The 72,089-nt window shown below is 34.7% G+C and overlaps 1 protein-coding gene and 1 long non-coding RNA gene across 19 annotated transcripts; one reads left to right on the top strand and one right to left on the bottom strand.

Moving 5' to 3' along the window:
• Positions 1-10,130: 10,130 nt before the first annotated feature.
• On the top strand, positions 10,131-12,239 carry LOC148239795 (uncharacterized). Its single transcript, XR_015816335.1, has 4 exons — positions 10,131-10,403; positions 10,532-10,765; positions 10,941-11,095; positions 11,205-12,239. It is a non-coding gene; the product is annotated as an uncharacterized LOC148239795 (long non-coding RNA).
• Positions 12,240-18,386: 6,147 nt separating this feature from the next.
• On the bottom strand, positions 18,387-53,469 carry MAB1 (Transketolase family protein). 18 transcript variants are annotated; one of them, XM_088211408.1, is made up of 16 exons: positions 53,134-53,469; positions 52,916-53,010; positions 52,680-52,742; positions 46,822-46,902; positions 46,714-46,740; positions 46,548-46,610; positions 46,306-46,392; positions 35,453-35,586; positions 35,273-35,345; positions 35,141-35,206; positions 20,719-20,757; positions 20,491-20,615; positions 20,245-20,359; positions 19,407-19,479; positions 18,792-19,286; positions 18,387-18,683 (listed from the first exon to the last, which is right to left on the bottom strand). In XM_088211408.1, the coding sequence occupies exons 2-14, from the start codon at positions 52,964-52,966 to the stop codon at positions 19,429-19,431; spliced, it is 975 nt and encodes a 324-aa protein (XP_088067534.1). In that variant the 5' UTR covers positions 52,967-53,010; positions 53,134-53,469; the 3' UTR covers positions 18,387-18,683; positions 18,792-19,286; positions 19,407-19,428. The 18 variants fall into 18 exon arrangements, with proteins under 18 accessions (XP_088067534.1, XP_088067536.1, XP_088067533.1 ...); XM_088211410.1 differs by having other exon boundaries at positions 52,680-52,733; XM_088211407.1 differs by having other exon boundaries at positions 52,916-52,976; positions 53,134-53,468.
• Between the last annotated feature and the right edge of the window lie 18,620 nt (positions 53,470-72,089).

The following is a 72,089-nucleotide window of genomic DNA, read 5'->3' as shown; positions in this document are numbered from 1 at the left end:
CCATCGTGCTCTGGCGCTGACTCCGCCACCCATGGTGGTGTTTCGCCTTAGCCTGGCCGGTTTTGGCCTTTTTTGGCGGGTTTTAGCCGTATCCCTATAGAAAAACACGTTAAGGGTCTCCATTGGCCAAAAAATCACAAAATAACTAAATATAGCGGCGGGGTGACCTCCAGGTGCAGCGGCTCCACTAGTCCTTCTTCGCGGCTATCTTTGGCTGCCCTGTACAAAAAAGGACGGTGAAAATAATGATCGAAAAATAATGTAAAATAGGAATCAGGAAGGGGCTCATCGAAGAAATTTTGGAGTTTTAGTCTCAACAGCTCTACCAGAATTTGCCCGCAGTTTTCGGCTCACCTGCCTCCCTCTTGCTCCGATTTGGCTATAAGGGTACTTGAAATTAAATTCCGAGCGGGTATGGAGAATTTTTACCATTTTTGGCAGTCAGTAGTGGCTCCGGTGCGGTGGTGGTTGGCGGTTGGCCTCCTTCTCTGACTTCTGGTCCTTCTTCTCCAGTGGGGGACTGGCGGCTAAGGTTTAAGTTCCCGTATGATGCTAAGTATTTATAACTATCCTGCGTTGATCTGGACCGTCCATCGTGATCGATCTTATTCGTCCGATCGCACCTAAGGAGGAAATAAATCTGGACCGTTCATCGCGATTAATCTTGACCGTCCAATCGCGCCTAAATGTGAAACGGATCCGGGCCGTCCATGCGCGCGGGATCAATCCTGGGTTATCCTATCACAGGGCATGCGGATCGCCAACGTGGCCTCCCGTGTGGCATTGATGTCACAACGCCTTGCCACGCGGCGCACTCTGGTTCATTGAGGCTGCTGACTTGGCAGTCCTACGTGGCCAAACTTTCTCTATTTGTACTTTGACCCCCTATTTCTAAATTTTCTTTCAAAAATATCCCTAAAACCTAAATTTTCACCCATTTTTTCCAAAATTATTTTCAATCTCATCTCTAATTCATTTTTTCTCAAATAAAAATAAAAAAATTAATCAATTATTTTAAATTAATAGTTAAAGAATAAAAAATTTATCTCGGGTCATTTTTCACGCCCGGATATTACAACTCTCCCCCCTTAAGAAAATTTAATCCCTCAAATTGGTCACTCTCTCACTCAGTCGAATAACGGGGGGTACTTGGCCCATTCCAATTCCCAAGTGGCCTCTTCCTGAGTATGGTTCTGCCATAAGACCTTAATGAATGAAATTTTTCAGTTACAGAGAACTCTACTCTTCCAATCTATAATGCTTACCAGTGTCTCTTCATAAGATAGATCCTCCTGAAGTAAAAGGGGCTCGTGGGACAGGATGTGTGACGGGTTTAGGTTGTACTTTCATAGCATAGATACGTGGAACACATTATGAATACTGAATAGCTCTTGAGGTAGTACTAGTCTGTAGGTAGTCATACCAATCCAGTTTAAGATCTCAAATGATCCAATGAACTAGAAATTTAACTTTTCTCTCTTGCTAAACCTACTGATCCTTTTAAAAAGAGTGACCTTAAAAAACACTCGGTCACTTTTCTCAAATTCCAAATCCCTCATCCGAAAATTCGCATAACTTTTCTGCCTACTTTGAGCTGTCTGTATGTTCTTTTTGATCTTAACTACCTTGGCTGTAGTCTCCTCTATAAGATCTGGGCCGAATAATTTTCTATCACCCACCTCTTCCCAACAGATCAGCGATCTGTATGGGCAGCCATACAATGCCTCATACGGAGCCATGCCAATACTTACTTGGTAGCTGTTATTATAGGCGAACTCTATTAGAGGTAGGTAATCATCCCAATGACCCCTGAAGTCTAGAACACAAACTCAAAGCATATTCTCTAGTATACGAATCGTCCTCTCTTATTGTCTATTGGTTTGATGGTGGAATGCGGTGTTAAGGGACAAATTTATTCCCATGGCTTGCTGAAAACTAGACCAAAATCGAGATGTAAACTTGGGGTCTCTGTCAGATACCACTGACACTGGAACTTCATGTAACCTGACTATCTCTCAGATATACATTCTTGTTAGTTTGTCCAAAGAGTCGGTCATCTTGATAGCCAAGAAGTGAGAAGACTTTGTGAGCCGGTCGATAATTACCCAAATGACATCATGTCTTGAGCATGCCTTAGGCAACCTTGTTATCAAATCTATTGTAATATGTTTCTACTTTCACTCTGGGATCAATAATTGCTAAAGTAACCTACCTGGGTGTTGATGCTCTGCCTTAACCTGTTGGCATACTAGACACTTGAAAATAAAGTCGGCTACCTCTCTTTTCAACCCACTCCACCAAAATTGGGATTGTATACTTTGATACATTTTAGTACTTGCAGGATGTATGGCGAACTTGGAGCTGTGAGCCTCTGTCATAATGTCCTTTTTTAGTTCACTATCATCTGGAACATACACCCTGTCTTGAAACCTGAGTAATCCATCAACAGAGACTCAAAATTCTGGATGTACTCCTTGTTCTACATCTTTATTGAGGGCGGCTATGGTGGAATCGAGTCATTAGGCTTCTCTTATTCTCTAGATCAATTCAGGTTGGACAGCCAGGTGAGCCAAGCATGCAACTCTCTTTAAGTCCTAAAGTCATAGCTGTTGTGTAGTCCCTATTACCCTACATTCAGAAACCATTATGTGAGCTAAGATACCTGTACTTTTTTTGCTGAGCACATTACCTATTACATTGTCCTTACCCGGATGATACAAGATATTATAATCATAATCCTTGAGGAGCTCTATCCAACACCTCTTACGCATGTTCAGATCATTTTGAGTGAATATGTGCTTCAAGCTCTTATTGTCAGTAACAATCTCAAAAGTCTCCCCATACAAGTAGTGGCGCTAGGTTTTTAAGGCATGGATAATGGCAGCAAGTTCCAAGTCGTGGGTGGGATAATTTTTTCATGACTCTTCAACTGTCTAGACCCATAGGTTATGACCTTGTCATGCTTCATCAGAATACAACCCAACTCCAGATAGAAGGCATCATTGTACACTATATATCAACCTGTCCCACTCGGTAAGGCCAACACAGATGCAGTAGTCAACCGATTCTTGATTCTGTAAAGCTCCTTTCACAATCTACATTCCATTCAAACTTAACATTCTTCTTTGTGAGTCGGGTCAAAGGAGCGGCTAGATTGAAAAATCTTTCTACAAACCTGCGGTAATAACCTGTCATTCCCAGAAAGTTATGAATCTCCTTATCCAAGGTCAATTTCTCCCATCCAAGCACCGCCTCAACTTTTTTAAGGTTCACTAATACTCCATTCCTTGATATGATGTGTCTTAGAAAGGTAGTCTGCTCGAGGCAGAACTCACACTTGCTCAATTTTGCATATAGTTTCTTCTCCCTGAGAACTTGAAAAACTTGAATCAGGTGGTAAATGTGTTTCTCTCTGTTATTTGAATCGACTACGATATCATCAATAAACACAATGACGAACTAATTCAAGAATTGTTTGAAAATCGTGTTCATCAAGGCCATAAAAATGGCTGGTGCTTTGGTTAGTCTAAAAGGCACGACTAAGAACTCATAATATCTGTACCTGGTTCTAAAAGCTGTCTTGGGAATGTTCTCTGCCCTAATCTTTACATGATAGTAACCCGAATGCAAATCTATTTTAGAAAAGACCTGAGCACCCTGCAATTGGTAAAAAATGTCATTAATTCTAGGGAGGGGGTACTTGTTCTTGATCGTAACTTAGTTCAATCCCCTGTAGTCAATACACTATAGTAACGTTCCATCGCCTTTCCTTACAAATGTGACTCCAACACCCCAAAGAGATACGCTATGTCGGATGACCCACTGTTTTGCAACCCATCTCAACACACTTATGTGGTAAGGGGCAACAGAGATAGGTTGGGTGCCAAACTGAAGATCTATGGTGAACTCAACTTCTCTGTCTACTGGCAGTCCAGGTAGTTCATCAGAAAATACATCTAAAAAGTCTCATACTATCGGGATCTCTTAAATGTAAACTTTTTTCTTAGGTTTACCTAATATAGAGAAGACAACAGAGTTAAAACACTAGATAATGAGGAAATTATCATGAGGAAATAACATTTAAAATTTTCATTAACTTATAAATGGCTTTTCATTAGGAGAGTTAAATACAAGTTTCTTGTGAAAATAATCTATGGTGGCGTGGTATGCCGTTAACCAGTTCATTCCCAAGATTACATCAAAGTCCCCGTGTCAATCTCTATCAGGTCCACACTCAATTTTCTACCTGCTATGTTTATGATATAAGCTTTATATATAACTTTCCCTAGTAGTGTCCTACTTCTAGAAGTAGATACAAACAACATAAAATCAAGTTTTTTCGGTGATACATTTAAGTTTTGTGTAAAAGTGTGTATGACAAACGAATGTGAAGCACCAGTATCAATCAAAACATGTTCAAGGTGATTACAGATAGTGTACGTATCCTGTATCACACCCGAGTTAGCTTCAGCATCTTGTTAGTTAGGTTGTAAGTTCTGCCCTAGATAGGAGGTCTAGCCTAGTCCTAATTTCGCGGGCACTCTCTCGCTTAATATTGGGTACTCCCACATATGCGATAAGTATTATTGAGACGATAGTAAGGTAAATCCCCATGATCCTTGCCATAGTGCTGGCAAGTTCTACCGCGTTCTGTTATTGGAGCTTGAGGAGGAGCCTGAATCACTGGTCTAGGCCTCTTGTTCTGCTGAATCAGTGCAATAGATACTGGTCTGCTATGTGAAACTAAAGTTCTGGGATTCCCTGCTGCTAGAGGAAAGATGCGAAGGTCCTCTCCACTAGTTGTGGCTTGGCTAGAATAGCTGAGTAGGTACTAAGCTCAAATATGTACAACGTCTGTCTGATCTCAAGGCAGAGGCCCCACTCAAACTTCTTTGACTTCCTGTTTTCATCCATCATACTCTCAGGGGAATATCAGCCCAACTCTAGGAACCTTTGAGCATACTTTAGCACAGTCATCTCACCCTAAATTAGGTGTGCAAACTCCAGCTCCTTCAAATATTGGAGGTGCTTTAGGAGATACTCTACATTGAAGACCATCAATAAATGCTCCCAAGTGATTGGACTAGGAAATGTTGCTTGCTTAAGCTGCCACCAGTAGCCTACCTCTTCCACAAGTATATAGGTGGCAAGTACAACCTTCTGTTTGGGAACCACCCCAAGAGTCGCGTAAGCCTTCTCTGTCTCATTTAACTAATATTCAGCTTCTTCAAAAGAAGATGCACCTGCAAAGGTAGATGAGTTTAGTTTTTTATACCTTTTAATGTAGTTTGGGTCCATCATGGGTGGAACTGAGTCCCTTGGAAGAGAAATTGGGTTATGCTAGAGAGGGATCGAGTGGCCCTATGGTGGTGCCAGATAATACAGTGAAGGCATCGAATTGTATTGTGGTGGTACTAGATGATGCGGTGGAGGCACCGCATTGTATTATAGTGGTGTCAGATGGTACGGTGGAGGAGAAAGGTTATACCAGGGTGGCTCTGAATCTTCTCGCTGCAAGGGTGGCTCAAATTGTGGCAGCGGGGGAAGGTCAGGCAGCTCCCTCCTTTCCTCTCGGGCCTGCTGGGCATAGATGAGTCTCTCCAGCATTTTAAAGAGTCGGTCAACATTTTCTCGAAGTGAGCCATCCTGGGTTCCTCGATTCAGTGAGGGTATTCCTCTCTTCATTTTCTTGTACCTATATTTTACGAGAAAATATTGAGTGATAGTTTGTATTTGGTGTTTTTAAGTCTTTGTTCAAGGAATGATTCCGAGGAATGTGCCTCTGATACCAACTGTAGAGATCCGAAACTTAAAAGAGAATAAATTCATAAATTTAATGTGGAAGCGATAAATAGAGTTAAAAATTATATTCCTTACATAATAATTTTGAATGCCCAATAGGCTACGAGAATATTCCTTCTAAAAAACAAACAGAAATTAAAGAAATAAAACAAAAAGTGAATAATTAAACATACTAGGACAACCTTCACTAGCACTTGAAGGGAGTCCGGATAGTGAACTACTCACAACCTTTTTACTGATCGGGATCTGGATCTTGGTTCTCTTTATCTGAAATAGTTAATGAAAGGGTGAGCTACACTAGAATAGTAAGAATATCACACTAATCACAGATAAAGAAAACTAAAGATTGGTAAAAAAAATTAGAAAAACAACTAATGGAGCCTTACTTTATTTAAATACATTTGAAACTTGAAAATATTTCTTTAATACTTACCATAACGAGTTTTTCATAGACAACCTATGAAGACCCATATTTATATCACTTTTCACTTTCACGCATAAGAGAATGAGAAACAATAACTTTCTTTTCTTACCTGCTTACTGGTACCCCTGGGGATCCATAGGGGGTTCTCCCCTGCTCGTGAACCTAATATCCAATTTTATAATTGACCGGCTGTTCCCATTCCCCGTCCGGTAATGGGCATTAAACATTTCATCGCTTCGATACCCTGTCTGGTATGAGAGTGAAGCATATCTCATAAACCTTTCCGGTAAGGGACTTCTTATTCTCGTCCGACTGAGATAACATTCACGGTAGGGTTCCCTATGTACCGGGCCCGTTTGCCCTTTTCCTGGATAACCAGTAAGTCTTTCACATACAGATTTTTATCAACAAATAAGCAACAAACTCATACCAATATTTCATATCACATTCACAAATTAATTAAACTATATTTATACTGACGGTATATAACCAAAATAACTAGATAAGTTAATAAGACTACTGAACTATAAATTAAAAACATGTACCATACGAAAATCAAGTAAGGAGAACAGTACAGGAAAATAAATAGGAAATCAAGACAATTGTGAACTAACTGGTTCCGGCTCCACTAGTAACCTGTAATTATTTTTAGAATTTTTTAATTTTTTACAAAAACATAAAATTATATATCATTAAGCCTCAATTAATCGTAACAAAGAATATGGTGAGGGATCCTTACTCGAATCGGTGTTTCGAGATGTCAACCTATTTACTACGCCTCTAATGGGTACTAGGTTCTTTGAATTTTTCTTGTAAAATTTAAAACACTCGTCACATACCTAAAAATATCCCAAAAATCTAAAATCGGTGTCCAAAATCCATTATCGCCAATTTTGCAGCTCTGGCACGGCGCCGCCGCCATGCTCCAACGCTGGCTCGAGCGCCCACGTCGGCGGTTTGCCTCGACCTGACCAATTTTGGTTGTATCCCTGTAAAAAAATACATTATGGGCCTTCATTGGCTGAGAAATCACAAAAAGATCGAACCTATCAACGGGAGGGATCTCCGGGTATGGTAGCTCTACCGGTCCTTCTTCGCGGTTAAGGTTCTTTTTTCGGCTACCTTCCACAAAAAAGGACGATAAATAAAATGATAAAAAATTATGTGAAACGAGAATCAGAAAGGGGTTCATCGAAGGAATTTTGGAGTTTTAGCCACGGCGACTCTGTTGGGCCTTACTCGCGATTTTTGGCTCACCTGCTGTTCCTCTTACTCCGATTTGGGCACAAGATACTTAGAATCAAATTCTGAGCATGTAGGGAGACTTTTTACCTTTCTTGGTGGTCAGCGGTGGCTCTAGTGTTTATAACCATCCACGCAGTTTGTGGTTGGCCTCTTTTTCCGGCAGGGGCTGGCGACTAGAGTTTAGATTCCTGTGTGATGCGAAATATTTATAACCATCCCGTATTTTTTTGGATCGTCCATCGCGATCGATCTTGTTTATCCAATTGTGCCTAAGGAGGAAACGAATCTAAACCGTTTATCGCAATTAATTTCGACTGTCCGATCGCACTTAAGAGGAAATGGATCCGGGTCGTCCATGCGCGGGGGATCGATCTTGGACCATCCGATCGTGGGACTCACGGATCGTCAGCGTGGCCTCCCGCATGACACCGACGTCAGCGTGCGTTGCCACGCGGTGCACTCTGGTTCATCGAGCCTGCTGACTGGGCAGTCCTACGTGGTCAAACTTTCTCTATTTGCACTTTGAGCCTTTATTTCTATTTTTTCTTTCAAAAATACACTTAAAATCTAAATTTTCACTAATTTTTTTCAAAACTATTTTCAATTTCGTCCCTAATTCATTTTTTTCTCAAAATTTCACTTAAATAAAAATTAAAAAAATAATTAATTTTTTTAAATTAATAATTAAAAATAAAAAGTTTATTTCGGGTCATTTTTCAAGTCCGAGTATTACTATAATCATATTATCTTATCAATTAAAAAAAAAAAACTGTTATTATCATATATTAATATATAATTTTTTCAAACATAATATAATTTTGACATTATCACTCTATATTTATCATACAATACCATACATTAATAAATTATTATGAAAGTTATCCAAACATAGGTAACAATGGTATTACTTATCCTTCTATGTCATTTGTTAATGTCGTTGCTTGGTATCTCAATACCAAAATATTTCTTTGTGTTGTTCTTAATCTCTCCACCTAGAGTATTAATTATGAGGAAAAAGGCATACCAACTTAATGTTGACAACAAGTAATATTTGTATACTCACTACGTATAAATGTTGACTCCTTCATTTATATGATTTTTTACATGTCTCTACTTTAACTAAAACTTCTTCTCATAGTCCACGCTTTATGGCTTATTATCTTTGATTTTGAAAATCTTATCTTCATTTCTTTTTGTTGTAAGATTTAGAGTGCCGAGACTATTCTTCTCCCAAGACCAACTGGAGTTTAGCCATACTAGTCGATGCTAAAGAAACAAACACAAACCTACTTGATCAAGAAAACCTTTGAGAATTGGCATGCTTGTTAAAGACATCCTAGCTTCAATATAATACACCAACTAGGAACTACTTATCTCTTTTCATATTTACCCTTGAATAAGAAGTTAATATCCTCCTCTATTTAGCATGCCATAAGGACAAAGCTCACTTGGTCCACTCTTTCTTCTACTGACCATGTATTAATAAAGCTATAGAGCTCTGAATGATGAGATGCGAACATTGCTCACAAACAACGCTTACTCTCTTGTTCCAACTGCATTATTGTTGGGAAAAAGGTGGGTATTTCACATTAGGTGCAAACATGAATATGAATTTTAGAATATTTTAATTAGAATAAGAATAATATATTAAATCAAAAAATGGAATCACATATCACAAAAAAAAAAGTTGATAATTAAAAAGCAAATTAGGTAAAAATATAGCAATCCACTTTATGGAAAGAATCCAGGTCAGGAAGCACTTTGGATAAAGCATGCCAAGCAAATATGGATGTGATGAAGAAGGTAGAATCCTCTCTCCCTTTTCATGTATTTTTTGCATCAATTTTCTTTTTTTTTCCATTTTTTTAATATCCTAATAAGGTTAAGACATGAATTTAGATTGTTTAAATTTATAATAAAAAGTTAATATTTTTTTATCTACGTGTCCGTGATAATTTTATAGAGTATTTTTTTTAATTAATTAACGAAGCAAATAAAAACAATCTCACACCAAATATATTCAAATGTTAGTTAGGAATATTCATGTTTAACGTTTATACTTCCAAGGGAAAAAGTGTTAATATTGGATATATACTTATAATTCTGCATGTGAGGAATGCTAGTACTGAAATTTGGGTCTTTCATTTTCTTTTCTTGTTTGTTCTGAGAATAAGGAGAGCAAAGTAGTGTTTAATTTGTATGTAAATTTAGAAACTCAGCATCGGCTGAGGGCATATTATAATCGTTAGTTCGTAGGTAGGAGTGGAGCATATCCAAGATTAATTTGTACAAGCAGATGATAAAAATATTTTTACAAAGAAAATGAATCATGATAGAGGAGATGAGGATAGAATTGGGATATTCAATATAAAGAAAGAAACAATAGTAGAAGAGTTGCAGCCTTATATGCTGTGCATATTGTCTAATATACTGTTTGCAGGAGGCATCATTGTTTCCAAGATGTGTCTAGACCTAGGCACGAGTCGCTATGTGCTTTCAGTGTATGCCCATGCTTTTGGAACTCTGGTTACTGCTCTTCTAGCTCTTCTGCTGGAAAGGTGTATATATATTTCCTAGTATTATTTCGATATATGCATGCATGACACGTGAACATCTGATGATTAATCATGCTACTACTCGCAGCAAAGTGGCAACCAAAATCAGCTTACAAGTACTACGGAACACTTTCTTCAATGGCCTTGTTGGGTACTGATCATTAGCAACATCTTTTCCTGACTATATACCAATTAGATGTTTCTTTTTCCAATAATTGATTCCTTCTAATAATATATAGTTTAATTTGCTGAATAAATTTAGAGGGGTGTTAGCGAGGACACTACTTTGCAGGACTTGAATACACATCGGCAACAGTTGGATCTGCCATGAGCAACTTAATCCCAACACTCACCTTTGCTTTAGCAGTTTTATGCAGGTAACTATACTGAGTACATATGTGTGTGTGTGTGTGTGTGTGAACATCATATAAATTAGAATATCATATGATATGATAAGCATAAACATGATGAGAATTGTGTTGATGATATCTATATAATATATTAGGATGGAGAAAATAGAGATAGGGATCGCACTAGCACAAGCCTATGGGCACGCATATCATTCGGTGGTGCAACCCTAATAACCCTTTACAAAGGTGCAGTTTTGTTTGCACCACTTTCTAAACACTCCCATCACATCCACGCTGCTTCGAAACATCTAACACATATCGACTGGATAAAAGGCTCCATCATGCTTTTTGTTTCAAGCCTCTCAACTGCATTTTTCTACGTCTTTCAGGTTTCATTTCGTTTCCTAATTAACTTTCTATTAGCCCATCTTTATATATTACCCACATATAATGAATGTTATATATATTTCCTCAAAAAAATTGTCATATATATCATACATACTCTTATGTGCATATATATGACTGAATTTCATTAATTGGAAAATATTTATGGTAATCCTGTAGGCTGTTACAGTGAAGTATCCGGCTCCATTAATGTTGACGTCATTAACGTGCCTATTTGCAACTTTACTGGGAGCCATCTTTACATTAATTATTGATGGTGAAGCCTCATCTTGGAGATTGTCTTGGAATATTACCCTTCTTGCCCTCTCCATTGTGTGAGTACCTTCGTATATAACAAGAGATTACCTTTTCTTTTTGAAAAATTTAAAAGAAAAGCTTAAAATTAGAGGAGAGTAGTTTAAATATTCAATCATGGAATTGCAGGGAATTCTTGTGTATGGGGTAACAATTTACCTTCAAACTTTGTCAGTACGAATGAAAGGACCAGTTTTTATTACAGCCTTCGGACCTTTATCTACATTAATAGTAGCCATAGTTCGACTCTTCATCTTAGGAGAAGCTTTGCACCTTGGATAGCAGGTTCATTAGTCTTTTCTTAATTTGTAACATAATTTCGTTAATCAAAAAAGAAAGTGTAAGATAATTATACATAAATATACATAAGAGATATTGAATATTAATAGTGGTGGAAAATTTGCAGTGTTATCGGAGCTGTACTCATAATTGGGTATGCAGTTCTGTGGGGGAAGGAAAAAGAGAAACAGAAAAAGCTTCTCCTTGACCTCCCAACGACGTCTTAGCAACTCTCTGACTCTAAATGAGAATCATAATAAAGCTGAGCGGTAATTTTAACTATCGTTAAAAAAAAAAAAAAAAGCCATGTGTGCTCAACTATATGCTTTAGTTTGTTTATTTTTGCAAGATATATATGTAAGATTTTTTTTTTTTGGTGAATACATGGTATGTTGAAGTTACTTCCTTTTTTGTTGTGGATAAAGCCAATAGAATATTCTTGAATGGTAAATATAAATAAGTTCAATAACTTTGCAGCCAAAGCTGAAAGAATCTCACCCAGTTAGCATCTTCCTACACCTACAACTTAACAAGACAGCATATGACAATATCATGGCACGTTTGACATAAACACTCGACAAGGTGACAATTGTGAACCATAGATTTGTTGTACCATAAGGGTCATACATGTCCTCTACTATCATTCAAGCTATATCATAGAGTCAATAGCATTACTTCCAATTACTCATCATTAATTTTGTCATTATATCATAGTTGTTGCTCCCTACTATAATCATGACGATTACTTGCTTATATCATATAGATCATGTCAAGACAATAACTCACCAGATATCTTATAAATGAGAACCATCAAGAGTAAAGGGTTCTCTATATCTCTCAATGTTCTGGAAAAGTGAATGTTTGATTCCTTGATTCTCAATGCTTGCATTTACTGTTGTTATTTGTTATTTTCTTATTTTATATCTACATCTTTTTAATTTGGACTTATAGTGTTTATTTTATTCTTTATCTCTTGGATAAAACAAAAGGCTATTGTTTGTCCATGGTGGCTGATAGTCTCAGCCAAAAGATAATGATATCTACTCAGCATCAACCTAGGAATGTCTTTTTTGAAGTAGCAAGAATATGTCATTTTTAATGTATAACTAATTGATAAAGTTTGAAAATCAAATAGAAGATCGGCCCTTTTAGTAAGGCAAACTGAGGTTAACTACTTACCATAGTTTATTTTATTTTTTTTATTAAAATAAATAATTGGATCCTCTACAAAACTTTTAATAGTTATTCTCTCTATTTTTTCAATTTTTATTCAGATGATGATATTGTTGGATTTTTTCTGATATGTGAGTTTAATGTGGGTCTTGATATGCGTATCAGGGTCTTGATATGCGTATCAGGTTATCAATTTAATAAACTCGTTTAAAAGTGATCAAATACAGTTAAAAAGTATTGAATTTTAATGTCAATGATTTAAGTATGAGATTATAATGTGCAAATATTATTTTTGTAATATTCTCGTTTTATAAGGGACAAAATAAGGATTATAAAAATTTGTCGATATAAAAGATGGTTATGATCTCCGAATTACAATGTCGCCATTTTATTTTTTTTAAATCTCATTAACAGAAAAAACTAACTTGTGAAACATTGTGTTAATTCGAAAGTACTTACCGCAGAACGTAACTGAATCTTATACGATGAATGCTGATACACATCCGTTTATCTTTTTTCATTAATTCAATACGAGATTATGTGTTTAAATTTACAAATGTATTGGTTTGAAAAATATTTTTATCTAACAATTGGTATCAGAGTATTTCTCAAATTAGATTTTTGAGATTTAAGCTTTTTTTTGTGATTTTGAGTTTTGAGAAATATATATATGTATAAATATGAGTATATGTATATATATATATAAGAATTAGAAATATATATATTCAGGATCTAGAAATATATATAGATATTTTTAAAGCAAAAAATATATATATGTGAATTTCAAAAAAACTAAAGTAGAAAATATATGTATTTATATATATATATATATATATCAGTTTATGATGTATATATATGTAGCAGAGAAAACAAAAAAAAAGGAAGGAAAGCAGTAGTCGATTGTCGTTGCATGAACCTAGCGGTCATGCGACACTTCGACAGCCAACACGGCATAAACTTCAAGTAATAGAAAAATAGTGTTCGACTTGTATTTGGAGTTATCGATCTAGATTGGATTTTACAGGTTGATCAACCTGATCTGACTACTCTTAACAGTACACTTGAAGAAAAGAAGTTTGAAAGATGGGATCGATTAAACCATATGAGTATGTTGATTATGGAACAGGCCATTCCAGAAATTTTTTCAGGGCATTATGTTTAATGAGATCACGACAACTAGAGATTTTTTTCATTCTCTATAACAATATTTCGCCAAAAGTGATAAGGCTGAAACATGTACACTTCTATTAACTCCTATTCCATAAGATATAAAAGAGATGGAAACATCAGAGAGCACATAATGGAGATATCACATGTGCATACAAAGCTTAAGACACTTAAATATGAATTGTCAGAATAAGTATTTGTGTACTTTATTTTAATTTCTTTTCCACCACAGTTCAATCATTTCAAAATTTCATACAACTGTCAAAAGAAATCTAAAAATCTGAATGAGCTCATTTTACACTGTGTTCAAGAGGAGGAAAGGCTCAAGTCTAAGAAGATAGGGAGTACTCATTTCGCAGTTGTCTCAAAGGATAAGAAGAACAAGAAAAATAAAATAAGTAAATTTGTTGCGGTTTCAATACAACAGAAAAAACAACAGAAGTTTCAGAATGAAAATGTTTGTTTCTTCTGTAAAGTTCCGAGACATTAGAAGAAACAATGCGCTAATTATCATGCATGATGTGCAAAGAAATGTATGCTTCTTAATTTTATTTGTTTTGAGGTTAAATTAACTTTTGTATCTACACACACCTGTTGGATAAATTCTGGTGCCACAACTCACATCACTGTATCTATGCAAGATTGCCTTTATTACTGCAAGCCAAGTGAAGGTGCCAAATTTATTTATGTGGGCGATAGTAAACCAATCGATGTGGAAACAATTAACAAATTAAGATTATTAAGGATTGGATCTTATTTGGATTTAGAAAAAACTTTTATTGTACCTCATTTAGACGGAATGTGATTTCTGTTTCTGTATTAAACAAATTTATTTATTCATGTTCATTTGGAAATAAAAATTTTAGTCTTTTTATTAATTCAAATATGGTTGGTTCGGCTTCTTTATCAACGCATAATAATTTTTATTTGTTTGATATAATTGCTTATTATAATGAATCCTTATATGTTAATACAAAATGTGTAAAAAGAAAATTAACCAAAGAGAATTCCGCTTCATTATAATACAAGATATTAGATCACATCTCTTAAAAGAGAATTGAGAGACTTGTCTCAGATGGAATTCTAGATCTCCTTAATTTTACAGATTTTGACAGATGTCTCTATTGTATCAAGGAGAAACAAACAAACATTAAGAGATTCGGTGCTAACAAGACTATAAACGTATTAGAACTCGTTCATACAAATATTTGTGGACTGTTCCTTACGGCTTCTTAGAATGGTCAATAATATTTCATAACGTTCATAAATGATTATTCCAACTATAGCTACCTATAACTCATTTATGAGAAATCCTAGCCCCTAGATGTGTTCAAGAGTTTTAAAACAGAAATTAAGAACCAACTCAACTAAATGATTAAGACTGTTAGATCTGACTTTGGTGGTGAATACTATGATAGATCTAACGAATTATGTGAACAGTATTCAGAATCGTTTGCTTGATTCCTAGAAGAATGCAATATCATCCCACAGTACACCATGTCAAGTTCTATTACCATGAATAATGTTGCTAAAATGCGAAACAGAACACTCAAGAATATGGTAAGAAATATGATTAGTCATTTTACCTTACCTGAATCACTCTGAAGAGAAGTATTAAAGACCGCAATATATTTATTTAACAGAGTTCCAACTAAAACAACTACAAAGACCCCTTATGAGCTTTAGATAGGTAAGAAATCTAGTTTAAACCATTTCTACATTTAGGAATGTCCAGTTGAGACCAGACCTTATAGGCCACAGAAAAATAAACTAGACTCTATAACTATTAGTTGCTATTTTGTTGGTTATTCTGACCCATCTAAGAGTTACAAGTTTTATGATCCCACTACTAACATTATTTTTGAGATGAAAAATGCCCAGTTCTTTAAGGATATTGAGTTTGAGATTTTAACTTTGAAGAGGAATGGGTCGATATTCCTATTCATTCAGTTGCTCTTGATAATGAGCATGATCATGATCATGTTCTTATACCAAGTATTATTCAAGAAGTAAATCTAAATCAAGACAATGTCATAATATTTCTCATTCTTGTTCAAGAAACTATTCCTGAATCACAAACTTCACACCTTAAAGAACTTATGTCATTAAGGAGATCCACTAGAAAGATGAGAAGTGCAATTTCAAATGATTATATTGTATATCTTCAAGAACATAAGTTTGACATTGGTATGGTGGAAGATGATCTTATCAACTTCTGTCAGGTCATAAAAAGTTCTAATTCTCAAAAGTTTATTAATGCTATGAATGAAGAGATAAAGTCCGTGAAGGACAATGACGTTTGGGATCTTATCCCATTACCTAAGGATGCAAAACTCATTGGTTACAAATAGATATTTAAGACCAAGAAGGATTCGAAAGGTAATGTGGAGAAGACAAGACTCGTCTTGTCGTAAGAGCTTTACACAGAAATAAGGTATCAGTTTATAAAGAGACTTTCTCTCCAGTTTCATCGAAAGATTTTTTTCAAGACTATAATAGCTTTAGTGGCACATTTTGATCTTGAGTTACATCAAATGGATGTTAAGATAATGTTTCTCAATGGTAAAATTGATGAGACAATTTATATGGTACAACCACAAAATTTTGTATCCGGAGATGCACAGCAAATGGTTTGCAAACTAAAAAGATTCATCTATGTAGTTTTATACAAGTTCAACAAAAGTAAGTACATTTTTCTAGTTTTATATGTTGATGACGTATTGCTTGCTAGTAGTGATATAGACTTATTACACGAAACTAAGAGATTTCTGATAAAGAAATTTGATATGAAAGATCTTAGGGACGCCTCTTTTGTATTAAGGATACAGATACAATGGGATCGCTCTTAGGGTATTCTTAAATTATAACAAAAAAGTTATATCGAAAAAGTATTTAAAAGATTTGATATGCAGGATTGTAAACCAGGTGACTCCTATTATGTCTAAAAAATATAAGTTTACTCTAAATCAATGCTCCAAAAATGACCTAAAACTATGGAGATATAAAAGATTCCTTATGTTTCAATTGTAGGGAGTCTTATGTATGTACAGATTTGTACGCGTCCGGATATTGCGTACATTATTGGGATATTAGATAGATATTTAAGCAATCCAAGTATGAATAATCGGAAAGCAGTCAAACGTGTCATGCAGTATCTATAAAGAACAAAAGATTATATGTTCACATATAAGAGGTCAGATCAGTTGGAGATTATTGGTTATTTTGATTCTAATTTCGTCGGATATCAAGACAGTAGAAAATCTACATCAAGCTATATCTACTTGCTTGCTGGGGGAGCTATTTCGTAGAAGAGTGCTAAGCAAACGCTTGTAGTCTTTTCTACTATGGCAGTAGAGTTTGTACCTTATTATGAGGCATACAATCATAGAATATGTTTGCAAAATTTTGTCACTGAGCTGCATATTGTTGATGGCATAGAAAGAGCATTAAAGATATTTTGTGACAACAAATTTGTAATTATGTATTCTTTCAACAACAGGAGCTCAACAAAGTCAAAGTATATAAATATCAAGTTCCTCATTTTTAAAGAAATAATTCAGAGTAAACATATATCAATATAATACATTGGAACAAACTCCATAATTGCAGATTCGCTCACTAAAGAATTAGTACTAAATATCTTTCATAAGCACACTACTTATATAGGTGTTATAGCCCTATATGATATGTAGTTTCAATGAGAGTTTTCTCCCTTAGTTGCTTTTATTTTGTAAAACATATTATAAATTTTGTACTTTAGTTTTTGTTTATGTATATATGGTTTCATTTCAGTTTTTGTGTTTTTGTTTATATATATTATCTCTGAATTTTTTTATAATTGATCTCTCTAAAGTTAAGGTAGAACTAGTTGGAAATGTTGCACATTCATGTTTGATCCAGGTCGTTCGGTTTTACTGATATACATAACCACTGATAGGTTTAGTCATGATAATTATAGCTAATGCCACTTTGATCTTATGTTGTTATGATCGATAGACGGGATTGTTTGATGATGCATTTAAGTATTGATAGCATAGTTTTAAGTACTCCTACGGTTATGTAACGCATAATTGAAATGTCACATAAAGGCCAAGTGGGAGATTGTTGAATTTTTTTTTACATATGTCCTTAATGTGAATCTTAGTATGCATATCAGACTAATCAATTTAATGAGTCCGTTTAAAAATGATCAAATGCAGTTAAAAAATATTAGATTTTAATGCATCAAGATTAAATATAAGTTTACAATGTGCAGATACTATTTTTATAATATTCTCATTTTATGATAGACAAATAGAAATTATAAAATTTTATCGATATAAAAAACGGTTATGATCAACGAATCACAAGGTCACTATTTTTTTTTTTTTTTGAAATCCCTTCATCAGAAAAAACTAACTTTTGAGGTATCATGTTAATTTAAAAGTATTTACCACAAAACGTAACCGAATTTTTTCCGATAGATTCAGATATGATTCCATTTATTTTTTTTCATTGATTTAGTACGAAACTATATGTTTAAATTTATAGATTTATTGATTTGAAAAATATTTTTATTTTAAGAGATACCCTTACAATTATTCAAGCTTACCATGCTAGCATTTTCTCTGTGGTTTTTGTGGCCTTATGCTTAACAATACTGTAGTGTCCAAGAGTTTGGGATGCAAGCCAAAATGTTGAGAAGATAAAGGATGGAAAAAATAATGTTGAGAGAAGAACATTTCCCTATAAGTGTAGAGAGAACAGCAACATGATGTCCTCCCTTGTCATAATCCCTTTCATTTCTGTAAGCTAATTTAGCAATTTTATTAATGGACATAGGCAGAAAATACAAAATCAAAACTAAATTCAGTCCATCAACTTTTGACAGAAGCATAAACTACTATTGACACAAGAAAAGAAGAACCCCGTAATTACCTTGGAAGTCAAATCTGAAAACACTTGTGGACACAAGTGGCGAGCACCTAGAGGAAGGATTTGAAGCCAAATCTGAAAAAAGCCATAATGATGTTGTAACTTAAAGATTTTCACACAAGATAAATTAAATAATATAGGGATTCATAATAGTTCAGTCTCCAAACAACCTACATCCATTACCTTGAATACCGCTATCCAAGGATTTGAAACCTTTTGTAGAATGAAGATCAGAGATGACCAGAGGGGTGGATTATTCGCTAACGCACCCCAAGACAGGTTAAAACCCATAATTCATCGCTTACGATTTTATATAACAGTAGAGTTTATCAATTACACATTAAATCTGAAAATTATAACTACATTTTACATATTAATTAATTGAGCACTAAAAATAAAATAAAAAAGAACAAAACGAACCCCAACTATTGATAAAAATTGATGGTTCTGTATTCATTTCTATTTTTTAAAAAAAAGAACTAAAAAAGATGCTTCTGCATTGGTAAAATGTAAGGAGGCTGAATAGGAAATGCTCAAACCCAATAAAAAATTGCCGAATTCCAGAACATTATACCATAACCTGGCAACATATGTGGATGTTACTTGTTAGCTTTGCAATGTCACAGTAAATATTTCTCCAGAAACGCAGCAATTTGTTGTCCTCAAATCATCCTCCCACTAGCGTAAAAAAATTGGTTACAAACTTCTTATTTCCCCAAAATTCCCTGATGAAAAATTATTGAGATCTCGTGGTAATCAAGAAGCCAGAACAGAAGGCTATTCCGAAAGAATGCTTACCCTGTTCAAGGTTTCCAAATATTCATCCTGATCTATAACAGGCCCTCTCTGCTGCACGAACAATATCCTCAACCTGCAGGAGGAGAGAAAAGAAAGTCAGAAATAAATAGATTAAGAAACAATATTTCTTTTGATAAAGTGATTTTGGATCCAACAAAAACAAGCCTCGGGTGGTAAGACTTGGTTCATACTTTCTAGGCCAACTTTGTTTTCATATCAAAATTCATCTTCAATCAGATGCGGTCACTATCAGGACAGCCTTAGCCATTCAACTCTTACAATATCTGACAGACTAATGAGATCAGGCATCAATTGTAACTGAGAATTGTCCATTTAAAGAACAAGTCTAACTCCCATGGATGTTTCTGATATGTGGTTCATGTGCCAGCTCCGACATTTGCTCTTCAAGTGATCAAACAAAATGCTTTAGAAACCAAAGAACAAGATAGAAAGAACCCCTGGATGTTTCTTTCATGCACCCAGTATTAAAATCTGCAGTACGTCGTTCAGACCTTTTATGGCTAAATAATGAGGGAGAAATGAAGTTGAGAAGACAATGACAATCTCTAATTGGGTTTGGATGCAACTACTTTGTCACCCTATGGTTCAAAAACTTTTGTTTTTTAAGAGGCTACTGCTGTGTATGGCAGAGGATCCAGGAGACCTTATAGATACTTGACTATATTGTAAATCTGTTGTATTTGGGTTCTGCCCTTTTGGTTCTATCTTATATATGTGTATGTGTGTCTAAATTATATTTTTTCTCTTCTAAAAGAAAATCAACTCTCAACTGACAAATACAATCAAATAAAAATCAAGGTTAAACAGAAACATTGACCTGAGGGACTGCCGTTCTCTCAATATTTGCAGCATAAGGCATGGGAACATCAGCCCCTGCAATTCTCTCTATGGGTGCATCAAGATACTCAAAGCTCTCCTCAAGAACGGATGCACTAAGCAAATAAATGAACTTTACATGTAAGTGAAAATAGGTGCAGAAGGTGAGTAAGAAAAGGAATAAACAAGAGACATAATAATAAATAAGTATACAGGTATTTCTTTTTCAATAAGAAAATATGTATACCAAATTTCAGCACCAACACCATGTTGAGGAAAACCTTCTTCAACAGTTACCAGTCTGTTTGTTTTCCTTATGGAAGCATTTATTGTATCTCTATCGAGGGGACGAATTGACCGCAAATTTATAATCTGCAAGATGTAAACAGCAAACATTCATTTTGGGACAGAACTAAACCTGATCTTCGAAACCGCTTAGTAATATGTGAAGATTCATAAGTTGTTGCTCATTTACCTCAGCACCGATTCCTTCCTTTGAAAGTATATCAGCAGCCTAAAATATCATCATATTGAGTTGGTTTCACAAGAAAAAGAAATATTAGGCGTATAAAGAAAAAAAATATAAAGCAGATACGACATAGGATAAATAGAAACTTTAGGCATGTTTGATATACAAAATAGATTCAGAAAGAAGCACAAATTTAATAGTCATTATCAACCTTATGGGGCGTTTCTGTGTTTGGTTGATAGGAATAACTATTACAAGGAATAACTATTCTTGAAAAGTTTTAATTGCAATGACATAAAGGAGGTATGAGTCACTATTCCTGACCATGTAATAGTCTTTGAAAATTTAACCCATAAAAATACTAAATTTATCCTTAATGTATCACCCAAATTTCAACTTTCATGCAACTGATTCTAAAACACTCTAGGCTACCTCCAGGCTTCCATGGAAAGTCGTCGAACCTAGCTGCCAAGCCTCTGTTGGTGCTACTAAACCTCTGAAAGTGTATTAGACGCATAAAGTTAGGCTGTGCGGGTATGCTGCTAGGTTGAGCACTATTATTGTGCGTATCGTGTGTAGTTGAAACAAGTCCAGGACCTAGTTAGTTAACTATTGCTATTCTGATAACAATGGTTGTCTTTCTAATCAACAATATAAATGGCTTGATGTAGGAAAATTTAGGGATATCAAAATTATTGGACTTTAAATCTCAACAATCTCAAATTTCTCTCTCTCTCTCTCTCTAATCACTTTCTATTTTCTCTCTCCTCTATATCTCTCAGTAAGTTCTTTTGCTACTATGTAAGTTTGTCCGAGCTAATGTCCATAGCTCTTAACGAAGTGGTATCAAAACCATTGGACTCTGAGGAAACGTGAGCATCTATGTTATTGATTACACAAACCAAAGGAAAGTCAACAGTAGCTGATAAACAGAGGATTTGATAACTTGATGAATCTGTAAAAGAATTTGAGCAAAGGTGGATGGAGTTCAAGACTGAAATGTATGACTCACAAAAGTAAACTCATCAACAGTTCGAACAAATTGTGGTTTTACTGCACAATAATGCACAAGAGTCAAAGACAAATGCTCAGATAAGTCCTTTACTACCAGTTAATTCATCAGATAAGTGTTCATTGCCTACACCGATGGTGCGTGAGTCTGGAAGAAGCAACGACGATAGTCACACAAGGAATGTCAATAATAATCCTTCGCAATTGTAGGTTGAGATACCTTTGCTTGAATGTGTCAATTTCTCGGGCGTGGATTAGGCAATGCATTAAGTTGAGTGCTTCTTTGTGAATGGAACTCCAGATGAGCAGAGACTGGAAACTTCTTTGTTTTTGGGAGAAATTGTTATTGGGTATCAAGGGTGGCTATCTAACATTGTGGAAGAACTGTGCAAAAAGCGTGGATTTAATAAGCTTGCCTATGTTGCAACATTATTGAAGTATCAAAAAACATTTTGACATCTAAAGGCCTTAATGAAAACGCCCCTCTCATTAAGAAGTATCTTATCTCTAGCTTCTTTAGTGCCTGAAGCCTGAGTTGAGGTCAATGGTTAGATTGTTGAAGACTCAAATCTTGAACCAAAATTGTTATTGGGTATCAAGGGTGACTATCTAACATTGTGGAAGAATTGTGCAAAAGGCGTGGATTTAATAAGCTTGCCTATGTTGGAACATTATTGAAGTATCAGAAACATTTTGAACATCTAAAGGCCTTAATGAAAACACCACTCTCATTAAGAAGTATCTTATCTCTAGCTTCTTTAGTGCCTTAGGCCTGAGTTGAGGGCAATGGTTAGATTGTTGAAGCCTAAAATCTTGAACCAGGCATTTGAGCAAACCTTATTGAAGAGCAGTCAATCATTGAGATGGCAAACAGCCAGCACTTTGCAGGAAAAAGTTCTGCTAATCCGCAAAATGGACCTTGAGGGTGAAATGAGTTATGCAGAACTACCAGTTCTTTTATAACTTCAGACCGATTGAACTAGGAGGGTATGATACCATCTTAAGGGTTGATTAGATGAAGTAGTAGAGCCCTATGATATTTGACTTTGCAAAGTCCACATTGAAATTCAAATATGACGACATGGAGATCTCTTTGAATGAGGCAGGGGAAAGGGATAGGCTAGTAAGGCTGTTGGGGAGTGGAGTGAAGAAGTTGATTAACCAGAAGCAACAAATTGTCGAAGTTAATTTCTCTGATGGTAGCAGAAGTGAGGAGTACTAAGGAGTTAGATAATGTTCAAGGAACAGGCCTGAGAATGAGCAGTTGAGGACAATTTTGGATAAATTCAAAGATAAAATTCAGGGAACCTGAGGGACTGCCACCTCTCAGAGTCTTTGACCATGTCATTCCATTGGTTAAAGGTAGTTCTCCAATAAATATCAGGCTGCACCGTTATGTCTATCTTCAAAAGAATGAGATAGAAGACCAAGTAACCAAAATATTGGAAGACTCCATCAGCAGGCCAAGTAACAGTTCATTTGCTTCAGCTGTGCTGTTAGTTAAGAAAAAAAAATGTTCTGTATAGACTATTGTGAACTTAACTCTCTCACAGTGAAAGAGAAATTTCTAATTCCAATCGTTGATGCTTTATTCAATGAACTTTGTGGAGATTATGTGTTCTCCTAAATTAGTCTAAGAATAGAATATCACCAGATCAGGATGAAGGAGAAAGACACAACTAAGACTGCTTTTAGAACCCATCATAAGCATAATAAGTTCAACGCAATGTCCTTTGAGTTAACCAACAAACCGGCAATGTTTTAAGCCTCAATGAACCATGTTTTCCAGGAATACTTTCAAAAATTCGTATTAGTATTCTTCGATAACATTTTAATTTATAGCATGAATGAAGAAGAGCATTTTGAGCAGCTGGATAAGGTAACAACAGTATTGCGATGTGAGGTTAAGTATTTGGGACACCATCTCATTCCAAGGGGTTAGAACAGACCAAAAGAAGGTTGACTTAATGATTACTTGGCCACAACCAAAGGCATTAAAGACTCAAGGGGATTTTTGGGCTTAACCAGATATTACCGTAAGTGATACAGAACCCAAAATCGACTAATGTGATCAAAAATCCCATCATACAATTTAGTACAAAAATTTAATCGCTAAACAAATTCTCTCTATTTAACTCAAAATCAATATGTGATTGAAAATTAAGGTAATTGGAACAAGTAAATCAGAACTGATAAAACACCACAAGATTATCTCAATAGGTATAACTAATTCTCCACTCAATAAAATGGTTGAAGAACCCCCTCAAAAAGCACTCACAATAGGCAAAAGCTAAAGTTTAAAAAAATGAACTTAAAATTTTATTGATTTTACTTGATTGATTACAACTAATTTTATGATTTTTTTATAGACAAATATTAAGATAATTATAATAGAAATCAAAGTTTAAATTATAGGAAACAAATCTTGAAATTCTATCTAGGACTCTCCAAGAAAATAATAAAGTAAAGGCTTGTAAATTAACATAAATTAAGCCTCTTCACTCTTTGATAGTTGTTGAATTCTTCGAAGTTTGTGGTCGGTTTTATCTTAGAGAATTCTTTTTGTATTTGGACTCTATATTTTTAACGTTGAAGATAACTTAGCATGCAACCAAGTTGAGGTAGACAAGAATTCTTTTCCTTTGATAAAATCAAGGACAATCAGCCACGAGAAGAAAATTAAGGAGAAAATCTAGGAGAGAAAATTTATGAAAAAATCTACAAGAGAAGTGGCCTTGAGAAGAACTTGCCATTTGCATACTTGTTGAATTGGATGCAAACACTCATTCAAGATGAAATTTAAGAAGAGATAAACCAACTAGAATTCTTGAAAGATGAATCCCAAGATGAAATTTAAGAAGAGATAAACCAATTAGAATTCTTGAAAGATGAATCCCGTGAATGTTTTTCGGATAAGAACTCCTTATAACCGATTTGCATGAAGAGAAGAAGAATGGAGGAAAAATTCTCATGGAAAGAATTTCCCTCTCAGGTGGGACCCTCTTCCATGCATATCTCTTGGCTATGTGTCCTAAATTGTAGGAGAATGCATGGCCGAACTTCCTCTTGGCTGAATGGGCTGAAAACTTTTCCTTTTTGGGCTTTTCTCTTGGGTTCAAGATTGTTTTCTTCATGGATCCAACAAAAAATTGGACAGCTTGCTTGAGCGTCTTGGCTCTAGCTCTTATGATTGGCCTATTAGGCATCATTATACTCTTCCCAAGCGGCCCAAGTCCGTCATTCATCATGTCAAAGCTTTGTTTATCTTATTAGACTCCACGCGTTGGTGGTTTAGGGCCCAAATCTTCTTGATCATGTGTTGGACAGCCTCGCTCAATACTTGAGGATGAAATGATCTCTTGAATATTTCACGCCATCTTGGATCACATCAGTAAGTTTATTAGAAACTATGGAGTGATTAGCAAACTTTTTATAGACATGATCAAAATGAATGCCTTCCAATGGACTGAAACGATGACTGAAGCATTTCAGCGGCTTAAGGAAGCCATGGCCATTAGCCTAGCTTTGAGGCTTCCTAATTTTTCCAAGCCCTTCATAATGGAAACAAATTCAAGTAGTAAGGGCATCAAGTCAGTATTAATGCAGGAGGAGAGGACAATTGCCTTCATAAGCAAGGCCCTAATATTCGCAACTAGACAAAATTTACACATGAAAAGTAGCTTATGGTAGTACTGTATGTAGTAACCAAATGGCGCCACTACTCTTAGAGATGGGCATTGAGGCATGTAACCCACTAACCCACCTTAATTCATTTTGATTAGGATGGGTGAATCGCTAACCTGCCTTAACCAAACTCAAATTGGGTAGATAAAGATTCATAATTTACCGAGTATGGAACAGGTGTAGATAGAAAGTTATGAATCCGAAACGAGTATGAGGCAAGTGTGAATTTAATAATTTATACACTCCACACTCGCCCCAGCCACGCTGTTATATATTAATATATTTTTATTTCTACTTTTAATTTTTTCAAGTTAATTATATTTTGATTAATACATATTTGATGTTGTATATTTATAATGTTTTGATATTTGTTATTGAGTATATTCAACATTATTATAGATTATATTTTATTTTGATTAATACTTAATATTTTTTATGATTAACATTATTTAAATATTTCTAAAATTTTTAAAAGACTAAATAAATTGGTAAACAGGGCCGATAACAGGTATAAAATTTTACCTGTGGGGCAAGTGGTGGGTAAAAATTCTCCACTCATTTATAGTATTGGACAAGTATGGATTTATATTTTTATTAGCAGGGAAAGTATGTGAATTGACGTACCCATCCGTTACAGTCTTGGACCCTGTCTCTAACTATTTTGGAGACATGATTTATGATTAAAACGGATCAAAGGAGTCTCAAATATTTTTTGGAGCAAGGGGTTACATCCATGATATGACAAAAGGGGATAGTAAAGTTATTGGGATTGCATTACGCCATTCAGTATAAGGAGTTTGAGGTAGATGCCTTATCAAGAAGGTTAGAAGATGATGAACTAACTGAAGTGTAGTTGGTAACCACAATCACACTAGGCTGGTCACTAGAGGTGTTAGACAGTTAAAAAGGTGACCTCTTCTTGCATAATTTAATAAAGGAACTGCTTATAAAGCCTAAAAGCCGACCTCCTTTCAGCCTAAAAATGACATTTTGAGATACAAGTGGTCAGTCGTGATCAGTTCAAACACGGATCTAAGGGAAAAAAAATTATGCACCAACGTCATAATTTGGCTGTTGGAGGACATTTAGGAGTTAAGACAACTTAGGAACCCTTTAAACAGCACTTTTTTTCGCAAGTAGCAAAGCGACAAGTAATCCAATGGATAAAGTGTGGTGGTGTTTGCCAACAGTGCAAAATTGGGAGAATTCCCTTACCAGGGCTACTAGAACCCTTGTCAGTCTGTCTCAAGCTTGAACACATGTTCCGTTTGATTTTATTGAGCAGTTACCGAAATTTGAGGCAAAGGAAACAATTTTAGTAGTTGTTGACTTTTTTACTAGATCAATCATTTTATTATTTTGAAGCATCCTTTTACTGGGGTTGTTATGATATATACGGAGACCGTCCACAAGATGCATGGGTATCAAAGATGTTAGTCTCTAATAGGGACAAGTTCTATACTAGTTTCTTTTGGAATAAGTTAATGACATTTGCTAGGACAACATTGCACTTCAATTCCACATATCACTCACAGACCTGTGGGCACATTGAACAGCTTAATCAATACCTTGAGATGTATCTCAGATGTATGGCTCACCTAAGTGATGTGAACCAAGATGGATTATTCCCGGGACCATCCCATTCATCCAAATCACGGCATAAGCTATCTAAGTGAGCAAGCAAGCTGCAAAAGCTTAACAAGTCACAAAACCAGTGGCCAAGGTGTCCTGAAGGACCAAGCAAGAGGCCAAGGACATAAATTACTTGATCCTCACAGTTTGGGCCCTAAACTGCCCATACATGGAGTTCAATGAGATGAAAAGGCTTTGGCTTAGTGAATAATGGGCTTGGACCACTTGGAAAGAATATAATGATGTCTAATGGGTCAATCACAAGAGCTAGAGCCAAGAAACTCAAGCAAGAATTCCAATTATTTGTTCAAGAGTGGATCCATGAAGAGTACAAGCTTGACCCCAAAGATATGATCCATAAAGGAAGAGATTTTGGTCCATTCGGCCATGAAGAATCCCAACCATGCATTCTCCTACATTTTAGGATGCTTGGCCAATAGTTAGAAAGGGAAGAGAGTCCCACCGAGAGGGAAGCTTTCTCCCTCTCTTGGTGGAGTTCAGCCACATGAGTCCTAAATTAATTAGGATTTGTGGCAAGGATGCTTCAAGAATGTCGAAATCTATCCTCTAAAGTCCTAAATGGTTTTCTTTCTTCATCAATTAATATTCAGAGGAGTTGGATTCACGGTTGACAAAGGAAAACTCAAGGGAAGTCAAATTCTTATCCTATCCGAAATTCTTCCTTGATTTTCTCATGGAAGATGAACTGTTTTCTACTTTAACTTGAAAGTTTGTTAAGGTACCTTCAATACAACTTCTTCACCAAAATTAATTAATTATTGAAGTCTAAATCCAATCAAGATATGAAGGAAGAATTCGGCCATAAGTAAAAATCTCATCCAGGAGAGAAGAGTATATTCATTTTATATTTATGAGTCTCTTATTTAATTTTTAGTTAATAAAATTGTATTTAGAATTTTTCTAAAATTTCTTTTTTGATTTCTACTCGAATTAGTAAAGGCCTCATTGTTTACGTTGTAAACATTCAAATTAATAAAATTTCAAGTATTTTCAAGTTTTAATTTTCAGCTATTGTGATTGCTTTTTGGGGAGGTTTTTTCAACTATCTCGTTGAATAAAGAATTGGTTCTATTTATTAAGATCATCTCGTAACATTTTATCAATTCTTATTTTTTTTCTCAATTACTTTAATCTGTAAGTATAGGTTGATTGTGGGTTAAATAAGGAAGGCTTAGTTAGGAATTTAAGTTTTTGCATGCTAAATTGTATGTGTGGATTTTAGATTGCATTAGTTGATTTTGAGTTCTGCATCACTAAAACTTGGTAAAAGTGGCTTACACTAGTAGAATGGTGGTATAGTACTACTTATAAATTTAGTTTAAAAATGACTCTTTTTCCTTATACAGGCATGCTCCTCCCCACTTCCTGGAAATGGTAGACATTCAGACACCCTCTAAAGCTATAAAGGATTACTTTATTGAATATTGGTGAAAATTCTTCAGCACTTGCTTCACACTAGACAATATGCTAACTTGCATTAAACTGAAAGATACTTCCAATAATGTGATATGGCATTACTGAAGCTACAAAACCTTCAATTAAGGGTAGGTCCGCAGGGGTCAAGTTTCCTAACTACCCCCTCATTTTTATGGACTAGTTGAAATCATGTAGAAAGACAGGGAAGTGGCTTAGTTGAAGTTAGCACCTACTTCTCGCATCCAATTGGTATTTAATGTCTCTCAACTGAAGAAGAATTTCTAAAGAAAGCAAATTCATTTTGAAGAGCTACTCAAGATGAATTTAGACGGGGTGGTAGCCATATCCAAAAAATATTTTACAGAGGCAAAAAATTATTCGAGATGGAAAGGAAGTCGAACAGGTGCTGATTTATTGGAAATGAGAGAATACCAATGATTGCACTTAAAAAGATCATGAACCTGTACTTCGGGCATTTCTAAACCTCAATCTCAGGGACAAAGTTGCTGCTAGAGGGGGCGATATTGTCGACACCAATACGCATTTGAAGGTGTATTACAGGCGTAAAGTTAGACTGTGAGGATATGCAGTTAGATTGAGCATTGTTATCATGCATATTGTGTGTAATTGAAACAAGTATGGGGAGTGAGTTAGCAGTTGCTATTCTGTTAACAACGGTTGTCTTCCTAATCAACAGTATAGATAGGTTGATGTCGGGATGTATAGAGATATCACGATTAGCGGATTTCAAATCTCAATAATCTCAAATTTATCTCTCCTAAAATATTACAAAATATATTACAGAATATTCTTATATAATTATTAGTTGATTTTCTATTATTAATAGGATGATTTATACTTCCATATATAGATCGTTCTTCTATGTATATATACCACTAACCCATTGGAATGAAAACAAGAAATATTTTTCTATTTTCTTTGTTATTTTACATAGTATCAGAGATTCGGTTAGAGTTTTAAGGGTCAAATTAGATCAAACCAGAGAATGGTTAAACAACCCATTCCTGGCGCTGGAGGAAGTCGATCACCAACCTCCGACCAGTTCAGATCGCGGCCGGCACGGTGGTGCACGAAGAAGAAGCAGAGGAAGCCGTTTTCTCAGCTATTTGGGGTCCGCACGTGTTGGGTGGTGCCGAAAGAGGTAGTTTCATATGCGTGTCACGTTCCGCACAAAGCCAAAAGCTAGGTCGGCCGGTTCTGAGTTGGAAACCAGGTCGGAGCGAAGAAAGCCAAGGCGGAGCAGACCGTGCGACACCAGCATTTTTCGGTTCTCTGGCACAATTTGGGGTGATTTTGCAAGCTCCATTCTGAATTTGGGTGTGCATTTGGGTTCTGTGGTGATTTCCGGCTGAAAGGAAGCCGTTTGGTGGTATCCGGCGGCAGCGCGTACAGCGGCGCTCGGTCACTAGTGGTGACAATAAGGTTCTAGTGGTTTTGTTGACAGTCGTGCATGAAGAGATACTCTGTTTTTTCAAAATTTCTCATTTATTTGCAATATTTTCCGTATATTTCTAACTCCTGTATTTTGGGTAGTATGGGTGGCATTTTTGTAATTTCCAAATTAAAATGTGTGATAAAATTGTCTGTTATTATTGCCGTGAATAAGAGTATATAAAGTGGTATTGTAAGAAATTGCAAAATCACAATTGGAGAACACAGACTGCTTATATTGTTGCTACTACTGCTAGCTCATATTATGAAAAAACTGTTATGATTTCAACTTACGAGTATGTTATATTCTCTCATCATCAAGAATCTGTGAATAAATTTTTTGTTCTTACTGAATCAGAGAAAAAATGTTTTATCTCTTTGAGCTGATGGGTGATTGATCCTGATGCTACAGATCATATAACAGGTAATTTTAATATTTTTTCTAATTTTCGACCACACAAAACACCTTTCCTGTAACTATTGCTGCTAGGTCGACCTAAAACATTGTGGGTTCCCGTACCATAAAATCAACTTCATCTATTATTCTGTTATCTGTATTAAGTTAATCTAAACTTATCTTCAATCTAATTTCTATGAGTAAGTTCATTAAAAATTTAAATTTTTATATTATATTCTTTTCTGATTATTATGTTCTTCAAGATCTTATGACGAAATAAATTATTGGTAAAGAAAATATATCAGATAATCTCTACATTCTCGATATTTGGGTGCCTCGATCGGTTGTCTGCTCTAATATTATCTCTTCATTCGAAGCACATTATCAATTGAGACATCCTTCTCTATTTGTGTTGAAAAATCTATATCATCAGTTTTATGATGTACCTTCATTGGATTACAAGTCATGTCGGTTTGCAAAACATCACTGTAATCCATCAAGTTCAAGGGTCAATAAATGAGCTGAGTTTGTTTTTGAGTTAGTTCATTATGATATTTGAGACTCATATCCTGTTCTTTCTAATATAGGGTTTAAGTATTTCGTTACCTTTATAAATGATTTTTCTCGAATGATTTGAATATATTTTATAAACAATCGTTCTGAGTATTTTTTCACTTTTATGCTTTTCGTACTAAAATCAATACATAATTTAATGTTTCTTTGCATGTATTGAGAAGTAATAATGCCAAGAAATATATGTTAGACTCATTTCATAACTATATGACTCAACATGGGAACTTTCACAATATTGATACACTCTCTCAAAATAGAATCTAAGAGAAAGAATAGATATTTACTTGAGATAGCTCAAGACCTCTTGTTCTAAATGCAAGTCTCTAAGCAATTCTGAACTAATATTGTTTCCACAACTTGTTTCTTGCTTAATCTTATGCCATTTATAGTATTTGATGGAGATGTTCCTTACAGCTTTCTCTTTCCAAACAAGTTTTTGTTTCCAGTACAAGTTAAAATATTTGGTAGCACCTATTATATTCAAGATGTGCGACCTAATGTGACAAAATTATGACCAAAGATCTTGAAATGTGTATTTTTATGATATTTTCGTCTTCAAAAAGGATATCGGTGCCACTCTTTTAATCTCAATAAAAATTTGATATCAACTGATATAATCTTTTCAGAAAATACACTCTTCTTCTTCTCATTGTCCAAGTCTACAAGTCAAGAATAGTTTCCCATCATGTGCCTCTACTGAGCAAACAGATAATAATATTTCTCTAGATGATGTACTTCCAACTCTATTTGAGTAAATTGATAATAGTGTTAGTGTGACTATGACCCAAGTACCACCATCGATTGTTCATATTTATTTTAGAAGATAACAGGTTAATAATATATGTTTTACACCAAATCCATCATCATCTATTCTAATTCATAGGATCTTGATCTTTTCATTGGTTTTCGTAAAGGTAAATGTCAGTGCACCATTCCTAAGCCAACTTATCTCATTGCTCATTTTATTTCATATGACCATTTGTTTCCCTCGTTTACCTCTTTCATTGCATCTATAAATTCAATTTTCATACCCAAGACAGTTAACAAAGTTTTAAATCATCCTACTTGACATAATGCAATGATTGAAGAGATAAATATTTTCGATAAAAATCATATTTGCAATTTGATGGATGTACCTAAAGAAAAAAGAGTCGTAAGGTAAAAATGGGTATTTTCAGTCAAAATAAACTCAGATGGATCAGTAGCAAGATTTAAAATCATATTTGTAGAAAAAAACTATGTTTAAACTTATGAGGTAGATTATTTTGATACCTTCTTTCCGGTGACCAAACTTACATATGTCCGTTTATTCATTTCTATGGCGACATCTTGAAGTTGGTCATTACACCAATTGGATATCAAGAATGCATTTCTTCATGACGATCTCCTATAAGAATAGAGCAACAACCTGAGTTTGTTGCTCAGGAGAAGTACGGGAAAGTCTGTCATTTAAAAAAATCTTTATATGATTTGAAATAGAGTTCCCATACGTGGTTTGGAAAATTTAGTGAAATAACTCTAGAATTTGGGTTGAAAAAGAGTTAATGTGATCACTCGATCTTTTATAAACAGTCAGCAGATGATCTTATACTTCTTGTTATCTATGTTAATAATATTGTCATTATAGAAGATGATTGTGCAAGAATATTTTCTCCCCAATCATTCTTATATACCAAGTTTCACACCAAAAACTTGGTTTAGTTAAAATACTACTTGAAAGTAGAAGTAACAAGAAGTAAACAGTCAGCAGCTGGTCTTATATTTCTTATTATCTATGTTAATGATATTGTCATTACAGGAAATGATTGTGCAAGAATATTTTCTCTCAAATCATTCTTATATACCAAATTTCACATCAAAGATTTGAATTAGTTAAAATACTTCTTGAAAGTAGAAGGAACAAGCAAAAAATGAACTTTTTTATTTTAGACGAATTGTGTACTTAACCTACTTGCAGAAACCGAAAAGTTTGGAAATAAGCCACATAACACACCAATGACACCAAATGTACACCTTACTAAAGATGATGGTGACTCTCTTGATGATCCGGAAAGGTACAAATGACTAATTGTTAGACTAAATTATCTCGCAGTGACTCATCCAGATATTGCATATCATATCAATATTTTTTAATCAATTTATATTTGCACTTACAGTCAAACATTGGGAGGCTTTGGAACATATTTTGTGCTACCTAAAAGGGGCTCTAGGACTTGATATATTATTTAGCAATCATGGGCACACTCACATTAAATGTTTTGGAAATATTGATTGGGTTGGATCTAAATTTGATATAAAATCTACTACAGATTATTGCGCTTTTGTTGGTGGAAACCTGATATCATAAAGGAGTAAAAAACATATCATTGTGTTCCGTTCCAATGCAGAGTCCGAGTATAGAGTTATGATCCAGTTCACATATGAATTCTTACGGATACAACACTTTAGTGGAAGTAAGTTTGAATCTCATATTACCTGCAAAATTCTAGTGTGATAATTAAGCTGTCATTTCCTTCATATTGCCTCAAACCCGGTGTACCATTGTGTCCCGTTCTAATGCAAAGTCCGAATATAGAGTTATGATCCAGTTCACATATGAATTCTTATGGATATAATACCTTAGTGGAAGTGAGTTTGAATCTCATATTACCTGCAAAATTCTGGTGTGATAATTAGGCTGCCATTTCCTTCATATTGCCTCAAACCCGGTGTACCATTGTGTCCCGTTCCAATGCAGAGTCCGAATATAGAGTTATGATCCAGTTCACATATGAATTCTTATGGATACAACACCTTAGTGGAAGGGAGTTTGAATCTTACATTACCTGCAAAATTCTGGTGTGATAATTAAACTGTCATTTCTTTCATATCGAGATTGATTGTCACTTCATTCGTGAGAAGATTTAAGAGAACTAGTGATATATCTACAAACATTTTGAAAACAACCCGAATTGAATATCTTCATAACAAGTTGGGCATGATTCATATGTATGTTTCAACTTGAAGGAGAGTGTTAAAATATTACAAAATATATTACGGAATATACTTATATAATTATTAGTTGATTTTCTAATATTAATAGAATAATTTATGTTTCTATATATAAATCTCTCTTCTATACATACATATATCTCTAACCCATTGGAATGAAAACAGAAATATTTTTCCAATTTTCTCTGTTATTTTACACTCTCTTTCTCTATCGACTCACTTTCTTTTCTCTCTCTATTTTTCTCTCTAAGTTCCTTTGCTACTATCTAAGTCCGTTAGAGCTAATGACCAAAGCTCTTGACAACCTCATAAAAAGCGAAGTTAACGCTAGCGCTGAAAATTCCACCAAATTAACAACGATGCAAGTTCTCATGATGAAGAAATTTGCTATCTTTGTTCTTTGCAACTCTTTCACATGATGAAGCGTACCACCAGTGTACATGAGCTCCTCTTAAAATGCAATGTCAGTGTTGCTTTCAGTTCAATGCTAAGGGCATAACCCTGCAACTCAAATGGTCTTATTGACGTCGATGACTTGGTGGAACAATACCATGTTTTTGAAATGCACCATTACATAGCCAAGCCTTTTTATAATCCAGTTTTCACAACTTCCATGCGGAACGCCTACATCTACTTGGCAATGTCCCTATAGTGACATATTGCCGGGTTAGGTGACTCAAGACTGGACTTTTTTTTAGACTTTGTTGGGAAGAAGAAGGTAAGTTTTTTTTTAATTTTTTAAAATTTCCATTTCTGTTTTGACTTCATTATTTCACCAAACTGGTTTATGGTGGTGCTACATGTATCAATAACTGCTTTATTTTAATTTTGTGTTTTATATATTTGATGAAGATGAATTTAAAGTAGTGGTAATTAATTGTATATATTTATTAATTATATACAATAAATAACAAGTCTTTTCCAACCTTATCTGTAACCAAATCAAAAACAATATGAGGTAGTAATTAGTTATAGCTAGTTACAAATCAAACAACAATGTATTCAGAATTTCAGTGTAACCTTATTCCATTCCATTGAGTAGCTATTGTCACTTCTGTGATTGCTAACAAGCGAAGGCAATGTGAAGAAAATAAATTATATGTTACCTTTCAGTTAAAAATATTTTTTTGAGGAGCTCTCAATGAAAAATAGAATGAAATATCTAAGGCTTCCTCATCAGATGATCAATCAAAGTGATATTAGTCATTCAGCAAATTCTGTGAATGACTGCCTCAATAAAAACTCACAGACCTTGAGAGCATGGGTGACCATCTTTGAGAATGCGGTAATAGTTACATCTTTTCCTTCTTGTTCTACCTGCAGAGCAAGAACATAGAATTGAATAATCACTGAAAATTTGACGGGCAAAAAAAGCTTGAGTACCTTTGCTTTGCCTATCGGAAGGCAGAAACTGGAATCAAGTGCTTCAGCCGATACCGGAAAAGATTCACCATATCTAGGAGTCATAATTGACATGAATAAAGATAACAAAAACGCCCACAGGATATGGAACATGCAGAAAAGAAGGTAACTGATAGAATTATAATCCATCGAGCTACTTACAGCAGCTCATTTTCAAGGAAGACAACAGGATCAGGGTCCCTAATAGCAGCTTTTAGCAGACCCCTTGCATCTTCTGATGAATATGGAGCAAGCACCTTTAAACCAGGACATGAACCGTACCATGCTGCATAACACTACACAGAATACTGAATTGAGCCTTTGTCCCACACTGAACCACAGGCATACATCAAATCCAATCACATCTACCCATGCACTTGTCATTACTTAAAATGTCTCAAGAAATGTTGTAATGTCAGTGAGTGAATATCAAATTAAAACCAAACACCAAAGCTATATTTGGAACAAATCCGAAAAACATATGAATTTCATTTGCAACTCTATAATTAGTTGAACTAGAAGACAGTGAAAGTACTCTAAATCAACTTACGAAATTTCATGTGGGATTGGGAAAATGCATTAAAAATTTCTTCATGATTGATGGAATTTGAAATGCACTGTATCAAGTCTATATAGAATTCAATATAAGGTCATTTTTTTTTTCATCCTAATATAATTTATACTCTGTCCTACATCTGATAAGTGTGAATTTACAAATAAAATCTATAACTCCAGATTTATTCAAAACATAGCCTAACTACCTCATACTCTTTACTATTATACTTTTAGATGAACCAGACAAATAATAAGAAAATACTACCTTGAATATGCATTTAAACAACAATATCCCAAAGTATTAAGAGATTGCCAAAGTAACACGGAAGAATTGAAAAAAGAGGGGAAAAAGCCCATAAAGAAATGTTTAGAAACACTAGTAACACAACCATCTATTGGAGTTCTCTACATCATGCAGAATATAGAGTTAGAACTTGACTAAAATATTTTTGGAATTATCAAGCTTAATAGGCAATTTGACTTTTATCATGAGCTGCTCTCTGAATGGAATGATTATAGTTTAGGATTCTAAAAATATAAGAAGTCCCTAAATTTCTTCTATGGAAATTATGATTCTGATGGAAATCACAAAATTAGGGCGCTATTTTCTAAATAATAAAATTTTCCAAATCTTAGGATCACAAACTCGGAAAATTTGTGATCCATATTAAAACTAATACATAGGTTGATTATCTCGAGGGGCATTAATATTCTCAATCAACCAATTACATAATTTATGCATGAACAGGTATTTTGGTAAGAGAGTTTGAACACAAGCATGGAAGCATGCTCACTTGTCACACTCGACGTACATCATGATAGGTGCAAAATTAGTCCTTAGACTCAAGGTTACCATGTGGTGTCTCATGAGTGTTCCACCATACTTTAATACTACTAACCTACAATCACAAATTGGTTTGCGTAGAATTAGTCATGGATAAAATCTGAAGCTCATAGAGATGGGTGAGAACTAGCAAAGAAAGGGTCCTTTGTGATTGAGGCACTTGATCCAAGTAAAATCTATTACCTAAGGAACTAATTAGAAATGAGTTTTTAATTAAATTCAAAGTATTAAGTTAATCAATCAAAATACATAATGATATATACTGTAATTTTCTGAGAGTATTTTCTTAGAATTATTTCTGTCTTGATGGAGAAAAGTAACTATATATTGGAGTAGGACTACACCAAGAAACACTAACTTTCTATCCCTACTCTGAAAAATAAAGATAAAGTTAAAGAGGAAATCTTGGATGATCTGGTTATTAAATAATCGAATCTTAATCAATTAAGAAGTTAACTAAATCTAGAATTACATAGAATCTCTTATCATTATCACTTTCATAATCTAGAATCCTATGCTCCCCCTCAAGCTGTGTTATAAGTATTGAACAAACACAGCTTGCTATCGAGTTCTTCAAAGGTGATTCTTGGAAGGGCATTGGTGAGGATATCAACAGAGTATGGTTTTGTAGGCGTGTAGGTCTTTTGAATTACATAATTTTTAATTTTCTCTGAAATGAAGTAGCGGTCAATTTTTATGTGTTTTGTTTGGTGATAATGCACAGGATTCTTGGTTGTGTTAGTGGTAGCTTGGTTGTCATAATATAGGTTGATAGATGACTCAATTATTATTATCAATTCATTCAGGAGTCTCTTTATCCACATGCCTTTGCAAATGTTCAATGCTAAAAGGTCTAAATTCAGTTTCAGCACTGACTTCTAGAGACAATATTGATTTTTGCTTCTCAAAACAACCTAGTTGCCCCAAGACATAGGAACAGTATCTAGAGGTGGATCTTTTATCCTTTACATCTTCTGTCAATCTGCATAAAAAAATAAAATAAAATAAAATAACAGAATGTCCCAAGGAACTTGTTTTTTGTAAAGTAATCCTCTTCTTACTGTCATCTTGAGGTACCTCAAAATCTTTTACACAACCTCTATGTGTTCCTCAATTTGGTCACGCATCAATTGGCTGACGATACTGATTGAGAACCAATATTAGTCTAGTGTAGGAAAGATAGATGAGTCTACCTACAAATCTCTCATATCTCCCCCTATCCTCTTGTGTACTTCTCTTTTCCTGTCCTATTCTTTTAATAAGGAACATTGGGATATCTACAGGGTTACATCCAAGCATTCTAGTTTCCTGCAGTAAGTCCAGGTTGTACTTACGTTATGAGATGAATATACACTTCTTTGATCTTACCACCTCCATGCCTAGAAAGAATTTAAGTTTATCAAGTTATTTTATCTTAAATTCCATTGTTAGAAACTTCTTGAGTTTCAACATCTTAAGTGGGATCCTATCCCTTTCCGCCTGGACAATAAATGGTTGGGGAAGGAAAATTTCAGGCAGTTGATGGAAAAAACTTGACAGAATACTATGGTCGAAGGGCATGCTAGTTACAAATTCACTCATAAATTAAAAGTATTGAAAAACGAATCCAAAGAGGTCGTGGGTGGGGAGAAATCAGAATTTGAAACTATTTTGAATGATATTAGTGACCTGGATATGAGAGAGGATTCGGTGTGATTAAATGATGAGGAGAGAAGGAGAAAAGGCAATCTGAAGCTTAGGCTGGCCGCTTTTTTGAAGGATGAGGAAATTGTGTGGAGACAGCTGTCCAAAGAAAAATGGTTGGCAGATGGTGATAGAAATACTAAGTATTTCCATGTGCTAGCCTCCCATCGATGTAGAATTAATTATATTGAAGAGATGATGTTAGAAGACAAAAATGTTAAGGGTAATACAGAATTAAGAGAGGCTGTCAGATGTCACTTTTCCAAGCTGTACACGGAAAATTTTGTTGTCCGCCCCAAATTAGACGGTTTGTCCTTTAATCAAATTTTTGAAAGGAGTAGGTAGTGGTTAGAAGCAGATTTCTCAGAGGAGCAGGTGTTTGATGGACTGAAATCTTGTAATGGGAATAAGGCTCCTGGGCCCGACAGATTCAATATGAAGTTCCTTCAATTTTTCTGATATTTGCTGAAAAATGATATAATGTGCATTTTTAAGGAATTGCACTCTTTGGGCAGGTTTGTGAAGTTTTTGAACACTACTTTCATTACCCGTATTTTAAAAAAGAATGGGGTTAAGGAATTCACATATTATACACCAATAAGTCGATGCATAAACAAATTAATTGCAAAGGTGCTAACTGGAAGGTTATCAAAGGTGTTGGGCGAGATTATTGGAAAAAGCCAACATGCTTTTGTGTAAGAAAGACAGATTTTAGATGCAGTGATGGTGGCAAATGGAACTGTTGATTATTTTTTAACTAATAAGAGAGAAGGTTTGGTGTGCAAATTGGATATGGAAAAAGCATGCAATCATGTAAACTAAACTTTTGTGGACTACATGCTCAACAAAATGGGTTTTGGGACAAAACGGAGAAAGTTGATGAAATTATATATTATAACAGTTTCCTTGGCGATTTTAATCAATGGTAGCCGCTCAAATTTTTTTACAGCATCAAGAAGATTGAGACAACGGGATCCTCTCTCCCCTCCTTTTCATAATTGTGATGGAATCTCTCAATGGGCTACTGGTTAGGGCAAATGAACGTTTGCTGTTGAGGGGTGTCCTGGTTGGTAGGGGTGGTAATAGCATGGTGGTGACTCATTTATTTTTCGCTGATGATACTTTAATTTTTGTAAATCTGATCTGAAAAATCTACCACATTCGAGGTGCATCCTCCTATATTTTCAAGCGATTTCAGAACTCAAAATAAATCTCAACAAATCTGAATTTGCCAGAATTGATGGCAGCGATGATGTTAGTCCTTTTGCCAGAATTTTAGGCTGCAAAGAAGTAAAATTTTCTTTTAAGTACCTTTGAACTCCGTTTGAGGCAAAATATAAGAACTTTTCTACCTTGGAACCGATCACTAATATGTTTAAAAATAGGCTTGCGGGTGGGTTGGAAAAGAGATTTTTTGTCAAAAGGTGGCAAATATACTCTCATCAAGAGCACCTTAACTAATTTACCAATTTATTATTTATCTACAATAACTATAACGGTGGTGGTAAAAAGGTTGGAAAGTATTCAATGCAAGTTTTTGTGGGGTGATGAATTGGAGGAACGCAAATATCATCTAATCAATTGAAATGATCTCGAATTACCGCTTGATCTTAGGGGTTTAGGGGTACGTTCTAGGGTTAAATTGCATGAGACCCTTCAAGATAAATGGCTATGGAGGTATTAGAGGGAAGAGAATTGTTTATGGAGAAGGATTATTGAAGCTAGATGGGGCCAGCACTTGCACGGCAATAGTGATGACAGAATTAAAATTCCTCATGGGTGTGGTCTGTGGAGAAAAATATTAATGATGAAGAAACCTTTCCAGCAATGTATAAAGTGGAAAATTGATAGAAGCAACAGAATTAATTTTTGGGAGGATGACTAGGTAATGGGTGTCTTAGGAGGAGTTTTCCAAGAATTTTTAATATTACCCAATCGATTAAGATGACAGTTGAGGAGGCTTACAGGGTCATAAATGGTAATATTGTCTGGTGTATTAAGGTAAAGCGGAATTTAAATGATTGGGAGATTGAAGAATTTGAAAACCTATTGAAGTGTCTTGATGCACAGCAAATTTCTGACAAGGCTGATCAGATTGTTTGAAATTTGGAAAAGAACGAAAAATTTTCTATTTCTTCTTATTACAAATATTTAAGTGATAAAGGAGCTATGAACAGATTAGAATTTCCAGCAAAACTAATCTGGAAGACAAAAATTCCACCTAGAATTGCTTTTTTTGCGTGGGAGGCATGTTGGGAAAGAAGTCTAACTTTGGACAGATTGAAAATCATGGGGAGAATCATTGTTAACGGTTGCTACTGCTGTCTTAAGGCTAAGGAGACGTGTAACCACCTAATTTTATGGTGCCCCACTGCTTATAATTTATGGTGTAAGATTTATGGTTTATTAGGGATTAATTGGGTCACTTCGGGTTCGGTCGGGAGGGAGATTTGGGCTTAGGATGGTTTTTATATAAAAAAAAATATAAAAAACATAATTTCTTTGACTGTTTTTTGGATCATTTGGAAAGAGAGGAATAGGAGAGTTTTTAATAGGGTTGAGAAAAGTACTAATAGATTAATAGATAGGTGGATACATTTATTCAGGTCGATTATGCTAAGTCATGCAATCACTAGTGATGTAGATTTTGGGAATGTCATTGATATATTAATTCCAATATAAATGCTTTTGTACATGAGTGATACCTCCGTTCTTTTGGTACCATGATTAATACACATTTCACACTTTTTATTTCAAAAATAAAACAATTTCTCTTCATCATCACTTGTGAGTATGATATGTCAACATACAGTACTTAGCAATTTTCTTTTGTGGCGATCTTTTCAGAAAGAGAGTGTAATCAACTTGATATTTTGCACCCAGTTTTCCTGATGAATTTTGTGAACCTCCCAAACCAGACTGTGGGAACTGTTTTAGGCCATAGAGTGATTTTTTCAGTTTGCAAATCTTGTTGGTATTGAGGTTTGTTTCAAGCCTTTGAAGAATGTCCATGTACAGCTCTTCCTCAATATCTCAATTTAGAAATATAGTTTTGATATCAAGTTGGTATAGTGGTCAATCTAGATTTGCTGCAAAGAAGAGGAAAACCCTTATAGTATTGAATTTGGCCATTGGAGGAAAGTTTTCCTAATAATCTATTCCATATAACTGAGTAAATCCCTTTGCAACAAGCATGGCTTTTAATCTCTCAATGTTTTCAATTCACCTTATGCTTGATAGTAAAAATTTACTTACAGCCAACAGTTTTCTTTCTAAAGAAAAGATCAAAAATTACCCATGTGTTATTCTTCTCAATTGCTCTAATTTCATCCTTAACTACTTGTTTCCATTTAGGATTCTTGAGTGCTTCCTAGATGGAATTAGGAATCTATATACTGTCAATATAGATAAAAAAGTCTAACAAAACGGAGATAATCCATCATAAGAAATGTACTTGCAGATGGCATAGTTTTACAAGTTCTTACTCCTTTTCTTTGAGCAATTGGAATGTTTAAGTCATTCATTCTAGATGTAGTGTCAAGATCAGAAATTTTCTTGCCTACGTAATCTTGAGTGTGAATAAGAGGTAGCTAAGGTTCTTGGTCATTCATGAAGCATGTTGAGTGCCCTACGTCCCTTTCAGTGTTCCTTTTCCACGTGTAGATAACCAATTCCTTGTTGAGATTTTGGTTGTCATCCATGACTTGAGGTGCAGGAGAGGTGTTTAATGCATTTGACTCTCAGGTAGGCAGGGAACAGGCTGATCATCAAGGGATTGAGTTTGCTGTTGGTGTTTTGTATAATTAGTGGTTTCAGGTTGTGGTTGGGATGGAAGTGGCTGGAAGTCTTGTATTGAATTTGATTGAGGTAAAGATAGGCATGTAGGGTTCTTTGACTGTCGGACAATATTCCAAAGTTGATATTCCCTAATATTCTCCCCTTGAATTTCAGGTTTGGGATAATACAGCTGATTTTCAAATAATGTCACATCCATTGAGGTACAGAAGTTTCTGGTGATTGGAGAATAACATTTGTACTCTTTTTGGTTTGGAGAGTAACCCAGGAAAATGCATTTAATGGGTTTTGAGTTTAATTTGCTGCAGTGCTGGGGATGTGTATAAACAAATGGAAAACACCCAAATACTTTTACATTCAGAGTGGATATAACCTTAGAATGTGGGAAGACTTTGGGAATGATGTGATATGGAGCTTTCAATTGTAAATTTCTTGAGGGTGTTCTATTGATAAGATATGTGGCTATAAGAACTGTCTCTTCCCAAAAATGTTTTAGAACATAGGAGGAAAACATGAGAGATCGGGCTACCACTAAGAGGTGCATGTTTTTCCTTTTAATAACTCCATTTTGTTGCAGAGTATTAAAACTCATGAGCTTAGGTGAATTATTCCATGATTTAGGAGATAGATGATAAGGATATATTTAAAATATTCTTTGATATTATCAGTTTTAAGGACTTGAATCTTGGTTTGAAATTGAGTTTGTACCATAGTATTGAAGTTTTGGAAGATTTGGCTAATCTCATTTTTTTTTTCATAAGAAATACCCAAGTTAACCTAGTATGATCATCAATCATTATGAATCAAGGCAAAAGGGTGAGAAGTTTTGCATGTGAAAATTAGATAATCACTATGTGTGTGTTTGGAAAGTTAGCACATTTCACAATTGAAAAGCCTTGAAATTTTTTTTCATGAATAAGGATGGATATAATTTTTCAAGGTATGCAAAATTTAAATGACCTACTCAATAGTGCCACAACATAATTTTATTATCTTTATTGGAAGGTAAATCTAACCAACTCTTACAGGACATACTAGTATCTTAGGTCTAATTTCTGAAAAAAGCATCTTCTTTGAGGAGGTAGAGTTCAGTACACATCTTAGTACTACCAATCTTCTTCCTCAATTCCAATTCCCGAAATTCACACATGAAAGAAAAGAATTTAGCTTCAAATTGAGAACATATAAAACTAGGTTTAGATTCAAATTCTTGGTAATTCTCACTGTCCAAGAACCTTCAACCTTGGAGAGGGAATCATCAGAAATTCGAACATTGCAGTTTTCCTTACTGGGACTGTATTGATGGAATAATTTGACATCTCCAGTCATGTGATTTGAAGCAATACAGTTTATAATCCAAGTATGAGGGTTATCTCAAAAAAATAATAATAATCCAAGTATGAGGGTGTTTTGTGCTAGTAAACATGGCAAGAGAATTATTACCTTTTTGGACTATTAATTCAATTCTGAGAGAGGGAACAGGAGACTAATGGAGGGTGTTTCAGCTAAGGAGTTTCGAGAGTGCCTCCAGTTGTTCTTTACTGAAGAGACTTTGTTTAGGAGGTTGTTTTTCTTCTATGGAGGCAGCATAGGCTCTTTTGTCTTTATTGTTAAATGTATGCTTCCAATCAGTAGGTTTACCACGAATTTTCTGGCAGTTTTCCTTCAAGTGTCCTATTTTTCCACAGTTATCACACCAAGGACAATTAGCCTTCTTTCAGTTTTTAATGGCATGATTTAAATGGGATCCTCAGGTCACCAAGTCTGATCTCCCCAATGTAGGTGTGAGGTCTTGAGTTCCCATCATTACCTTTTTTTCTGCTTTCTTTTCGACAAATTTCGGAAATGTTTCTCAAAGACTCAGAAGAGGCTTGGTTCCCATCAATTTTCTTCTCACTTCATCTAAGTTTTTGTTGGGACCAACTAAGAACTTAAAGATCCTCTTTTATGCTACTAGCTTCTTGTACACGTTTGTGCCTTCAGGACACTTCCAGGCATGAGTATCATACATGTCCAGTTGTTCCCAGTACCAAGGTATGAGTGTTGAAGTATAGAATAACAGTAAGGCAAATCATGTAGCTTAGCTTCCGGTTCAAACAGTTCTAAAGTACTTTCAGAACTTAATTAAGTTTCATTGGCAGCACCCCATATTTCTTTCTTTGTTCCAAACTGGAGAAAATTTTCTCCTATCTTATTGTTCATGGAGTTGATTAGCCATGACATGACCATGTGATTCTCGGTTTTCTAAACCCTAACGTTGGAATGAGTTTTGTCTGGAACGGGTACTTGTAACACCTCGTTTTTTTTTTCCTTTTTCCTCTTTTCACTTCTAATGGTGTAATTAAAACAACCAATTCCATAATCAAATCAGTCATGCACATAGAAACACTATCACGATCTCATATTCAAGATCAAGATAAACCTACAATTATGTACGAGACATCGCATACAATACAACCGTACTCACTATCTACACTACTATCAACTTTTATACACTCAATTCTGTCAAAAGAAAGGAAAATCTTTATTCTGTCGCTCTATACACTAGGCTCGGACACCAGTAACTTCGATGCAGACTCCCTTCTCACATCATCTGTAAAGAATAAAGAGTGAGTTCATATAACTCAGTACAGTAAAAATCAAATTACAGGTATGAGATGCAACAATATAAAGACTCATACTTCTACCAATATTTCATTACTTAACCCAAGCCCCACCTTACTATCACCATGAGACTACTCAGGGCTAAAGTTCACCCCAATATCTCAACGATCATACCTATCAAGGGTGACCGTCCCCCAACGCCACCCCAAGCGTACCAACATTGTCACCCACCACCAAAATCGGCGACCACTATCCGCCTCTCGACCCCTACCAGGCCACGCACGCACACCATTATCATTCACTCCCGTCACCAACATCGGCGACCATCATCCACCTACTGACCCCTAACGGGCCACACACACACAATGATCATTCTCTCCCGTCACCAACATCGGCGACCATTAGCCACCTCTCGACCTCTAATGGGCCACACACACACACAATGATCATTCTCTTCCGTCACCAACATTGACGACCATTAGCCACCTCTCGACCTCTAATGGGCCACACACACACACACAGTTATCATTCTCTCCCGTCACCAACATCGGCGACCATTAGCCACCTCTCAACCTCTAATGGGCCACACACACACACAATTATCATTCTCTCCCGTCACCAATATCGGCGACTTAGCCCCTTGTCCGTCGGGATCTCCCGACTAACACCACTATTGGTGGTCAACCTACTCTCTTTACTCGTAATCACCAATGTCGGCACTCCCCCTATAGTGTATCCAGTAATATTTAACATGCACACAACCGCAAATTCCCCTTGCCTACCACTAAGGCACGACAACCTATATGTAATTCCCACCATGCACGCTCCACAGGTCTCCCTTTCCTACTCTCTAATTTCCCAGCATACCTCTACTCCCAACTCCGTTTTCCTTTCTTCTGCTTGCACTAATCCCAACCTCCCACTGCTCCTCGTTCTCCCTCTTCCTATGGCACACTCTAAGTGTTCCCACTCACACCGCGTTCCTCCTTCTCTCTCCTTTCGCGGTCTCCTACAGGCATGCCCACACAAATCTGCTCTCTCTCACCAATCTCAACAACCACACTCCTTCCCCTCACGGACCTCACTCCCACCGCATTCCCTCTCTGTCACAGACTTCACTCACACTGCCCACTCCTCTCTCTCCCCCTTGGTGCTCACCCGGTCCTACTCTCTCAAAAAGCCCCAGCAATCACACTCCTCTCCCTCACGAACCTCACTCACACTGCATGCTCACTCCATTACCGACTTCACTCACTCCACCTACTCCTTCTCTCTCCTCCCTCGGTGCTCCCCGAACCTACTCTCTCTCGCAAGGCCCCTAACAATCCCACTCCTCTCCCTCATAGACCTCACTCACACCGCAAATCCTTCTCTCTCCCGGCCTTCACTCACTCCGCATCCATACCTCTCTCTCGGACCTCACGCGCGCGTGTGTGTGTGTGTGTGTGTGGGCATCCATGACTGTGAGAAACCAGAATCCAAAGCTAAAAATTATTTTGATATATGACTAGAATCGATAGAAAATTACTCTGACCTGCATGGAGAAGTTAAATGTCATAAACTCTACTACAGGCTTTAGACCATAATAAGCAGCACCAACTCCAATCCCACCAAAGCCAGCCTACAATATTGGTAAAAAGTTGAAGGTTAAAACAGTCTCCGAAACCAAGGAAGCCTATGGTGACAGATTTATAGGCATATATAGTCAGAATAGAATCAGTAATCACGCATAGCAGGACAACATATCACTGGGGATTTCAAGTAAAAGGGAATAACCTCTGTAATTGGTGTATCAAGAACTCTCTCAGGACCATACTTCTCCAAAAGGCCTTTTGTAATCTAATGCAAAATGAAGGTATATTAAACCTTTGGGATCAACAAATCAAAAGAAAAGACAGCGAAAACTTTGGTAGGTTCTTCCATCACTGAGAGAATTTTTAACCTTGTATGCACCCTGATATTCTCCAACCTGCATTTAAGGCATTATAATGTAAATAAAATCCAAATGATCAAAATGTTTCATGATTGAAATATAGTGTTTCAGTGATACCTCTTCACCCATTAGAAAAACTTTCGAATCTGCAGACATTTCTTCATCAAGTGCTGAATTCAAAGCTTCTCGCACTGTCAACTGCAACAATATAAGTTGGTGCACGCATAAAAGTAAAATAAGGGCAAGATCAAAGCAAATGAGATGACAGAAAGATCGTGTCAAAAGGAAATTACAAAAGAGAATGCATGTCATGAATAGGTCGGAACCAAAACTGGGGACATTGTCACTGATAATTGTCCTATCAAATACTTGATGAATGTTAGGATCCGTAGATCCCAACGTATCCCCACAAGGAACCCAAAGTATCTTGATGGAGCATGACTGGGTCAACAGCACGTGCACACCTACAGAATCGGTCTCACTTATCCACCTCCAACTGAAGAACTGCTCCACTCCACAGCAGCAACTCCCCACAACGAAAGTGACCCACGATCTTTACCCATTATTTCTTATGTCGTAAATGTAGGAATTTATCATTATCTTGTAATCTCTTGTTGATTATTTAATGCCTGAAACTTAGATGGAAAATAGGTAAAAATTTAAATCAAATTCTGGTTTCTTTCTTACCTCAAGTAGAAAGTCTTTTTCTTATTTTCTTCAAGTTTTGATTGGGACCAAACATTGGTATCAGAGCCAGGTTACTATAACGACCAACAAGGAACGGATTGGGAATTTGGAGGCTGGCCTCAGACAAGTGCAAAATAATTTAAGCCGAATGGAAATCGAAATGGTCGACCGATTTCGGGCGCTTGAAGAATCCATCTTACTCACCAACTCCATCGCATCTGGTAGAGAAGGCTCCAAGAGCCACCAAACCCTTCGTCCCAGCCCCCCTCCTGCAAACTGCAACGCAAATCCACAACCCGAAGAGAACAGCCGCAACCCATTATATTCCAAACTCAACAAGCTAGAGTTCTCGGTCTTCGCCGGGGGTGACCCGACTGAATTGTTGTGTCGCGTCAGCCAATTCGACTCCTATCAAGGCACCACTGAGCAACACTAGGTGTCTCTTGCCGCCTACCACCTGGAAGGAGAGGCCAATCAATGGTGGCAGTGGCTAAACCGAAATTACAGAGAAGAGGGAAGAGAAATCACCTAGACCGGGTTTGAAGAGGAGTTGGGAGTGGTTCGGCCCGACTGAGTTTGAAGACTTTGATGAAGCTCTGACCCACATCCGTCAGACGGGCCCACTTCGTGATTATCAGAGAGAGTTCCATAAATTGGGCAACAGAATCCATGGGTGGCCTCAGCAGGCCCTAGTTGGAGCCTTCATTGGTGGGCTCAAGCCCGAGATTGCTGATGGGATTCGAATGTTCAAGCCCAGAACACTCAGAGATGCCATAGGCCTAGCCCAAATGCGGGAAGAACAGGTGGGTCGACAAAATCATCTTACCCGACCCGGGAGAGCCCAACCCGCCCAGCATCTGTCATCCTTACCCGAGCCTCTTCCACGAACCCTACCTGCCACGGCCACAGCGCTGAAGAGGCTCACCTGGGAAGAGATGCAACAACGGAGATCACAAGGGTTGCGCTTCAACCGTTGTCGCAAACCGCAACTCCTGCCACTTGAAGGGGGCAGTGAGGAAGATGAAGAAGCAGAGGGTCCTGAACCCGAAATCTCCTTGCACGCTCTCACGAGCTGGGCACCGGCTCGCACCATGCGAGTCACCGCCACCATCGGACATCAGGAAGTAGTTGCTCTCATCGATAGCGGCTCCACGCACAACTTCATTTGTGAAAATGTGGCAAGCATTATGGCTCCCAATCGTTCCAACTGCCCCGTTTCCAGTAAAAGTGACAAGTGGCAACACTCTGAAATGTCAGGGACGGTTTGACAACGTTTCACTACAAATCCAAGGTATCCCCTTTTCACTCACTCTTTTCTTCATCACTGACGGGATTGGATGTTGTGTTGGGTGTCCAGTGGTTAGAGAACCTCGGCACCGTGACCTGCAATTGGAAGAAACTCACGATGACGTTCCAATGGAACAATCAGAGGCGGCTTTTGCATGGTCTCGACGCCCCTCCCATTCAGGCCACCTCGCTGGAAGAAATTAGCAAGAAAACCAGTTGACGTCCTTCTCTATATGCTGTTTGCTTGCTCTCCATCAGCAAAGCCGATTCTGTCATTGTTAATCCAGAATTACATAAGCTATTGGCTAAGTTTTCGAGTTTTTTCATTAACCCAATCAACTTCCCCCAACTAAGAAAATCTCACACCACATTAATCTCAAGGAAGGAAGTGAACCAATCAATGTTTGACCGTATCGATATGCTTATTTCCAGAAGGCCGAGATTGAAAAACAAGTAGATGAGATGATTACTTCCAGACTCATCCGACCCAGCACTAGTCCATTTTCATCTCCGGTTTTGTTGGTCAGAAAAAAAGACAGCACTTAGAGGTTCTGCATCGACTACCGGGCACTCACCATCAAGGACCGTTTCCCTATTCCAACGGTCACGACATATTAGATGAGCTATACAGTGCCACTTACTTCACCAAACTGGATCTGACATCCGGGTATCACCAAATCAGAGTCCACCGTGAGGATGTCCACAAAACAGCATTCCGAACTCACAATGGCCACTACGAGTATCTGATAATGCCTTTCGGACTCTGCAATGCCCCCTCTACTTTTCAAGCTATAATGAATGTCATATTTCGATCATATTTGCACAAATTTGTATTAGTGTTTTTTGATAATATTCTATTGTACAGACAATCTCACTTAGTGCATATGCAACAAATGTTTGAAATTTTAAAACAGAATAAGTTCTTCATCAAGCTTAAGAAATGCGCGTTTGGCTAGCAAGAATTAGATTGGACCACATCATCACACTGAATGAGGTACAAGTTGATCAGAGTAAGATTCAGGCAATGTTTAACTGGCCAAGTCCGGCCACTGTCACAGAGCTCCGCGAATTTTTGAGACTGACCAGCTACTACAGAAAATTTGTAAAAGATTATAGGCTCATTGTCAGGCAATTGACACAGCTCCTCAAAAAATGGCAGTTTGAATGGAACAACAATGCAGAGAAAGCTTTCAAAAGCCTAAAGCAGGCCATGACATCCAACCCCACACTGCCCCTACCTAACTTTAGTGAGTCATTCACTGTTGAGACTGACGTCTAAGGGGTCAGCATAGGAGCAGTCCTCAGTCAACAAGGAAAACCCATAGTCTGCTTAAGCCGAGCTTTAGGAGTCGCTAAACATTCTTGGTCCACTCATGTCAAGGAAATGCTAGCCGTTGTTATTGCAGTACAAACTTGGAGACCATATTTGATGGGCAGAAAATATTTTATTCAGATAGACCAACGCAGTCTCAAATACCTACTCAAACAGCGGATCTCCACTCCGGAACAACAGAAATGAGTCTCCAAACTATTTGGATATGATTATGAAATCATGTATAAGCCAGACAAAGAAAACACGGCGGCAGATGCCCTCTCCAGACAAGTTAAAAGGCCATCCTTGGACGCTCTCTTCGTCCACCAGAATTAAATTTGAGACGACATCAGGAAAGAAATAGAGATACACCCCTATATGCAAAAGCTTATTAAACTGGCAGAAGAGCAAAATGGTAGGCCTTATACCTCAAGAAATGGATTGATTTATTATAAGCACCGAGTAGTTCTACCCTTTCAATCTTATCTGATACCACAACTCTTACACATACAAAAGATTGATGCAGCAATTCCGCCATCTATGAAGAAGGTAGTCCAAGAATATGTGTCTGCTTGTGAAACCTGTCAGAGAGTAAAAACAGAGACACTAGTCCCTGCAGGTCTCCTCCAACCTTTAACCATTTCATGTCCAGTTTGGGAAGATATTACGATGGATTTTATAAAAGGCTTACCCCCCCACCAATGGCAAGAACACCATTTTGGTAGTAGTCGACCGTCTCAGTAAGTTTGCACACTTTCTGGCACTAGCTCACCCCTACACAGTTAGGATGGTGGCTGAGAAATTTGTCGACAGAATAATTAAGCTACATGGGATGCCCCGCACCATAGTCAGTGACCGAGATCCAATATTTGTCAGTCATTTCTGAAATGAATGTTTCCAAATGTCAATGACAAAACTAAAAATGAGCTCAGCGTACTACCCCCAGACGGATAGACAATCCTAGATCAACCGATGTCTTGAGCAATACTTGAGGTGTTTAGGTCACCAACGACCTAATAAATGGAGCTCCATGCTTCCATGGGCAGAATTTTGGTACAACACTACTTATCATGCTACCATCAAAATGACTCCCTTTCAAGCCCTTTGCAAGCGACCTCCCCCCGCCATATCATATTATCACTCAGGTATGACTCCGGTCAACGAAGTAGATCAACAGTTACTCGGCCGAAATGAATTACTACAACTGAAAGTCAATCTCCATGCTGGCCAGAATAGCATGCAACATTACGTCAACACCAAGAGACGCCACTTGGAATTCCAGGAAGGAGATTGGGTTTTACTCAAGGTACAACCTTACCGTCAACAGACTGTCTTCCACAGAGCCCTTCAAAAACTAGCTTGTCGGTACTATGGACCTTACCAAGTTGAGCAACACATCAGTCCAGTCGCCTATAAACTCAAACTACTAGCAGAAGCTCGTATCCACCCGGTTTTCCATGTGTCCTTACTTAAGAAGCCAATAGGCGAATCAGTTTTCACCACCAAGGATCTTCCCACTATTACCAAAGAAGGTATTGTCTTACTCCACCCACAACAAATCCTAAACACACATTGGCTGAAGAAAAGCGGTAAATTTGTAGAATAAAACTTGGTTCAATGGAAAAATCTGCCCACTGAAGATGCCACATGGGAGAACACTGCCGACATCATCACTCAATTTCCTAACCTTAAGGACAAGGTTGCTCCAAAAGGAGGGAGCGATGTTAAAATCCGTAGATCTCAACATATCCTCACAAAGAACCCAAAGTATCTTGATGGAGCATGACCGGGTCAACAGCACGGGCACACCTACAGAATCGGTCTTATTTATCCACCTCCAACTGAAGAACCGCTCCACTCCACAGTAGCAACTCCCCACAATGCTCCACTCCACAGCAGCAACTCCCCATAATGAAAGTGACCCATGATCGTTATCCTTTATTTTTAATGTCGTAAATGTAGGAATTTACCGTTATCTTGTAGTCTCTTATTGCCTATTTAAAGCTTGGAACTTTAGATGAAAAGTAGGTAAAAATTTAAATCAAATTCTGGTTTCTTTCTCACCTCAAGCAGAAAGTCTTTTTCTTATTTTCGTCAAGCTTTGATTGAGACCAAACAATGAACAACCATTAAGGCTCACATTCTGATTGAAAATCCTCTTATAGCATAATCTAGAAAATTCTGGGATAGATAGAGCTCTTGAAGATATGCTCTGAGTCTACTTCTGGCATAAATATCATTTTAACTGCTTCATGCATATGATAAGCACAAATGCTCAAGCTGCTAAACGACCAAAATATGGATTAAGGACTAGTGTGCGCGCACTTCTACTATGTCAAGAACTAAACATTTGGTTTGCAACCGATGTCCCATTCCTTTTAATGAATATATACTCTAGAGTAAAGTGAAGAAGACTATACAAGTATTATAAACACTACTTTTACGAATGCAACACAAAGAAATAGCTCTCCCACTTCGGGCAAATACAGAGGTAACTTTTGCTTTAAAAGAAAAAGAAATACAAGAAATACTTTTTGCAGTGTGTTAACCAGACACCGAACTCGCATTGTTCTTCAGCTTAGCAGTTCAGTTTTATTCATTTTAGGCCTTAACGCCCAAAAACACCCAGGAAAAGGTGATTTGAAATTGCTAAGCAAATAGTTTCAGACTAGTCAGCCAAGAATAGTACCGCTTTTGCCGCAGAGGAGTAACTTTGAAATGCAAACAATGCAGGTCGAATTCTCTGCAAGGACTGCTCCACGATTAGAACCAAACAACCATACATTCAACATGCATCAAACGATACCAATATTTGAATCTAACCAATATGTTCATTCAGATAAAAAGAATTTTACGTAATAATGATCGGAATTAATACTAAATAATAGATTAAGAAGCGAATAACAAAAGACGTGGCATGTTTACCAACGCAGAGGCAGCTCCATAGTTGACTCTTTGCCTAATAATCCCCCACATTGTAAACAATCTGATGAAATCGACTAATGACGATCAGATTTGTACTATAAGGTCATGCATTAAAGGAAGAAAACAAATTAAATAGAGGAACAAAATTTGAGTAAAAGAGGAATAACATAACGACTCGTGAACTGAAATCTACAGAGAGAGAGAGAGAGATTATTCACCTTGATGGGGATTATTAGATACAGAGATCGATGAACGAATGCCTAAAGAGCTCACAAACGAATGTTGCTGCGTGCTCAGAATTAATTTAAGTTAAAGAAAATGGTGTGAGTGTTGTTAGGTAAAAACAAACTTACGAACACGGTTAACTATGACTTGAAAATATGCAAGGCGAATAATTCTGCACAGCCTTCGGATTCTGACCCGTAAACTGGTCCGAGGTTGGAATTACCAGTGTCTGATTTTTCACGAAGTAATCTCAGAAGGAATTAATTTCATTTTCGGTCCGGAGATATCTTTTTTTTTTCCTGTTTTGGCATTTGCTTTTAAAATCTTAAAATTAAAATTTTCATTCATTCATTTTATTTTCAATCGATACTCCTTTCAAAAAAAATAATTCAAATTTTCAACTAGGTCCTCAATTCTTCAAATATTGCTATTAATTCCTATGGAGAAAATACAGTTGTCATTTTGATACAGACAACTGCCCTATTATTTATTTTCTCTCCTAAGGAAAAAAAAAAGGACCGTTAACATCATTTATATTGACATTATGCCAAACTTACAGAAACATTATGTTGACATTACAACGACTTTTTTTTTTTTTATGTTCAGAGAAAAATTACTTTTCTCTATAAATAAAAAAGTTTCCTCTAATTTTTTAAATTAATATGGTTATCGTAATTAAAATATTATAATCATTACATAATATTTTAGTTATTTGTTCAAAAAATAACAAATTTATTAAAATTTAATTTAAATTGATCATTACAATTTATTAATACATTAATAAATTAAATATTTAATTTAATTAAATCAAATATTACAAATTTATTATCACCATCTCATAATACATTAACAAAATAACGAATTTTATATTTTTAATAAATAAGAACATAATTTTTTAATAAATAACAAATATTTTAATCATTAAAGCATTATATTGTTAATCATTACATATTAATATCTAAAACTTGTTAGTATATATTAACATTTCTATTAATAAAAAATATATGAAGTTACTAATTTTTTTGTTGGCATAATTAATAATCCCAGAGTTCCAAATTTATTATTGTTTCGGATTAATTAGACCAATGTAATCTCATTATAATTTCACTCTTTTCAACTTTATTGCAACCATCACTAACTTTGGTGCATTTGTCAAATGTTTAGATTTTATTTGCTATGATTGTAGGTTTTATACTAAACACGATTGGATCTATCAAAGACAATTTATAAATAGCGATATGACAAAGTAAAAGTATTTTGAAATTTTGAAGAAATATTTTTTAATAATTAATAATTAATAACAAATTTATATTGATACTGAAAAAATGTTAAATTGATTGACAACATTTTGATTTTTTGAATTAAAAATTAAAATAATATGAAATTTCTTTTGGTGTAATTTTATCATTTAAAATAATCACATAAAATTTTATCAATTTATTATACAGTAGTATACTCTGTTAATTAATATATACATGTAATTCGTATATTTTTAAACAAATACGATGAATAAAGATATCAATTACAGCCATTCTCTTTCTAACTGTTAAAAACCAAAAAATAATTCATACAGTTTCAATTCCATTGCAGCATTATTTTTATATATTATTTACATATACATATTCTTTATCAAAGTTGATTTTCTTTATCCCGTTTTTATATTTTATTCGTATGTATTTTTATTACTCATATTTCTGTTATATGAATTATATTTAGTTTATATTTTATTTTTATATATTAGATTCAGTAACTTTTATTATTAAAAAACTTAACCTGCAAAAATTATAACTTATTAGCTACTGCATTAATTGGTTTCATATTATTTTTTTTCATATGGCTACTTCCTAATTTAGTTACAGATTAACTGAAAAAATAAATAATTGTTGTTATCATAAAATAAAAACCTATTACAAATATATTAAATATCAAAGGAAACAAAAAAATAATATATCAACATATATAGAATGATAATCCAATTTTATTATTTGCCATCATGGAATGTAAAAACAAAAACAATTCTTACCGTGTCAAAATAATATAAAAAATGAAGACAAAAGTTTTGTGATATTCAAATAATTTTATTATTCTTAAATATTATATGATTTGTTCATTTTTTGATTAATTTTTAGTAGATCATCATTAGTTAATATTTTGTAACAACCGCCCATTTATGGTTTCCTTAGAAGAGGAAGGACGCGCGGCAAAAAGGGCGAGAGAAGGAGAGCGGTGACCATGAGAGAGAGAGTGAGAGAGGGAGATCACCACAGCCGAAAGAAGCGAAAGGAAGGGAGAGAGATTAAAAAGATGATGATGAAGAAAAGAGAGAAGAGAGAACAAGTCGGATGCATGTGAGGCCGAGTTAGAGGAGGAAGATCATGACAGCAAAGTAGAGGCAAATTCATCCTGATACAACTGGGTCCCTGTAGCAGAGAGATAGAGATTAATGGTCAATCTGCATGTGGGTTTTCCAATCCTCTGTGCGCGGCAGGCCATATGGCGAGTGAAAAATGAGGACATGTGGCAGGGAGACAAAGCGCAGACCAAATCTACTTTTGGTACATAGTGGCAAGTCGAGAAGAAAGGCATGTAGGATTTTTTGGAATAGATTCATTTCAGATCTAAATTGTCGATGTACGAACGTTAATCCAACGAGGTACTTCTTTTTGTTTGGTGATTCATTGTCTGCTTATAATCATGAGTCAACCTTATTTATTCATTGTCTGTTTGTTTGGTGATTCATTATCGTTGTACTGACGTCAATCGCGATTCTAGTGCAATGTTGAGGTAACTCGTGTATGTTGCATGTATGTACACATAGTAGGCGAAGAAGAAAACTCAACATGGCCACGAGAGCATCACTGCACTGCTTGAGACTCTAGAAAGTAAGAGTAATTTTGACCTTAAATCCCCACATCTATGATGATATATTTGGGGTGATTCAATTTTGTATTATAACATGTTATCATGATGATGATGTGAATATTTTTTACATACGTGTATATGATAAATCTTGAAATCGGAGGTACCCGAATATAAATTGGGTGAGAACGGTGATAGGGTTTAGATGCCTTAAGGTTTTCTATATGGGCTAGACCTTACTAGGCCTCTAGTCCAAGTGAAAGGGAATTTCAATCAAGGGTAAATTGGATTAAACAAGGACATGTAATGGGCTTTTGGCCCAAGAGATTCTAAAACAGAACACCAACCCACCTGATAAATGAATAGTAATGAGTTGTTGGATATGGACAAACATAATGGAGTAAAAGCCTAGAAAATTAATTAAATTAATTAAAGAAAAGCTTTTATAAAACCCTTGAATAGGTAAGTATAGTTATGCCTGTAAAATTGGTAATAAATAATCTTGAAATTAAAAATGATGAGAATTCATAGAACACTTTGTGGTAGCAAGAGGAGTACGGATATTCGAGATTAATACGAAATCCTTTTGTAGAAAATTATAGAAATTTTTCGATGAATGTGAATTAGAGAGAAAATTGTAAATAGTTTATGGATTTGAATATTTGTGAGATTGAATATGAGAATATAACTTCTTGAGTGATTTTTGAAATTAAAATAGATTGGGAATTGATGAACTCGATGATTTATAAATAAACAAATTAGACTTTTAGAAATAAAAAAATAGGACCGCACGAATGTAAATGAGGACAACTAAGTAAGAAAATCAATATATAATCTAAAATAAATATTATTAAGGAATACACTAGGTAGGCGGTAAAGATTCCTAGGATCAATAGAGAATGATTATGAACTCTATCTAGTGGACAATTTATTACTTCAAAATTATAACTGTAATTATGACAATAACTATGACTACAATTATGATTGTGATTATGATAATAACTATGACTAGAACTATAACTTGTGAAAGTATAACTATGACTAGGTACATATTGATAGTGGAAATTATCATTTCTCTCTGTGATTGGATCTGAGTAATATTATACGAGGCAATAATGAGTATATTGGTATGTGTATTGGTTGTGGTTGGTGAATGATAGAAATTTATTGTTATGTAAATATATGTATGAGGAAAGATACTCTATATGTGAATATGTGCAATTAATGTGATTATGTCTTTATATTAATAAAATTGAGAATGAATCAAAAATATATATAGGAAATTAAGCTGTACAATTGTGGATATTTTTGAATGAATTGAAGTATATGATAAGTGAAGACAGTAGGTTAGTTGATTTACTTAGTGGTTGTATGAGTATTGTTATCTGATTTTCATGAAGGACTTGGTGAGTTGAAGTAAAAGCAAGAGAGTCGAATTAGTATATCATCTCTTATATTTGGATTAAAGTTTTAAATTATTCTTATTGAGCATGTGTGATTCACTCTTTTTTATCATTTCTAGAATAAAAAATCAAAAGTAAGTTCAAGATCAAAATGAAGACTCGAAAGAATCCTTTATGACTTTGGAAAATTGTTTGTAGAGTCGATCTAAAATTTATTACAGTAATGTTATTAAAGATTTTGTGAGTCTCATGACTTGTAACTATGTATAAGGGATGTATGATTGTGTTTTAAATTCTAACATATTGTTGTGCTATTTATCAAGTCCTATACGTGTGGTATTGCTCATTTCTCAGTGAAGAAGGAGGGTTATTACGTATTTTATGTCACAATTTATATTACTAAATATATAATTAAAAATGTTACTAAGTTTGATAATATAAAAAATAAAAGAAATTGATAAAACTTTGTTACAATAAAAAATATAAAAAACAGTAGAAATAAATATAAATAAATAAATATAAGGGGAGATATAAAATTAAGGAATATATCAGGAGCCTTAAATATACACAAACTAAGAAATAGAGATTAGAGAGAAAATGGGAGTCAGATAGAGAAGAGAATGATGAGTAGAAAAATCTAATATTTTTTTACCATGTTTTATTACAATGATTGAGGGATATTTATAGGCTAGATATTGCGAACTTTTTCACCAGATATTCTAACTCTTTAACAAATTTCTTTTACAATTGAAGATTCAAGAAGAAAAATTAGTTTTATGAAGAACTTGGAAAGAGGGAACCAGAAACGTGGAGTAAGCACCTGAAAAAATGGAGCTCAAATTCGAAATTTGTCTTCACCCATTGGATTTACACCACATGTCCCTTCCAGAAACTTTTCGGTCTGTTGGATTTTCACCACACATCTTTGCCTCGAGAAGTCATATCTTCAATCTCTCGAATCGTACCACATTGCAATCTGTCTACTTTGGAATAAGGGACATGTTACCCACTCCTTCAACTTCTGTCAACAATTTTGCACGCATCCCCATTCTTGTTGGATGGTTAATATGTGTCCTCAAATTTCCTAGAATGTTGCCACACGTCCCGCCAACTATTTTCTGCTTTTGTAATAACTTCAATTCTCTGCTCCTTGCTGTATGTTCTTTTTCTTGCTATTGCCTGTTAACAATTTCCTCCCCTAAAAAAGAACATTTTTCTCAAGGTTTATGCAAGGAAATATTTTCTGAGGTATTGCATACTTCTGTTGTATTTTTAGTAGAACCTTTTCGTTTGACTAAACCTTGTTCCTTCTATTTCTTCCCTTGATAAACAATTCGTTTTTGTAAGAACTCTTTGTTAGAAATATAATTGTTATGACCAAGATCTAATTACTTATGTAATATATTGAATATATTTTTATTTGATAATTTATTTTAATATATAATAATAATATTTTTATTATTATATTTATTATCTTGTTATTTAATTTATACAATAAAATTCTTAATTAAATTTAGAAACTTTATATTATGATAAAAATTTTAATAATGAGAGTAAAATATTTTATGTTATAATTTAAAATATTTTTAATAGTTTAACCATTGAAATAAGATATTAATTATGTAATACCCGGCTAGAGCACCAAAAAATATATATATATAATATTAAAATTAATTAAGAGAAAAAAAAGAATGTAGAGAGAAGGAGAACAAACCAAGTGGCAATATATATATGTATATAATGAAATGGCAAAAGAAAAGAAAAGAAGAGAAAAGAGAAAAAAGGCAGAGGAAGAGAGCTGAGTTTGAGTGGGTGAGAGAGGAGGCCGAGCTGAGTGAGGATCGGGGTCGAGAGAGTGGAGTGAAGGGAGGAGCCTTGGCCGCATGAGAAGGAGGAGTGAGCGGCAGTCGAGGAGGTGAGACACGGCGGAAAGGGGAGACGTCGCAGGAAGAAGAGGAAGAAAAAAAGGAAAAGAAAGAAGAAGAAGAAGAGAAGGGGAAGAGAAGAAGAAGGAGAAGAAAATAGAGAAAAAATATGGCCGGGTAGAGAGAGAAAGAGGAGAGAGAGAGAAGAAAAGGAAGAAGAACAAGAACAAGCACAAGAAAAAAGGAAAAAAAAAAGAAAAAGAAGAAGAAGAAAGGAAAAAGAAAGAAAAAAAAAGAAGAAAAAGAGGAGCTGCGGGAAAGGAGGAAGAAAAAAAAAAGCTACAGGAAAAGAGGAAGAAGAAGAAAGAAGGAAAAAGGAAGAAGAAAAGAAAAGAAAAAAAAAAGAAAAGAGAAAGAAAAGAAAAGGAAAAAAAAAAGAAAAAAAAAAGAAAAAAAAGAAAAAAAATTAAATTAAATTAAGGAAGAAAAATGGAATGGTGGAGACCAAATATGATGCCGGTGCGTTGCATGCGACAATGCGCGCTGATTCGATCATAAACATCTAATATTTTTAGTGACATGTGTATGATGACGCATGGTAGCGCTAGCGAGACCGTGTCTCTAAAAGTAAAATACATTCCTGATTTCGTGTAATATATTTTCTAAAATTATTCATAATTTAATTTATGTATTTTCTATTATAAACGAAAAAAATAATCCATGCGGTATTCGGATTTCCGAGATGACTATAGAACGAGTTAGAAATGATTCCTAAAGCTTTCCTAATCACACCGTAGGTACGAATTATGTATACTCTGTACGGAGATATAAATTACATATTTATGTAAATGTGTATATGTATAATGCATTGTGTGTGAATATTTAAATGTATCTGTAGTATAATAAGAATATAATTAGTATGTCTAATTTGTATTTCTTTGTATTTATGTAGTGTATATATATATATGTTGTCACGCATGTGTGTGTATATATAAAAATATACTATGAATGTGATATGAATTGATAAGAACAAATACGTGAATAAATATGTATATGATATGTTGTGTATGATTGAGTGTACGTGTTTAAGTATGAACGCATACGTATGTATTTGTAGAAATTGTGTGCGTGTGTGAAAATAAATATATATTCTATGTGAGACATGTAGTGATAGTACATGTTTGTATTATAATATATGTGTGTATATTAAAATGTGTGTACATATGTTATACATATGAAATATATAACCAGTGTCTGTACGTGTGGAATTTGGGTGCACTGCACTTGTTGTGTGATCTGGTGCAGATGTACGGTGCACTGTACTTGCTGTGTGATCTGGTACAATTGCGCAAGGAATTTGAGTATTCTGTGCTTGCTGTGTGATCTGGTATAGGATGATTCAGAAAGTGGTTTGAAATGTGATGATATTGTATATTTTGTGTGTGTGTTTGTGTTTAATTATACATAAAAATTAAGATCTTATGTAGGAAATGAGTGAATTAGAAATGAGAGATATTTGAAAAGAGTGTACAACATAAGGACTCTGAATACCTACTTGTTTAGTCTTAATCGAGGAAGGGAGGTGCGTGTGTGGCTGAAGTTCAATGGGTATGGTGAACCTGCACATGGATAGAGTTTGAAATCTAATCCAGATGTTGATATGTGTTTGTGAGTGGGTCACCTAGAAAACGTAACTGTTATGGCCAATATGAGATTTTGTGTATATGTTATTTATGCAATAGGGTAGGGGGATCCATTTTGTCTCTCCTTGATGATGATATAAACTGTATCGCACATTAAAACCTTAGATGTGATATTCCGAGTGTACTGTGATAGTTTGAGTGTAAGTGTGATTTGAAATAAGAACAAGAATAAGGTTATAAGAGTGAGAATTAGAATATGTTTCGTGTGATGATTTGTTTTGTTGTGTATTTTGATTGAGATACTTTGTTTGATATTTTCTTGAATGTAAATATTATTTTTTTTTATATATTGCATGAATGTATGTATGTAAGTCTCCGTTATAGAATCTTTTTTCTTATTGAGTTCATGAAGTTCACCCCAATTCACCCTCATTCAAGTAAGAGGAGATGAGAAATAAATTCAATATCAATAGAATATGGTATAGAAAAGCTTGTTAGTTTCTATTTTAGATTTATAAATTAATTTAGATGTTTTAATTATTTGTAAACAAATAATTATCCCGTTACAAGGGATGTGTATTAAAGTGTAGTTCCGCTGCATATTTAATATTTATCTGTTCCACTAGTTAAAAATATTGTGTTAACATCCGTACCCACCGGCATTGGAGTTCAGAATGTTATAGTTGGTATTAGAGCACACGTTCCTCGAAACCACAATCTTTATGACATGAGGCATAAGAACTTTAGGAGGTATAGAACTAACAGAATTTAGGAGAACGACTCTTAAGAAATGCTTTGGACTTCCTTTGAAATATTTTTCAAATGGAAAATAGGAGAATAATATTCTACAAACCTAACAATAGGAACCACATAGATTATTTTCTGGTAAACTTAGAACTCAATCAATTAGGGGTTCACCGTGAAGTTAACAGACGATGTTACTTAACCAACCACCGTCATCGAACTTCACAGGTGTTAAGGAAAACTAATTAGAGCCTTAACCTTTTATTGGCCTATTAACTCCGTAGAGTCAAATGATAGCAGCCAAGCTCTTAGGAAAAAACATTTAATTTCCTTTAAGATAAGAAAGTAGTTCCTAAGAGGGGGAGAAATCTCCCAACTGAGAAAAAAATTTTCAGGAGCTAGCAACACTTTTCCATTGGGAGCCAATGTTCCGATTGGGAGACAAATTCTCATCCAAGAGAAAGCCTAGGGAATCTCACCCATGCTACCATAAAGGTCACCATATTATTGTTGATGGAGAAAGTTGATGCCCATGGTTCCACTGTTAGGTAGTGTTCGTAGATAACTCATGGACCCCTGGTGAGTGTATGCATGGAATCACTAGTGTTAGTGAATTTTGTTTAGTCATTGTTTATATCAATGAGTTGGAAGGTTCTTGTTGGCCTCCAAAGGTTATGGAAGCGACCAAGTAAAGCGCAATAGCTAATGGCTCTGCTCAAGAATCATATAATCACATGGTTCTTCATGGATTGAGAAATGTAGTTATGAACTCTTTCAGGGAATGAAATTGTAGGGAGGCCATTTTCCAAATTGATAACCACGTCCTCATCCTTAATATCAAGATCTTTTATTTTCTTCTCAGAATGCCTAATGTTTGTAAGTTTGTTTCGAAATGAGACTCTTTCACGACTCCAGGTACCATTATCCTTCGTTCCATCTCTTTTTCTTCCACAATTCTCTTCTTCGGTAACAACAATCTCCATGTCTTTCGCCTCGTCCATTTTTTCATTACCAGCAAATTATGTCTCTTCATCGCCATTCGTTCCTAAACTAGAGGCTTCCTTCCTTATCCTTACCTTTTTAGTTGATCGTATTAAAAGTAACTTAATTATTTGCTAAATATATTTTATTTTTACAGATTTTTATGGTTAATGCTTTGATGGTTCCTAAGTTTTAACATTTTAGTTTATGTTAGTGGGATTATTACTTCATATTTTATAGAAATTATGGGTAAGTTGTTTACTGATTATAATGTCTATTTATAGGCTAATTTGCTATTACTTTAGATAAACTTTTAAGGTTACTTTCTGTCTTCTTATTATATCAATCCTATTTTTGCAATCTATTAAATTTGAGTTAATAGTGGTATTAGAGCCACAAGTTTCTGGTTCGTATGAGAGAAGCAGTAGCTTTTCTTTTGTTGAAATTATTATTGTCAATGACATCATACAAATTTGTACAACCTACAATTTCTCACTTTGATAGTCACTATGATTATTAGAGCATGTTGATAGCAAATTTCCTCATATTTAAAGAGTACTAGCAATTCGTTTCGAAAGGTTTTCCAGAACCAACAATTGGAACAGTTGTGTCTGATATGCAAAAAACAGAAATTGAGGGATTGAAGTTGAAGGACCTCAAAGTATAGAATTATTTATTCTAGGCTATTGATCGTTCGATCTTAGAGACCATCTTATGCAAAGATACTTCCAAGCAAATTTGGGATTCAATTAAAAAAAATCCAAGTTGGAAGGTTTTCTGAATGAGAGCAACATTCCTTAAATAAGAGAAATTCCTTAGGTGGAAAGAAAATCCCTCGAGTGAGAAAATTTTTCAATATGAAGAAATTATCAAAATGAGAGAAACTCCCAAATAGATATACTCCACCTAACAAATTCTAAGCCTGATCGGAGCCAAATGGCGATTTAAATTTTTCTAAGAATTCTCGTTGTATCCGTTTAGGGAAAATAAATACCCTCATTGTTCAAAAATTCTTTTCCAACTTCGTTTAGAGACTCTAGTAGTTATTCCGAATCCTAGGAAAACAAATAACCATATCCTTAAGAAATAGAACAGTCATTCGAGGAATTAAAATCCTCCTATCTAGAATCCTAACTAGAATCCTCCTATCTATAAATTATAGTACTCTTAGAAAAAAAAATCGTAGGTGAGGGGTATGGTCATAGGAGTTGTCCTCACACCCAACTATTAGCAAATTTTCAATACGTTACTCATCAAAGTAGCGCAGCAGAAACGTGATGAACCACAATTACCACACCTAGGTGATTTTTCGCTTTAAACTAAAAAACGTAAATGGATAGTGTGAGAAAACGGTGACTCATATCTTGAGACAATACTTAAGAAGAGTCATAGAATTCTTGAGAACTTGTAGCATACTTGTGAGAATTAGAACTAAACATAACTGCTTGCAACAAAACCAATGATTAAATCTACTACTAAAAGAATTTCTAATCACCCCCCAAAAATAATCATCAGTTCCGTAACTCTCTAAGCCTATTTGAACTAGTCACATTATAATTGTTAAAAGTTAGAAAACCAATGAATTAAATTAGACACATGAAACTTAAAGATTGATATAGCTTAGAGAAAATAATATTTTTTAACTATACTAACTATTTCTAAGACAATCTAAATAAAGCATCATTCCATTTAAACTAGCAAATAGATAAACACTCCTTAAAAACTAATCCAATGAAGCAAAATTGAGAAAAATGTGAGTATGATTTCACTAAATATATTTTTACCCAATGGAAATATTGTAACATCCCCACTTGATTGGAGTCGTTCCTAAATGACATTCCTTATGAAATTAAATTCCAAAGAGAGAAAAACCAAAGTCCCTAAAGATTTATTCTGATCACAGAATCATTACCACGACAAATTTTAGAAAATTAGCTCCTTTACACTAAGGAAAACATAAAAACAATTAGGTATCAAAGACACCCCTTTAAACAAACGTACTTTTACATATAAGAATTAGAAAAAAAAATGAAATGAATGATATCACAATCTAAAACGATTTCGTTAAAGAATATGTCATAACCACTCTAATATGTTGAAGAAAGTGTCAATAGAATACATGGATGATTGTTTCAAGTTCTCACAAATAAAAATTTAAAAGATCAAATTTCTTAAGAAGAGAGGAGATTCCCACATAAAAGAAATTTTTCCAAGTGGCAGAAATCCCCAATAAAAATAGACATTTCTCTATCGAGAGAAAAACCTCTCCTAACAGAACATTTTTCCAAGTAAGAAGATGAGTGAATCCAATTCCTTGACGTACAATTTGGAGGACCAAATTTTTTTAAAGGAAGGAGATTTGTAATATCCAGCTGGTGCTCCAGCTGGGTACAAAAGAAAAATGTATATATAAAATATATATTAATTAATTAGGAAAAAAAGAAGAATGGACAGAGAATGAGAACAAACCAACCAGCAATATATATATATATATAATGAAATAGCAGAAGAAAAAAAAAGAAAGAGAGGAAGAGAGTTGAGTTTGAGTGGGCGAGAGAGGAGATCGAGTTGAGTGAGGATCAGGGCCGAGAGAGGGGAGTGAGGGAAGGAACCTTGGCTGCGTGAGGAGGTGAGACGTCACAGAAAGGGGAGACGTCGCAGGAAGAAGAGGAAGAAGAAAAAGAAAAGAAGAAAGGAAACAAAAAGGGCAAAAGAAGAAGACAGAGAAAAAATCATGGTCGGGTAGAAAGAGAAAGAAGAGAGAGAGAAGAAAAGAAAGAAGAAGATGAAGAAAGGAAAAAAAAATAAGAAGAAGAAGAAGAAGAAAGGAAAAAGAAAGAAGAAAAAAAAAGGAAGCAACGAGAAAAGAGGAAAAAGAAGAAGGAAAAAGGAAGAAGAAAAGAAAAAAAAAAAGAAAAGAGAAAGAAAAGAAAAGGAAAAAAAAAGAAAAAAAAGAAAAAAAAGAGACAAAAATTAAATTAAGGAAGAAAATGGAAAGGTGGCGACCAACTATGATGTTGGTGCGCTGCATGGGACAACGCGCGCTGACTCGATCATCAGCGTCTGACATTTATGGTGACACGCGTATGATGATGCGTGGTGGTGCTAGCGAGACCGCGTGTCCTAATTTTGCGTAATATATTTTCTAAAATTATTCATAATTTAATATATGTGTTTTCTATTATAAACGAGAAAATTATCCATACGGTATTCAGATTTCTGAAATAACCATAGAACGAGTTAGAAAGGATTCTCAAAGCTTTCCTAATCACACCGTAGGTAAGAATTATGTGTACTATGTATGGAGATATAAATTATATATTTATGTAAATGTGTATATGTATAGTGCATTATATGTGAATGTTTAAATATATCTGTAGTATAATAGGAATAGAATTAGTATGTCTAATTTGTATTTCTTTGTATTTATGTAGTGTATATATATATGTTGTCACGCATGTGTGTGTGTGTATATATAAAAATATACTATGAATGTGATATGAATTGATAAGAACAAATACGTGAATAAATATGCATATGATATGTTGTGTGTGATTGTGTGTAAGTATTTAAGTATAAACGTGTATGTATGTATCTGTAGAAATTGTGTGTGTGTGTGAAAATAAATACATATTCTATATGAGACATGTAGTGATTGTACATGTCTGTATTATAATATATGTGTGTATTAAAATGTGTGTACATATGTTATACATGTGAAATATATAGCCAATGTGTGTACGTGTCGAATTTGGGTACGTTGTACTTGTTGTGTGATCTGGTGTAGATGTACGGTGCACATTACTTGTTGTGTGATCTGGTACAAGTTCAGCAGGTATGGTGAACCTGCACATGGATAGAGTTTGAAACGTAGTCCAGACATGGATAGGTGTTTGTGAGTGGGTCACCTAGCAAACGTAACTGCTGTGGCCAATGTGAGATTTTGTGTGTGTGCTATCCATGCGATAGGGGGATCCATTTTGCCTCTCATCGATGACGATATAAAAGGTTTCGCATGATGAAACCTTAGATGTGACATTTTAAATTTATTGTAATAGTTTGAGTGTAAGTGTGATTTGAAATAAGAACAAGAATAAGGTTATAAGAGTGAGAATTAGAATTTTGATCTTCATGAGATACTTAATATGTTGATTGATTATGAGAATCAAATTATATATAAGAAGAGGAAATGAACTATCATGTTGTTTGTCAACTCTTCTAATAAGAAGGATAAGGATAAGAAGAAACCTAAGAAGAAACCCACTACACCTAAAGGTGGTGTGACCAAATCTAAAGGTGAAGGAAAAGCTAACCAATCTGATGTTGGATGTTTCTTTTGCAAGAAGAAAGGGCATTGAAAGAGAAACTATAAGGAGTATCTTGTGTCTCTAATAGATAAGAAACAAGGTAAGGCCTCAATGAAAAGTATTTTCATGATTTCTTTAACTTTTATAAATCCGTATATATGGATATTAGGTACCATAGTCATTTTGATGTCTTTAATACGTTGCAAGGACTACAAATTAATAAAGGATTAAAGAAAGGATATGTGAAACTTGAAGTTGGAATGGTGTAAAAGTTGTAGCTTAGCTGTAGGATCAATTTCTCTTAGGATGCCTAGGGCCAAAATATTTATGTTAAAAGATTCTTATTACATTTCTAAATTTTTTTCGAACATAATTTTAATATCTTTTTTGGACTAGCATGGTTTTCACATTATTTTGAATAATGGAATTTGCTATATTTATCATAGTGATGATTTATATGTAAATGGTTATCTCTAATATGGTATTTACGTCTTAACTTATATCTAAATTCAATTTTGCATGTTTCTAGTCTTAAGAGAAAAAGAGATGATTAAGTAAATCATACATATATTTGGTATTATAGGCTTGGTCATATTAAAGAAAAAGAATAAGTAAGTTGTATAAGGAAGGTTACCTTGACAAATATGATTATGAATCATATGTAATTTGTGAATCTTGTCTCAAAGGAAAAATGACCAAATCTTCATTTATTGGAAGTGGAGACAAAGCTTCTAAATTATTAGGACTAATTCATATTAATGTTTGTTGCCCTATTAAAATACAAGCCTTATGAGGTTATTCTTACTTTATCACCTTCACTGATGATATGTCAAGATATGAATTTGTGTATCTTATGAAACATAAATATGAGTCTTTTAGAACGTTTAAAAGATTCTATAGTGAAGTTGAGAAATAGATTGATGAAAGTATTAAAATACCAGGTCTGATAAAGGAGGAGAATATCCTAGTGATAATTTTACTAAATATCTCAAAGAGAATGAGATTATCTCATAGTGGACCTCTCCTGGAACACCAGCATACAATGATGTGTCGAACCTTATTAGATATGGTGAGATCAGTGATGGGATTTATAGATCTTTCAATTAATTTATGAGGATATGTTTTGGAAAGTATAACATATTTGTTAAATAAAGTACCCACTAAGTTAGTCTCTATAATACCATATGAGATATTAAAAGAATGTAAACCAAGCCTTAAGCATGTTAAAGTTTAGGGTTGTCCAGCTTATGCTAAAAGATTGTAAACTGATAAACTTGACTCAATATCTGATAAGTGTAGATTCATATCTCAAATAAATAATGGGATATTATTTATATCACCATTTGACCATAAAGTGTTTGTGGCCAGAGGAGCAACCTTTTTGGAAAGAAAATTTCTTTTTGAAGGAAATCATGGTGAAAGAGTTTAACTTAATGAAGTTCGAGAAACTAATGAATCAATACAAGAGGAGGATAATGGAAAACAAGTTGAACAACTTTTACTAGATGTATTGAAGATGACAAGGAAGTTGTTATCTCCAATGTTTGAGGTTCAAGAAACAAATGTTGTTTAATAACCAGTTAATAAACTTGTTCAAAATCAGATTGAACAACAACATAATCTAGTACAAGGCGAGCAAGTTGTACACAAACCTCTTACAAGGTCTGGTAGACAACATCATACACTAGATAGGTTGAATCTTATGGTATAAGATGACATATCAAATGAGGTTGATCATGACGATGATGACCCCAAGGATTATGAAAAGGTTATGTAAATCTCTGATTTTGAGAAATGGATAAAGACCATGGAATCAAAAATGGAATCCATAAAGGTCAATAAAGTTTGGACTTTGGTTGGAACTTCAAAAGATATAAAGTTTATTAGTTGTAAATGAGTTTTCAAGAAAAAAAAATTAGAGCAAATAGAATGGTCGAGACCTGTAAAGCCTGTCTTATTGCTAAGGGATGTCATCAGAAAGAAGAAATTGATTACGATGAAACATTTTCCTTGTAGCAATACTCAAATCAATTTGGATTTTACTTTTGTAGTTGCATGCTATGATTACGAGATATGGAAAATGGATGTAAAAACAACTTTCCAAAATGGTGAGTTAGAAGATGATGTATATATGACACAACTTGAAGGTTTCATATTTCCGTCTGATCATGATAAAGTATACAAGCTATAAAGATTTGTTTATGGATTAAAGTAAGCATCTCGAAATTAGAATATTCGCTTTAACAAAACAATTGAAAAGTTTAATTTTGTTAGATATAAAAATGAATCTTATGTGTACAAAAAGGTTAGTGGGAGTACGATTATTTTTTTAATGTTGTATGTTGATGATATATTACTCATTGAGAATGACATAGCAGCATTACAAAATACTAATATTTAGCTATCTGAATAGTTATCCATGAAAGACTTAGAAGAAGCAGTTTACATATTAGGAATAAAGATATATAGAGATAGATCTAAGAAGTTATTTCGACTTTTTCAGTCTATACACATTGACACTATCTTGAAGAAGTTTAACATAAAAAATTCTAAAATGGGCTATCTACCGATAGGCACTGGAATTACTCTTAGTAAAGAGAATTGTCCTAAAACCTCTTAAGAGAGAGAACGCGTGGGTAGAGTCTCGTATACTAACATAGTGGGAGCTACTATATATACCATGACATATACATGTCTTGATGTGACTTATGCACTAGGAGTGACTAGCCGATATCAAATGAATCATGGTGACGAACATTGAAAAATGGTAAAGACCATTCTCAAGTACTTGAGAAGAACTAAAGACTAATTCGTCATCTATAGAGAATATGAGTTAAAACTAGAAGGTTATACCGATAGAAGCTTTGCATCAGATAAAGATGATGGCAAATCTATATTTGGTTATGTGTTCATCTTAAATGGTGGTGCAGTGAGTTAAAAAAGTTCTAAACAAGCTACGGTAGCTTATTCAGTGATCGAAGTAGAATATATAGCAGCAAGCAAAGCTACCAAGGAAGCTGTTTGGATGAAAAAGTTCTTAATTAAACTTGGGGTGGTTCCTTCAATAAAAGATCCAGTTCCATTATTGTGCGACGATATTGGAGATATTGCTCAATCAAAGGAGCTGTGATCACATCAAAGATTTAAACATAGTCTGCGAATGTATCACTTAATTAGAAAAATTATTGAGCATGGGGACATTAAAATTCAAAAGGTTGATGGAAAGGATACTGCAGCTGACTTAGTAACTAAGGCTCTTGGTGCGAAGGAGTTTGACAAGTATAAGTGGAAATTGTAAATGAAGTACATGACAAATTAGATCTAGTGCAAGTAAAAGGTTGTTAGGGATATAATTGTTATACTTAAGATCTAATTATTCATGTAATATATCGAATACATTTTTATTTGACAAATTATTTTAATATATGACAATAATATTTTTATTATCATATTTATTATCTTATTATTTAATTGATATAATAAAATCCTTGATTAAATTTAGAAACTTTATATCAAGATGTAGATCTTGATAATGAGAGTAAAGTCTTTTATGAAATAATCTAAATGTTCTTAATCATTCGATCATCAAAATAAGACATCAATGATATGATAAGACTAATATATATGTGATGATCTTTATAAGATAAAGATTAATTAATCTTATTAACTAAATTATATATATAGATGACGCATATGGAGATATGATCATTGAATCGACATAATTGAGAATTTATAATAGTTAATATTACCTTAAACTTTCAATAGGATATTCTATTAAAAGAATAAGATGTAAAACTTTTCTTTAATTTAAGATCATTATAGTAACTAACAAATCATTTATCATACTTTGATTACGAACATTTATAATTATAGAACTATAGTTGGTAGGACATTGAGTGATTAAATACTTGTAGGATTAATGATTGATCAAGATGTAATATGTCAACTTTAGTAATAAGTTTAACCTTCATGCTGTCATTTATTATAACAACTACATTAAAACTATGGACAGGGTAATTGAATGAAAGAAAAAAATTTCTTATGTCAATTACTACTTAGTTATAATTTATATTAAACATAGTTGGTTATCTATTGAGGTTTGATAATTAAACCATATCCTACGTTTAACCCAGAGCAGTAATGATGGAACAAAATATTACATTATTCTTTAATAGATTTTTAAGAGTAATTATACACTTCATGTTATCTGGTCATTAAGGAGTATTACTAAATGACAACTTTGATTAGTAAATTAGTTTGACTAATTAATTATCAGTTTAGTATTGAACCTATAAGTTTGCACACTAACGATTTTGCTAAATAGATTAATTATTTTAATTATTTGATAATTAATTAGAGAATTTAATTTTGTCAAATAAATAAAATTTTTGATTTAAATGAAATACTATTATATTCTTTGATAATGTAGAGGATATAATTCATATTACAGACAAATTGAATTTTTCTATTTTAGAAATAAAAAATTAATATTAATATTTCTTGGTTATTATATTATTAGTGTAATAATATAATATGTATGGTTATTATAATATTGAAGATTATTATAAAATCTAATTTGGAATTGGAATGACCTATAAAATATTTTATTAAATATAAAAAAAGTACCTGACAATTATGTTAAAAACCTAATTGTGCCATCGACATGTATATATGTATGTGAGATATATATATGGGGTGCTAAAAAAAAGAGGCAGCCGCATAATTAGGTTAATAACCTAATTGTGCTGCCAACATGTATATATATAAGAAATATATATATAAATGGGGTGTTGAAAAAAAAAGGAAAGTGGCACATTAAAAACAAGAACAAAATTGAGGGAATTTTATTCTTTCAATTTGTTAAAATTTTGTGAGAAAATTTTAACACAAATGTTATTCAATTTGTTCACGTATTCCATTGATCAAAGAGTTGATTAGCAAAAATTAGTTTCGGTATAGATACGCATAAAATTTTTGTATTTTAAAAAATTTTAATTTGAGAACCCACTACTAGATATATTTTAGATCTGATCTTTAATATGCAATATAATTTTTGAAGCACAAATATATTATATTGGATTATTTTATATCTTTCATTGCGTGTTGTCAACATATTGCAATCATTCACTCTTCTCGTTCTACCCTTT

Source organism: Carica papaya, chromosome 9, assembly GCF_054855325.1.
Source record: "Carica papaya isolate Zhongbai chromosome 9, ASM5485532v1, whole genome shotgun sequence".
NCBI lineage: Eukaryota > Viridiplantae > Streptophyta > Magnoliopsida > Brassicales > Caricaceae > Carica > Carica papaya.
This window is presented reverse-complemented; position numbering and strand designations above follow the sequence as displayed.

Bases quoted from the DNA above. Each gene is read 5' to 3' on its own strand.
- MAB1 (XM_088211408.1), bottom strand. From the start codon at position 52,966: ATGTGGGGGATTATTAGGCAAAGAGTCAACTATGGAGCTGCCTCTGCG. The intron at 52,743-52,915 runs GTAAACATGCCA...ATCGTGGAGCAG, and splicing joins ATGGAGCTGCCTCTGCGTTG to TCCTTGCAGAGAATTCGACC. The intron at 20,616-20,718 runs GTAAATGAGCAA...TACATCTTGCAG, and splicing joins AGGAAGGAATCGGTGCTGAG to ATTATAAATTTGCGGTCAAT.